Below are 72,089 nucleotides of genomic sequence, written 5' to 3'. Positions count from 1 at the left end.
GAAAGAAAAAGAATGAGTTCATGTCCTTTGCAGGGACATGGATGAAGCTGGACTCCATTATTCCCAGCAAGCTAACGCAGGAATGGAAAACCAAACACCGCATACTCTCATCGACAAGTGGGAGTTGAACAATGAGAACATATGGACGCAGGGAGGGTAACATTACACACTGGGGCCTGTCAGGGGTTTTGGGGCAAGGGGAAGGATAGCATTAAGAGAAATACCTAATGTCCTAATGTAGATGATGGGTTGATGGGTGTAGCAAACCACCATGGCACATGTATACCTATGTAACAACCTGCATGCTATGCGCATGTGTCCCAGAATTTAAAGTACAATAATAATAATAATAAAATTATTTTGCCTCTTTGTTTCTCCTGTAAACATCTTGTCTTCCTCTGCTGCCGACTATTATCAGAGCCTTACAGGGAAAAAGTTGCCAGAGTAGAAATACGGTTTCAGCATCTCTGCCCTGGCATCACAAAATGAAGGAGGAATCTACCAGTTATATCAGAGAAAACTTGAGGTATATGAACACTCAAGGGTGTGCTTTATTACAAAAAAATGGTTTTTTACTTTTTTAATGTTATGTGTTTCCACTTTAATTAAATAAATTAATGGTTAATTTCATACTAAATAATTGTGTCTACTGAAATATTCAGAGTGACAAGACTTCCTTAACTGCTACCCAGCAAATTAAATTTCCCAAGAAAATCTTTTTCAGTAATAACTAGGTATTTTGATTTATTCTACATTTATTTGGAAATCTCATACGAAATCTGTTGATGACATTGATTTGAACACTGGATAGACAGAGCAGAGAAAGTGTCCTGGTTCGATTAAACTGCTTTCATTTTTATTTCCATACTGTTTTTTATAATCCTACTAAGAATTTGTAAGAAATTGAGTTTCTTGGCAGTTGCTGGCTGGATAAAATTTCCATCTATTTCCATTTATTTTAGTGCTTTCACTGTGTTCGACAATATCATACCAATTGAAATAGTGCTGTTACTGTGTTTGACAATATCATATCAATTGAAATGACATTGTTATTCCCCACACAATATCTTCTACATACGTCTGCCAAAGTGTAAGAACCTAAAAATCACCAGAAGCTCTTTAGCTTTAGTTTTGACAGCAAGTTACTATACACACACACATAAACATGTAAACACACATACACACACACACACATCACACACTATTTGTAGTGTTTTTAGGCTTTTTGGGCATTGGAAACAATTAATTTTTTAAAATGCATAGTCTCTATCAGGAATAAACATGTAAAACACATATGAATACTATTTCAAGGGTTTTGTAAAAATACCTATTACAAAGTGACAATTCATTTTTATAAAATGCTTGCATACTAACACTGCAATTTCAGTGAAGCATATTGTTCACAATCAAGCTTTACTAATAGGACATACATATTCTTGCTTAGAAAATATTTAATAAATTATTTAGAAGATGTACATTTACCTCACTCTGCACAAAATTATGGATCTTAACCATTTTTATTTATTCTCTTTTTAACTATTACTGAACAATGATTATGTTTGCACCCTTAATTTTAAAAATTCTGATTATTGGGTCAATTATCTTTTTTTTTTTTTCTTTCAGGAAATGTACATTTATTTATTTATTTTTTCTTTCAACTTTTATTTTAGGTTCAGGGGCACATGTGCAGGTATGTCATATGTCATATGGGTAAATTGAATGTTGCTGGGGCTTGGTGTACAAATGATTTCTTCACCCAGGCACTGAACATAATACCCAATATACAGTTTTTCAGTCCTCACTCTCCTCCCTCCTGGGTCAATTATCTTAATTGTTGTGCACAATTCTTACTGGATCTGGAAATAATTTACAAGCAACAAGCTCATCCATTGAAACTTTAACATAAAACGAAAATCCTCATTTATACAATGCTTAAATATATAAAATTTAGAAATAAAGAGGTCAAATAACTGGGCTAGTTTCATCACTCTGATATATTAATGTCTGTTTTCCTAATGGATTATAATTTAAAAAAAATAATTGACTTCTAACCTGAAATAGTTAAGCATTCGTGTTTCTAAATCTCTACTTTGTGAACAGGTTAACAAAAGACACCTTATAAGTGCCTATAAATTTATAACTGGTGACTTTGATTTCTACATAAAATTTATTTTTTAAAATTTTTTAAGTGTACATTTTGGAGAACATGTCATAAAAAACCTTCTGTGTATATGTATGTTTGTTTGTGTGATTACACCTACAACTTTCATTTCATAAATCTCCTTATATATAGTTTGGAAATAATTAAATAAGTGTATATTTCAAGAAATTTAAAACACAGCATTTTGTCATCATTGTTGTTTATTATTGTGCTGAAATGTATCAGCATCATTTTTCTGGGGCCTGTTCACTGTGTGTTATTTTGATGCCATTGCCCATTAAACTCATGCAATTTTACTCTTTAGATAAAACTGGTCGGCTTTTTGACTAGAGATATATAGTATCTAAGGTGAACTTTGATAATGTCAGAAATTTATAGGATGATTTTAAGAATATGCTTTTTGAAGTTTCAAACACTTTATTATAGTAACATTTAGAAAACCCAAAGAATATATTTAATGAATCCATTTTATGTATAAAATCCCGTATAATAAAAATGACTTTAATATTCAAGTCATATATGTAAATATTATCCCAAGAAATAGAACAAAGCTACTTTCTTCAGTTGCTTGTTATAGACAGAAAATACTCAATGATCACTACTTCATAACAGAGGGATAATGTTAAAAGAAAACAAGAAGCCAAAACTTAAAAGAATGAAACATAAACAATTTTTCCAATATTATAGTCAACAAGAACGTCAAAGGTGTTATTTGAAAGCACAGTAAAATGTGATATTGAGCATGAAGTAAATTTTTTTAAATTAGCCAATTCCTCAGAGCAGAATGAATGGAGAGACAGAGCCACATAGACACTTACTGACAAAAAAGAGTTATAGTGAAAGAGACAATTTTTCAGGTTTATGTATGAAGATTCTCTCCTTTAACTGATGCATACTGTTTCACACTATAGTCTATAATTTATTCACTATTCTCTTATTATTAGATATGTGGGTCATTTCCATAACTACTATAAAATAATACCACAATGACTAAAGCCATTATTGTGCCTCTATTTATGGGTTCAAATATCACAAACCCATTGGAGAGTATGTCCCTCCAAATAATTTAGATAAAACTAAATTGCTCACCAAAGAATAGTATATATTCTTCTACATCTTCAAGGAGTTTGTGAAAATACTGTTTACTCTGTAACTTGCCTAACATTAACTGTTACAATTCTTTTTTAGCTGCTTGCTGAATAAATAAGGTAAGTTCTCATTTTTATTATCATTTGCAGTTCCTTGATGCAGGTTAATTTGAACATTTTTATCACCATTTGTCTGCATATCTTATCCAAATTTCCCACATTGAAATTATATATTAAATTAGTTGTTTTTAATATTAAATTTGTTTTCTTATATGTTTTCATTCAGCAAATATTTAATTAGTACTACTAAAGACCTAGTACCACTCCAGTTACCGGATGCTGTAGATTTCTGGTGATATTCTTCATCAAGCTCAGTCATCATGTAACTCAAAACTAAGCTTGATAGCGACATATTTAAAAAGAATATAGAATTGTAGTGGCTAATATGTAGACATGGTTACATGGCTTTCCTATTTAAATGTAAGTTATAAAGTTAATGTGTTGCTTATATTCTTCATAGAATAAATCCTGATTTGTTTTAGGGTATTTTTAAGAATTAAATTTTCCTACAACTTTCTTTAAAATTTTATAATTATGTGCATAGGGAGGACTGGTTTATATTTTCTCTTTTTTATGCCTTTCTTCCTTTGTTATGGCATCAAAATTATTCAATATTTTTCTAATGAATTGGATAATTGTGAATCATTTCAGTATTTTACAAATATCTGTATGAAATGAAAACTATTTATTATTTGTACATTTGTGGTAGAACACACCCAAAGAAATATCTGGTGTGGCAAGACAAATAGCACAGGATCTCATTTGTATGTAGAATCTATAAAAAGTTGATCCCATAGAAATAAAGAGTGAAATGGTGGTTACTAGAGTCTGGGAAGGGCAGGGGGAAAGGAGGATGGTCAATAGGTACAGAGAGATTTGGTCAATAGGTACAAAGTTATAGACTGATGAGAGGAATAAGTCATAGTTTTCTGTTGCACAGTAGAGTGACGATAGTTAAAAATTACATATGTTGTATTTCAAAATAGCAACACGAGATTTTGAATGTTTTCACCACAAAGAAATGATAAATGCTTGAGGTAATGGGTGTACTAATTACCCCAGTTCGATCATGAAACATTGTATATATGCATTGAAGCATCACACTGGACCGGATAAACATGTATGATTGCTATGAATCAAAAAATACAATAAAACTTTAAACATAAAGTTTAAGAGAAAAAAAGAAAGTTTAATAACATTTAATCTATACTGAAAATGAAGTAGTGCCAAAATGCAGGCTAAGCCTCAAAGTAGATATAATAATAACAGGATAAGAGTGGAAATTACTTGGTAAGCATAGTGCATTTTACCTACCCATTGACTGTAGCAGTCCAGGTTAGTAGACTACAGAAAATTTTCCTGTTATCTAGATTCAACTTATTATTATTATTTTTTTGTCATTTTAATACTTCAGGCAGGTATTACCAATCTGCCAAATTTGGCATCCATGTGGCATCTCTAATCTAAGCAATGTTATTTAATTCATTCATTGAAAATTTAATGAACACTATACTAGCAGCACCTTGCAAATGTATGTATTAAAATATGCGATATTGTTTTAAGATGTTTAGATTATATATCCTGATAAAATTATTACATATATTTTAGAAAGGATAGTAGGCAAAAAACCTAAGATAAAGTTTCTCAAATTTTTATATCCTTCAGGATTATGTAATGAACACGTTAGAAATGCAGATATCTGAATTTCTAACCTCAGAGTATCAGATGATTGTAATTGTATGATAAAATTTAATAATTTAATGATGTCCATTTATAATAATCATCTCCATTAGTTTCTGATACAGAAAGTCTACTGGCAGCAATTTCAGAAGCACTTATCTAAGATAAACATCCATTCTACCTCTTATTATTTATGTTATGTGTGAAAATGGCAATATATCAGAGTTTTAATATACTTACTTGCCAGGTTAAATGAGATTAAATATGAAATATTTAATACTTGAAGAGCAGTTTTTGCTCCTTTATAACAAAATTTTGAATATCTGTATTACTGTTTTATTAGTCAGATTAATATTTGCCTACTGAGAGTCCTAGGATAAAATCTGCATTTTCAGTTCTCCTTAGAATATTTGTTCACTATATCATACCATAAAAACATGCCTTCTATGAGATATATTCAAAGTGGCTTTTATTAACCATTATTGTTAGAACAGTGGATCAAGAATTTAGAATAATATTTCTTACTTACATCTGAGATAACACTGCAAAAAAAAGAAACAATGCCTTGAATGAGAAATGAGTGACAATGTCTTATACATGGTCACAGAAATAATTCTATAATCAGCAGGGATAGATTCTTTTAAGTGTAGAACAAAGTGTTACCACTAGAATGTCCTTTGACCCAATCTGGCAGAAATACCTATCTGGACCCAAAGAGGATTGAAATAATCACCTTTGATGTACTTAATGATAGGAGCTTTGGGAAACATGTTCGCTTTCCCTTTCCTGCCATGAAAGTAAATTTTTCCAATGTTAGGAGTAAGAAAACAGTAGCTGAACTTCCATATATCCAGGCAAAGCAAAGAAAATCATGGAATCATCAGGAATAATGGGGAGAGAAAAATGATGCCTTAGGGGTCTACCAGAAAGAAAGATAACTATATTTTATTCAACAAAGACTCAAAGACAAAGATTATTTTTATTCAGTACTTCATATAAAGGTTTGTTTTTCTCCTTTAGGTGTGTGTAATCTGTGAAAGCAAGGAGTAGAGGCATGAAATGTTTGAACATTACAAAGACTATATAGATATATGGAAAAAAAAACAGATGTGTTGTGCTCATATAGAATAAAGATCATCTTTAGGAAGTCTTCTCATCATTTTTCATATTTAAAAAAACCTCAGTTCTATAGTTGAAATAACATTTAACATTTAAATATACAGTTAGGAGTTCTTTTTTAGTTTTAATCTATAGTAAGTGTTTTATTCCAACATCAGAATACTTTCATTTTAGAACAGAGCAAAGGTTTTTATATTTAAAAAGTCATTTTAAAAAAATAGAAAAAATAATAATTAAGTATAAAATTATTTTGTACATACATGACTTCTTTTTCACTGTTATTTATGCAAATCTAGAAGAAAAGGTTAGAAATTGGTATAAAGCTAGATGATCCCGTAAAATAGTTGTGCTATATAATCAGTTTTAATTTTAAACTTTCATAGCAAATCCAAATGAGGCAATCATGTGTTACAATTACCACTGAATTTCATTTCAAGCTATCATTAAAGGTGATAATCCACCATTTAGAGTAGTTGACCCAAAAGTTACCTTCTAAATTTTTCAAAATTGATACTTAGAGCATCTCTTCATTCTTACTGCAATTATGGATAAAATATTTCTATTTCAAAACTAGCAAATTGCAGCCCTAACATGAAGATAATTTCTACCTTTAGATGTGATCATTACCCAAGTTAGTTTCAAGCACTGAGTCCAACAATTCAACTTCTCTGTGAATATTTTTTTGTTAAAAATAGTGAATACAAAGAAAAAAATAGAAATAAAATTAAATCAACTCAGTCTACAGAAGATTAAATTCCAATTAAGTTAAACTTTAGTTTCAATGAAAATCAATTTTTCCCCTTAGTTTGGCACTTTTGAACATTTTTTGGTTATATAATATTTACTCCATTTTTTTCTAATTAAAATAACAATTTATGATTAGTATAAAACAGGGATAAAGTTTCATAAAATACAGAAACTGGAATGCAAATAATACATTAGTATTTAGAAATAGGTGTTATTTGTATAATTATGTATTTATTTTCTTGGTGTACATATACTTAATATCAGTAATCTTACAATGTTTACAGTAATTTTATTTAGCATTATAAAATGAATATTAATCGAGTAATTACTTTTTCAAAAACATACCTTTAGGTAGTTACACAATTTTTTGTCAGATGTACTTGCCCTAATTTCAACATCCAATGCACCATGTTCACGTATTTTCTTTTGGGGTGGGAAGGGTAGGATGCTTACTAGGCATGAACACTTGCGAAAAGAAGAAGGAACCAAGACTGTGCAAAGGCAGATGTTGAGCTGTGATGCGGGCCCAGTAAACTCTCATGCAGCCTGTAAGGAGCTCTCATTAGAATAGTATTAAATATGGCCAGCCTTTGTGCCCCTTCCTCTCTTAGTCAGTGGATGAAGCCTTTCTTGGGTGAAGTGAGACTTCTGAAAAAGAAATTCTTTGCAGCTGATGCCTATACTGAAAAAACTCACAGTTGAAGGCTATCTGCTAATCTCACTCCCTACTTATGTGTATCATCTTTCCTCGACAGGGAATTTTTACATCTACTACAGAATGCTAGATTTCTTATTTAAACTATGTATCATATAGATAAATAACACAGATGAACCAAACTGGTAAAGAACAGCTGTAGATCTTTTGTGTGTATTAAGTTAGAGTTAGTACTTATTATTCTGTATTCACTTTAAAACAATATTATTTTGAAATAGTAATTGATTCACAGTAAGATAGAAATAAATACACAGAGAGCCCTTTATGTACCCTTTAGCTAGGTTCTCCAAGAGTTAACATCTTGCATCTTGCATAACTGTAGTAAAATATCAAAAACAGAAAATTGATAATTGTATAATCCACACAGTTTATGCACATTGCACCAGTTACCCTTACACTCTCTGTGTGTCGTGTGTGTGTGTGTGTGTGTATCTATACAATTTTGTCATGTGTAGCTTTGTGTAGCCACCACCATAGTCGAGGTACTTAACTAAACCATCACTACAAACTTCCTTGGGGTTCCCCTTTAATAGTCACATCCACAGTTCCCTAATCCCTAACCAACCCCTAGAACGCAACAATCTGTTCTCCATTTCTATAACTGATATTTCATGAGTCTTATACAAATAAATATAAATGTATCTTTTTGAGTTGGCCTTTTTTCACTCAGCATTCCTTCCTTGAGGTTTCTTCAAGTGGTTGCTTATATTAATATCATCAAAATAATAATTTTTGATAAGTAGTATTTCATGATATAGATGTTTCACTGTTTATTTAGCCATTCATCCATTGAAGGATATTTTGATAGTGTCTAGATTTTGTGTATGACAAATTGAGTGCCTTGAATATTAGTTTAGTTTACAAGTGTTTTGGGGAAATAATTTTTCCGTTAACTGACATACGTGTAAAAATGCAATTGCTGGGCCATATGGTATGATGATTATTTTCATGTATCAATTTGGCTGGCTATCATACACATAATTTAATTAAACACTAATCTAGGTGTTGCTGTGAAGATATATAGTAGATGTTAATATCAACATTCAGTCGATTTTGAGTAATGGAGACTGGCCTCAATTAATGTAGGTTGTCTCATGAAATCAGTTGAAGGCCCTAAGTCCAAAAACAGGTTTACCAAAGATAGAGAAATTCTATGTCAAGACTACAACATTAGCTCCTGGCAGTATATCCTATTGGTCCCCTTTCTCTAGAGAACCGTGAATAATACATATGGGACGTTTATTTGTAGTTTTAAAAGAACTGCCAGAGTGGCTTAACCATTTTACTTTCCCATAAGCTATATATTAGTGATCTAATTTTTCTGTATCTTCACCAACATTTATTATCACCATTTTAAATTTACTTTAATTTTAGTCATTCTGATAGGTATACAATGATATCTCATTGTGGTTTAACTTGCATTTATGTAATAGTGAAGACATTGAACATGTTTTCATATGTTTACTTAACAACTATGTATCTTTTTGCTGAAATATAGGTGCATGTTTTCTGTCCATTTTCTGTTGGATTGCTTTTCAAAATTATTAGAGATTTGAGTTTTTAAATATATTCCAGGTCCAAGTAATTTTTCAGATACATGGTTTGCAAATACGATCTTTCAGTCTTTGTCTTTTTATCCTGTTAACAGGGCATTTTGTATATCAAAAGTTTAAAAATTTCATGACATCTAAATGATCAATTTGTTCTTTTATAAACCATGCTTTGGTGTCAATTCTAAAAGTTCTTTGCCTACTCCTAAGTAAAGAAGATTTTCTTGTATTTTTTTTCTAGATGTTTTATGTATTTGGGCTTTACATATATACTAAGGAGTTATTTTGAGTTAACTTTTTAAATAAGATGTGAGGTTATGTAAAAGTTTAGTTTTAGCTGTTTGTGTCCAGGTAACACCATTTATCAAAAAGGCTATTTTGTTTCCATTGAATTGCTTTCAGTTGACAACATTTAATTGGGCATATTTGTGTGTTTCTATTTCTGGGTTGTCTACTCTGTTTCATTGATCTATGTGTCCATCCTTCTGAAAATATCACAGTGTCAGGATTATGGAACTGTATACAAAACCACAATAGTGGAAGTGTGACTGCTCCCACTTCACACTTCTCTTTCAAAATTGTTATTGCTCTTGAGATATATATATATATATATGTGTGTGTGTGTATATATATGTATGTATATACACACACACACATATGTATACACACACATATATACACACACACACCCCTATATATTTTTTGAGACAGAGGTTTTTGCTCTTGTTGCCCAGGCTGGAGTGAAATGGCATAATCTCAGCTCACCACAAACTCCACCTCCCAGGTTCAAGCAATTCTCCTGCCTCAGCCTCCTGAGTAGCTGGGATGACAAGGCATGCACCACCACATCTGGCTAATTTCGTATTTTTAGTAGAGACGGGGTTTCTCCATGTTGGTCAGGCTGGTCTCGAACTTCTGACCTCAGGTGATCCACCCGCCTCAGCCTCCCAACGTGCTGGGATTACAGGTCTGAGCCACCACACCCGGCCTGTTATTGCTCTTGATGTAAAGTATTGAATAAGCTTGTCCATGTCTGCAAAAATTCTTTCTGACATTTTGATAGGCATTGCATTGAACCCATTGATCATTTCAAGAGAATTAATTTCTTTATTCTGTTGAATCTTCTAGTCAATGAGCATTGCATTTATCTGCATTTATGTAGATCTTCACTAATTTTGTTCATTGCATTTTGTAGTTTTCATCATACAGATAATGCCCATGTTTAGATTTCTATAAAAGATTTTCCTTGGAGCCATTGTAAATGGTATCACACTTTTTAAAAATGTAGATTGTTTTGTTGTTTATCATATAGCAATGCAACTGATTTTCATGTGTTTACCTTATATCCTGTGACATTAATAAACTCATATATTTGTACAGTGAATATTTAAGTTCAGTTATTGTATTTAGTTATTTCCACTTAGTTCTTATTTATTTATTTTAAGTAGGCAAATAATATTTTTATATATTCATTGGGTACAATGTGATGTTTTGATACGTGTATACATTGTTACATGATTAAGTCAAACAAATTAAAATATCAATCACCTCATAAATTTATATTTTGTGCAACAAACTGAAAAAATAATTATTTCACATAACTGTAATTGTGTAGCCTTTTACCATATCTGCTCTTCCAGCCTCTGGTGACCACTATTCTACTTTCTACTTCTATGAATTCTACTTTTATAGATTTCATATTCGAGTGACATTATGCAGTATTTGTCTTTCTGTGACGATCTTATTTAACTCAGTCATTTAGTATTTTTTACAACTATTTATTTGCTTACATTTTCTATTTTCTAAATTTGTTTCAAGAGAATTTATAATTGATTGTTGAAGCATTTTAAGGCAGTTGCTTGAAATTCTTGTTAGATGGTTCCAACATCTTATTTGTCTTGGTATTGGAATCTGTTGGTTGTCTTCTGTTTTAAATTATGGTTTTCTCGGTTCTTTATATAAGCAGGTGATTTTATACTATAACCTGAACATTTTGGTAATTAAAGAAAGAGACTCTTCATTCTATCTAAATCTTAAATCTAGCTAAATTCTTTAACAAGCAATCATCATGTTTAGGTTTAGTTTATAAATTATGGCCTATCTGTGTGGGTTTTACCCCCAATGACAATTAATTTTTCAGAGCTCTTACAATAATATTCTAGTCCATTTCATTCTTTCGGTGCTGATGGGATTCTTATTACATCCCTGCTGGTTCCATCTGTGAGAGCAGAAATTGCTTTCCTGAGCTTCCTTAAGTTGTTAGGTGACCCTCCTGGGGTAGCTGAGACAGAAGCCGCTGGGCCTGGGTCTCCTTAAGTCATTGGGTGTAGATTAGAAAGACATGAAGCTTTGCTGTTGCTAAAACTATGAGTTTAATTTATGGGAACACTCTTTGTTTCCTTACCTCTGATTCTCCTATCCCTGTTTCTGGCTTTGGGCCAAGGGCTAGAATAGCTAGGGGCTTTATTGTTGCTACTGTTCAGGGCTGCTGGTTGGGAATCAGATCACTTGCAAGTGACCCAGCTGTGGAACAGCAGGTACTGGTACAGTTAGAGCTTTGTTGGTGCTGGTACTTGATACTGCAAGCAGTCAGACCTCTAGGCCAAGTTGTCAAATGGAAGTTGGAGTGGTTTGGTGCTTTGCTGCTGTCATTGCAAGAAAATCAGACAACCTACCAGGGCACATTTATGGAGCATGAGCTGAAGAGATTAGGGGCTTCTCTGCCACCATTGCTGATGATAATGAGACTATCCTCTGAGTTTGGACTGAGAGTTTGGGATTCCATGCTAGGGCCCTGTTGGGATTCCCTTTTTCCAGGCCTTTGGCCTAGAGAGCAGATAACTCCGAAGATAAGATATATAGACACTGTCACAAACTGTGTGATCTTATAAAGATTGCTGATTTTCCCTAAGATTTAGTTACAGCATCTACTAAACAGTGAAATGATAGCACCTTCCTTATAAGGCCATTATCAAGACTCAAGCCAGCACTACAAGAAATGCAAAAGAGAGTTCTAAATCTTGAAACAAAACCTCAAAATACATCAAAAGAAAACCTCCTTAAGGCATAAATCTCACATGGTCTATAAAACAACACAATGGAAAAAAACAAGGTATTCAGGCAACAACTAGCACAATGAATAGAATAGTACCTCACATCTCAATACTACCATTGACTTTAAATGGCCTAAATTCTCACTTAAAAGATACAGAAAGGCAGAATAGGTATCACCAACCACATATCTGCTGTTTTCAAGAGACTCACCTAATACATAAGGACACACATAAATTCAAGGTAAAGAGAGAGGAAAAAAAAAAAGATATTCCATGCAAATGGACACCAAAAGGGAGCCAGAGTAGCTATTCCTATATCAGACAAAACAGACTTTAAAGCAACAAGAGTTTAAAAAGACAAAAACCAAGAAGGGCCTTCCATAATGATAAAAGGACTAATCCAACGGGAAAATATCACAATCCTAAATATATTTGCAGCTAACACTGGAACTCCAAAATATATAAAATAACTACTACTAGACCTAAGAAACTGGATAGATGGCAACACAATAATAGTGGAGGATTCCATACTCTATAGTGGAGGATACTCTACTGATAGTACCAGATAGGTCATCAAGACAGAAAGTTAACAAAGAAACAATCGACTTAAACTATACCCTACAACAAATGGAATTAACAGGTATTTACAGAACTTTCTACTCAACAACTGCAGCATATAAATTTTATTCATCAGTATATGGACCATTTTCCAAGAGACACAATATGATAGGTCACAAATTAAATGTCAAAAATTTAAGAAAATTAAAATTGTAGCAAGTACTCTCTCAGACCACAGTAAAATAAAATTGGAAATCAATTTTCCAAAAGGAACAGTCAAAACCATGAAAATAAATGGCAATTAAATAACCTGCTCTTGAATGATCTTTGGGTCAACAGTGAAATCAAGATGGAAATCAAAATATTCTTTAAACTGAATGGTAGCAGTGACACAACCTATTAAAACCTCTGGGATACAGCAAAAGCTATGCTAAGAGGAAAGATTATAGCATTAAATGCCTACATCAAAAAGTCTGAAAGAACATGAATAGACAATCTAAAGTCACACCTCAAAGAACTAGAGAAGCAAGAACAAACCAAACCCAAATAATTAATTATTATTATTTAGTAATTATCATAAAATAATGTAATATTATTGTTGTTTTGAGGTTAATACATTTTTCCTACCTGAGTTCTATCAGGATAAAACTTTTTCCAGTCTAGATAATTTTATATATATAGTGTATGTTTATTCATACCTCACTTGTGTTTTCTTCAATCCAGATCTATAGTGAGTTCCTTCTCCAAAATAAGTAATGATGTTAGAAATCAGTTAAGAATTGAGGTCAGCAGACATTTTTCATGCTGTCTCACTGATAAAGTTTAAGAAATGAATTATGAGAAAATCCAAAGATGACTTATTGATTTGCTATTCTAATTAAGTTAGAGCTCTTAATTTCACTAAAAACTAAACTGAGGCCATATTGAAAGGTTGAGTATTTTATGTTCTTTTTGATTACATATGCTATCTGCAAATGTGCATATTACTTTTAATATATTGTTTTTACCGAATAGATACCTGTGTAAACGTCTATAGCCATAAATATATATTGTATATTTTCAAATATCAGGTAATTGAGAGACATCAATTACTATGTGTGCATGACAGAAACAACAGATACAACAACCTTCGCCTCTCTTTGAGCACATTCAGGTATTTTAATGCAAAACTTCAGTCACTATTTTCAGAACCTGTTGTTCTCTACTATTTTCTTAGATTTACAGTGGGCTGAAAGCTTTTGCTCCTGTAGCTCTTTGTCAGATTGGTCTATCAGCTGCTGCTCTTTCCCATTTGTCTACAGCTCTGCTTCAGTGCATTTATAAAACATTTTCTTTCTTTCCCCTGCTTTTGATTCACCTACTTTGGTCTTGGATGAAAAATGATCCATTTATGATCCTGTGGTTATAGCATTTGTTTTCTATAAACATTCACAATTATATTTCTAACATACCTTGTATTGTAGATATTCTTGCATATATCTCATGTGTCATAAATTTATTGAGCTTATTGGTGGTATTGCCCCTCGAATACCAGCTCAGCAACAGTAGAATTAGGCACCTGAGGACTCTGTTCCAAGCCCTAGCTCCTGGACAACTTTTCTAATACATATATATTTCTCTTTCATCAGGAGACTGACCACAGAGAATATTTAACTTGGCATTTAGCACATACACCAATAAAGTTCAATAAACATTTGTCAATTAAGAGATAGTCTATTTCTTCATCCTCATTGGCTTTCAAATGGATGTATACAGATACAATGAAGAAATCTGGTGTAGGGCCAGAGACAAAAGCTGGATAATCTATAGACACGCTCATAATTTTAGTGGGAAACATGGATTCCATACCCAGAAATCACATGAGAGGCTCTAATTTGAAGAGTGGCTATTAATAAAGAAAAGTAGTTGATCATAATCGTATTTGCAGATGAAAGGACCCAATAAACAACAAGGTTTACAAAAATAAGCATTGAAAATTTAAAATAAATGTCTTAAATATCACAAATAATGAGTCAGGAACATAAAAACAAGGTGAAAAGGAGCTTAATGAACAGATTAGTGGAATGACAGAAATTGGGACTTATAAAAAAGACAAACTAGGGAGTAATATGGCCAAATAGAAGCTTCGAGTGATGGTCACCCCTGCAGGACAACCAAACTGAGCAAATATCCACACACAAAAAAAGACCTTCATCAGAACCAAAAATCAAGTAATTGATTATAGTACCTGGTTTTAACATCATATTAAGGAAAGAGACACTGAGGAGGGTCGGAAAGAAAGTCTTGAAACACCTACACTACCCCTGGCCCATCCCTGCCAGCAGCAGTCACATGGCATGGAGAGAGAGAGAACCTGAGCCTTTGCATTGGAATCCAGTGCCACCCTGTCACAGAGGAAAGCAACATATAGTAGAACTCAGCCAGCACACAAGGAGGGAGCATTTAGACAAGCACTAGCAAGAGGCTAATTCTCCAACACAACAGTTAGAACCTGAATTCCAGCAAGTCCCTTTACCACAAGCTGAAGTGTTCTGGAGTGCTAAATAAGTTTGAAACATACTCTCAGCTACAAGGACTGCAGTTTCTGGGCAAGTCCTGGTGCTGTGCTGGGCTAAAAAACGAGAGGACTTGCAGCAAATGTAACCTAGTAACATACCACTTGGGGCAGCCAAGGGAATGCTTGCATCACCCCTCCCCCAACCCCGGGCAGTGCAGCTTACAGCTCTAGGAGGGAGACATCTTCCCTCTGCTTGAGGAGAGGAGACGGGAGAATAAAGAGGACATGGACTTGCACCTTGAATACCAGCTCAGCAACAGTAGAATTAGGCACCTGAGCCAGAAGGGAACTTGCCGCCTTGAAGGAATTACCTGCTGACTAAAGAGCCCTTGGGCCCTGAATCATCAGCAGTAGTAGCCAGGCAGTACTTACCATGGTCCTTACTCAGAGATGTTCTGGCTTCGGGTATGCACATTCCTAGCTGTGGTAGCTATGCAGAGGACCTGTTCTGCCTGAGAAAAGGAGAGAGAAGGGTAAAGGAAATTTAGTCTTGCACAGGTGCAGTGGCATAGAGGACAAACCGAAATCCTAGGGTCCATGATTAAAGGTCTTGGCTCTTGAGTGACATTTCTGTACCTGTCCTGGGCCAGTGGGGAGCCCACTACTCTAAAGGGAGACACAGGATTGGCAACATTCACCACAAACTGAGAGAAGAGCCCTCTGGCCTTAAGTAAACATTGGCAGTAAACAGGCAATAATTGCTGCATGCCTGCAGTGGTGGTGACCACAGGGAGAGACGCCTCTGCTTGAGGAAAGGAGACAGAATAGTGAGAATAACTTTGTCCCATGATTTGGGTGCCAGCTCAGCTGCGGTAGAATAGAGCACAAGGTAGATTCCTAAGGTTCCTGACTCTAGGGCCTGGTTTCTGGACCTGCTTGGGGCTGGGGGAAAAGAAGGGACACATGATTGGCTTTATTTGCTACTTGCTGATTGCAGAACCCTTGGGCCTAGAGTAAACACAGCCAGCAGTCAGGAAGTGGTGACTGTAGGCCCTGAGTGAGACCCAGTGTTGTGCTGTCTGTGGGTCTGACCCAGGGCAGACCCAGTGTTGGTGGCCACAGGGGCACTTGTGTCACCTGTCCCCCAGCTCCACACAGCTCAGCACAGAGAGAGACTCAATGTGTTTCAGGGAAAGTAAGGAAAGCAAGAGTCTCTGACTGGTAATTTAGAGAATTTTACCGTATCCTACTCAAGACCACAAAGGTGGTACCACTATGAGTTTGCAAGAACCACAGCATTACTAGGCTTGATGTGCCTCCTAAAGCTGATACAGTTTCAGTGACCAAGATTCAGATCACAACACCAAAGTCCCTTTGAATACATGGAAAGCCTTCCAAAGAAGGGTAGGTACAAACAAGCCCAGGCTGAGAAGACTACAATAAATACCTAACTCTTCAATGCCCAGACACTGATGAACATACACACTCATCAAGACAATCCAGGAAAACATTACCTCACCAAAGGAACTAAATAAGGCACCAAATACCAATCCTGAAGATACAGTGATATGTGACATTTCAGACAGAGAATTCAAAATAGCTGTTTTGAGGAAGTTCAACAAAATTCAAGATAACACAGAGAAGAAATTCAGAATTCTATTGGATAAATTTAACAAAAAAGATTCAAATAAATAAAATCAAGCAGAAATTATAGGACTAAAAAATGTAATTGACATACTGAAGAATGCATTAGAGTCTCTTAGAATTGATTAAGCAGAAGAAAAAAATAGTGAGCTTGAGAGAAGTTTGTTTGGACGTACACAGTCAATGGAGACAAAAGAAGAAAAGAATAAAAAAGAAAGACACCCACCTACATGAGCCAGAAAATAGGTTCAAAAGCGCAAACATAAGAGTTATTGGTCTTTAAGAGGAGGTAAAGAGAGAGAGAGATATCTGGGTAGAAAGTTTATTCAAATGGATAATCACGGAGAACTTCCCCAACCTAGGGAAATATATCAATATTTGAGTACAAGATTATAGAATAACAAGTAGAGTAAACCAAATAAGACTACTTCAAAACATTTAATAATCAAACACCCAAACTTCAAGGATAAAGAAAGAATCCCACAATCGGCAAGAGAAAAGAAACAAATAATGTTCAAGAGAGCTCCAGTACATCTGGCCGCAGACTTTTCAGTGGAAACCTTAAAGGCTAGAAGAAAGTGGTATGACATATTTAAAATCTGATGAAAAAAAAATAAAACTCTTATCCGATCCTACAATAGTATATCCAGCGAAAAAAGCCTTCAAACATGAAGGAGCAATAAAGACTTTCCCAAGCAAACAAAAGCTAAGGGATTTCATCAATACTAGAATTGTCCTACAAGAAATACTAAACAAATTCTTCAATTTGAATAAAAAGGACATTAATGAACAGATACACAAAAACCAGAAAGCAACAAATTAAAACATACTACCAAATTACCTTCACTAAAAAGAATACAGGAAGAAAGGAAAGAAGGAAGAAAAGATCACAAAACAACTAGAAAACAAATAACAAAATGGCAGGAACAAGTCCTTACTTGTCAATAATAAAATTGAAAGTAAATGGATTAAATTTTCATTTAAAAGACATAGAATGGCGTAATGGATTAAAAAACAAACAAACAAACAAAAAAACAAGACTCATTAGCCTGTTGCCTATAAGGAACACACTTCACCTATAAAGATACACATAGACTGAATTAAAGGGATGGAGAAAGATATTCCACGAGAATGAAAATGGACAAAGAGCAGAAGTAATTATATCAGACAAAATAGATTTCAAGACAAATCTAAAAGAAGAGACAAAGAGGTCACTATATAATGATAAAGGGGTCAATTCAGAAAGAGGATGTAACAATTTCAAATATATATGCACCCAACACTGGAGCATCCAGATATATAAAGTAAATATTATTACAGCTAAAGAGAGAGATGGGTCACAACAAAATACTAGCTGAAGTCTTCAATATCCCACTTTCAGCCTTTGGCAGATCTTCCAGACAGAAACTCAACAAAGAAACATTGTACTTAATTGGCACTATAGACCAAATAGATCTAATAGATCCTTATGGAACATTTAATCCAATGGCTGCAGAACACACATTCTTTTCCTTAACACAAGGATGATTTATGAGGATATACATTATGTTAGGGCACATGGTAAAAAAATTAAGTTGGAAGAATATCAAATATCTTCTCTCGTTACAATGAAATAAAACTAGAAATCAATAACGAGATAAATTTTAAAAACTATACAAATACATGGAAATTATACAATATACTCCTGAATGTACAGTGGGTCAATGAAGAAATTGAGAAGGAAATTTTTAAAAATTCATGAAGCAAATGAAAATGGAAACACAACATTCCAAAACATACGATATATAGCAATCAAGGAAAGATTATATCAGTGTCTATATCAAAAAGGTACAAAAATTTAAAAAAAAAAAAAATCTAACAATGTATCTTAAAGAACTAGAAAATCAAGAGCAAACCAAATCCAAAGTTAGTAGAATAAATGAAATAATAAGGATCAGATCAGAAATAAATGAAAATTAAACAAAAAAGTAATGAAAATGAAAATAAATAGATTTTCTGAAAAACAAACAAGTGAGAAACCTTTAGCCTGGCTAAAGAAAAAAAGAGAAAAGGTCCACATAAATAAAACCAGAGATGAAAAAGTAAGCATTACAATAGATACCATAGAAAGTTAATGAATTATTAATAGCTGCTAAAAGCAAATATATGCCAATAAATTGAAAAAAATAGAAGAAATAGATAAATTTCTAGACACAACCTAACAAGATTTAACTGTGAAGAAATATAAAATCTGAGCAGATTAATAACAAGTAATGAGATCAAATCTATAATAAAGTCTCCCAGTTAAAAAAAAAACAAAAAAACAAAAAAGAAAGAAAGAAAAAAGCCAGGTTCCAATGCCTTCATTGCTGACTTTACCAAGCATTTAAAGAACTAACATAAGTCTTACTCAAACTATTCTGAAAAATGTAGAAGGAGGAAATGCTTTCAAACTCATTCTACAAGGTCAGTATTACCCTTATATTAAGACCACACAAAGACACATCAGGTCAATATTTCTGATGAATATCAATGCAAAAATCCTCAACAAAATACAGGCAAATCGAATTCAACAACACATTAAAAAGTTCATTCATCATGAACAAGAGGGATTTACCTCAGAAATGCAAAGATATTTTAACATCAATGTAATACATCATATCAATAAAATGAAGAATAAAACCATATGATCATTTTAATTGATGCTGGGAAAGCATTTGATAAAATTAAGCATCATTTTTATGAAAAAAAGAAAACCTTCACAAAACTCAGTATGGAAAAAATATACCTCAACACAATAAGAGTCATATACAGCACACCCACAGCAAGTATCATACTGAATGGGAAATAATTAAAAGCCTGTCATCTATAATCTGGAATGTGACAAGGATGTCCGCTTTCTACCTTGTTATTCAACATAGTTCTGGAGATCCTAGCTAAAGCTATCAGACAAGAAAAAGAAATAGAGGGCATCCAAATTGGAAAGAAATAAGTCAAATCATCCTTGTTTGCAGATGATATGATCTTATATTTGAAAAAACCTAAAAACTTCACCAAAAAAACTGTTAGAATTGATGAACAAATTAAGTAAGTTACAGGATACAAAACAAACAGAAAAATAAGTAGCATTTCTATTAACCAACACTGAACAATCTAAAAACGAAGTCAAGAAAGCAATCCAATTTACCAAAGATACAAATAAAATATCTAGAAATAAACTTAACCAAAGAAGGTGAGGATCTCCACAATAAAAACTATAAAACATTGATGCAAGAAATTGAGGAAGACACCAAAAAATGGAAATATATTCCGTATTCATGGATTGGAAGAATCAATATTGTTAAAATGTCCATACCACCCAAATCAATATACAATTCAATGCAATCCCTTTTAAAATACCAATGACATTCTTCTCAGAAATAGAAAAAGTAATCCTCAAATTTATATGGAACCACAAAAGACACAGAATAGACTAAGTTATCCTGAGCAATTAGAACAAAAATGAAAGAATCTTGTTGCCTTATTTTAAATTATACTATGGAGCTATGGCAACCAAAACAGCATTATACTGGCATAAAAACAGACACATAGACCAATGGAATGGAATAGAGAACCCAGAAATAAATTCATACATCTATACTCAACTAATTTTTGATAGGGTTGTCAACAACATACTTTCTAGAAAGGACAATCTTTCCAATAAATGGTGGTGAGAAACTTGATATCCATATGCAGAAGAATGAATCTAGACCCCTATCTCTTGTCATATACAAAAATCAAATCAAACTAGATTAAAGTCTTAAATCAAATACCTCAATCTATGAAACTATTAAAAGCAAACATTTGGAAAACTCTTGAGAACATTGGACTGGGCAAAGGTTTGCTGAGTATATTACCTTATATATACCACCAGCACAGACAATCAAAGCAAAAATGGACAAATGGGATTATATCAAGTTAAAAGCCTCTGCAAAGCAAAGGAAACAATCAACAAAGTGAAGAGACAACCCACAGAATGGAAGAAAACATTTGCAAATTATGCATCTGACAAGGGATTAATAACTAGAATATATAAGAAACTCAACTCAACAGAAAAATAATCTATTAATCTGAATTTAAAATGGGAAAAATATCTCAATAGATATTTTTAAAATTAAGTCATACAAGAGGCAAATAGGTATATGAAAAGATGCTCAATATCATTGATTATCACAGACAGTCAGATAAAAACTGCAATGAGATATGATCTTTCTCTAGGTAAAATAACTTTTATCCAAAAGTCAGGTAATAACAAATGCTGGTAAGGATGTGAAGAAAAGTGAAACTTTGTACACTGTTTAGGGGAATGTACATTAGTACAGTCCCTGTGGAGAACATCTTGGAGATTTCTCAAACAGTTAAAAATAGAAGTACCATATGATCTGGAAATCCCACTGCTAGGTATATACCCAAAAGAAAGAAAATCAGGATAGTGAAGAGATATTTGTACTCCCATGTTTATTTCAGCATTAACAGTATCCAAGATTTGAAAGCAACCGAAGTGTCCATCAACAGATAAATGATAAAGAAAATATGGTACATATATAGCACGGAGTACTATTCAACCATAAAAAGAATGAGATTCTGTCAGTTGCAACAACATGGATGAAACTAGAGATCATCATGTTAAGTGAAATAAACCAAGCACAGAAAGAGAAACTCTGCATGTTCTCATTTGTGGTAGCCAAAAAATTAAAACAAAAATCGATCTCATGGAGATAGAGTGCAGAATGATGGTTACCACAGACTGTGAAGGGTAGTGGCCGGGGGAGGTGGGAGATAAAATGGGGATGGTTAATGCATACAAAAATGTAGTTAGTTACATAGAATGAATAAGACACAGTATTTGATAGCACAACAGGGTGACTACAGTCAACAATAATTTATTGTACATTTTAAAATAACTGAAAGAGTATCACTGGATTGTTTGTAACACAAAGAAAAGATAAATACTTGAGTGATGGATACTTCATTTACTCTAACGTGGTTATTATGCATTGTATGCCTGTATCAAAATATCTCATTGTACCTCATAAATATGTACACTTACTATGTACCCAGCAAAATTTAAAAAAAGAACAACTAGAATACTTCTTTTAATTTTCAAACTTTTAGATTTTTCTTTTTAAAGTTAGAAGCATTTTATTTCATAGCATTTTTAGGTCAAAATATTGACGTTGGTAATTGATATCTACAGAATATATTTAAAAAAAACAGAAAAGTACCTTTGTTATACAGATAAAGAAGCATAAGAAAAAACTTTACATTAAATTTGGTAAAATTAAAATTATGTAAAGTCAACATATAACTTTAAAAAATCAACCATGACTTGGGAAAAGTAGATTTTTTATTATAAATAAATTATAAATATTATCAGAGATATAAACAGAATATCTACAAATAATAAAAATGATAAGATTCTAAATTGGGGCAAAAATTTTGATCTGGCAAATGTCAGTATCAGAAATTTAAATGATCAGTAAGCTAATAAAATGTAAAGAAAATGAAATTCATTAATTTGAATTGTCTAGGTTAAAAAATCCCAAATTGTGTTTTCAAGTTGTAAACAAATTTTGTTTGACGACTATCTGTCATCAAATATATGTTGAGAGGATCACAAAACTCCAATTTAGAAAACCTAGACCTAAAGTAATGTATTCTGTCTATAACATGAAAAAAGAATAAATGATTCTTTGATCATTTGTATAATTTAGAAAATAATTTTAAATATTAAAACTATTGGAAAAATAAGATGTATTATTTTAAGTCAATAACATTGACTTTATTTTCTCCTACTAAATATACTACTTCCCTTTTTAGCTCCTCGGCAATCTATCTCTTATTTTTTCTTCAAACACAAACTTTTCCAAAGAATTGTCTGTATTTGCACTTTCTATCCCCTTCTTACCACTCACTACTCAGGTTTTCTCTCTATATTGAAAAAAAATCCCTATTGCTACAATAAGGACAATCCTCATTTTTTAGCAATAACTGTTAGTAGCATTTGATTCTCCATGTAATTGTCTTTTCAAAATGTTCTTTTTTCTTGGATTCCATGATACCACACTTGAAAAATGCCACTAAAGTAGTATTCTTCCTGGTTTTGTGATAATCCTCCTTAAAACCTCATCTTCACATTTTTCTATGTGATCTACTTCATTCTCATAACTTAAATAATATCATTTTTGCTCATAATAATAAAACTTTAACTTCTAGCTTCATAATCTCATCATAGAGCTTCTAAAAAAATCTATAACATAAATACATACTGACTTTTTCTGACACATTGTGCTTGACATCACATTTACTTCTCAGTTAAGTTTCAAACAACTTTTTGAAGTAATTCTCATTATTTCACTCCTTCCTTCCTTCCTTCCTTTCTTTCTTTCTTTCTTTCTTTCTTTCTTTCTTTCTTTCTTTCTTTCTTTCTTTCTTTCTTTCTTTCTTTCTTTCTGTCTGTCTGTCTGTCTGTCTGTCTGTATAAAAGTGCTACAAGGTGGCTACAGCTAGAGCCTGACTGGATTCTTTGACCTGGAGACTCTGGTGTTGATCTTTACAATACAGGCACTTAATTCCTGATAGGGAGACTTAGTGAATATGGTCTCCTTCCATGGGTTGGATGGTGAGATAACTCTAGGTCTTGGAGATGTCATCAAAGGTGGCCTTGATGGAGTTGTCCATGGTGACCAGTGCAGCTCCTGGCCAAGATGTAGCGGTCAACCATACAGATTATCATCAGCAGCTTCTGGGTATAGACCTTAGATGATACTAATTCCCCTGGAGGCAAAGAAGGTGTCCACCAGTGAAGCACAACAGCAGCTGGTCAGCTAGCAAGAAAGTGGAGGTGGGGAGTGGGTTTGCTGTTCTTGTTCCCCCAGTAATAACCTTGTCACAGGGGGATAATGGAGGCCCTAGGCAGGAAAATGGCTTTATGGAGAGAGGTGGCTACCTCCATGGATCACTGAACACACAGGTCAGTGTGGCCATTGTAGTCTCTAATGGCAACAAATGCCTTGAACCTGGTGTACTGGCCAATGAGGATCTACTTTTGTAGGATATAATCTTTAAAACCTCATCCTTAAGGGATGCCACCAGAAAAGAGTCAATGACCTCAGACTTCTTGATGGGCAGAGAGAAGAGATAGATCACCTCCAAAGACTTGCTCTTCATGTCCTGGACCAGGAAGCCCAACATGGTGACAGGAGCCACTCCTTGTTCTTGGCAATGCCTCTACCCGGGCTAGACCACCACCATCATCTTAGCCCCAGAGTCCAGTAAAAGCCTCAGTAGAAATCTCTCCAGTCTCTGATTCTAAGGCCTCTGCCAGCATCATTTAGTGTTTGATGTTTTCTCAGATAGGATGCTACAGTATTTGTTTTTAAAAGGAGAAAGCAGCAGTACAGGAAAATTATGGAAATTAACTCAGAAAGCAGCTAGAAAAGAGCTGACCTCTGATTAAACACAGAAAGTCTGAATCTAAAGCCCTGTTCTTTAACTCATCTTCTAGATTTCATTAAAATGTATACATACTGCTCACTTCAACATACACGACTCATGATTCTGTACTCAAAAGTAAAAGATCCACATGTATGCTATTTCCTCCTCCTCCTCAAACTTTAAAACTTTTTTCCATTATATATATTTTTTCTGGTAAAGGGCACCATAATCTATCCAAAAGCCCAAAGCCTCAAACCTGGGGATGTATTAGACTCTCTTTCTCTCTCAGTTCATTTACAGTAATAGTAAATCTTTTTAACCTAACAATCTATAAGTCTCTCAAATCTGAGCCCTTTTCACATTTTATGCTATGTCAGAAAAAATCACTTTTTAACATTTCTGGATGAGCTTCCCAAATGTTCTACCTCTCTCTATTTTATTCTCCAACTCCATCTTATCATACATATATCAACAATAACAGCCAGAGTGCTAACTTTAAATTTTTTAATTGGAATGTATATTTCCATACCTAAAATAATTCCATGATGCTCTCTTACCTTTAGGATAAAATCCAAAATTTAACATAGAAATTGCAAAGCTTTTCTCTGCCTGCTTCTTTAGTTTCACCCTCAGCACTAATCCTCTTGCCTTCAGAGTTGTTATTGTGATTAATCTTGCCAGCATGAGATCCTTGATTTTGTCTCTGGTTTTGAATGTTCTTCTTCTAGAAACGGTCTTACTTCCTTCTTTCATCTGCTAATTTCTATTTTGCATTCAGATTTTAGTGTATCCTTCAGTTGTGGAATTACATGAAATCCCACAACTATCTGTTTCTAAAATATTTGATTCTCTGATACTATGTCTGCTTTACTCAGAGTTGGAGCCCCAATGCCTGACATGATGTGTGTGAAATAGTTAACAATGCTTATATAAGTGAATGTCTACATTGTTTATAGATTTTCTTTTCTCTTTATTTTGTTTTGTTGATATTTTCAAGCTTAGTGTAATAAGGGCATTTGCATACTGGGCTTTTGGATCCTAAACCAAAAAACAACATCTTCATCTTTTCAGTGCCTGATTTTTTTTCTCTTGGAAACCAAGATCATTATAGTTAAATCATCCTTGTAGAAAGGTGCAATTGTAGTCAGCCCTAGCTCATAACATTTATTCTTCTCATTTACATACTTTGGAGTAGAATCAGGAGATATTTGCTTTGTAATAAAATGTGTAAAATTCACTAACCCAAAGTGCAACTATATTTTATTAATATAGAAAGTCTATTTGAGTATTAAGAGCCTGAATATGTTTTTGCCTCCTGAAATTCTTCTGAATTATCACTTAGAATATCAATTAACAAATGATAAATTATGCAACCTCTTGAAATGCCAGCAAATAAATATTAGAAAATGTTGTAAAGGGGATTATATTTTTTTTCTTTCACCAAATACAGAGATGTGATTAACCAAAACTGGAGTGTAAGAGCATATGATTAGGTCATGGTGAGGCATTTTTATTCTTTGACTTTTGTATTGTTTTATATTATTGCTGCCAACTGAAAAGGTGTCAGGTGCATGTACTTTTAATGGTTACAGAATTATCCAAATCAACAGTTACTATTCCATATCTATGACAATCAGACAAATATATAACATTAATAAATGTTTAAAAATACAAAACGTTGATTTCAGAAGTTTACATATTCTGATATACTAATGGAATTTTAAAATGAAATAAAGAATATATACTTTCTCCCTTAAAGGCTATTTCTTTTAATATCATAACATTGTAGTTATGCAATATAAATAAATAAAGTTTATGCTAATAAAAAACAGTTTATTTTTCACCAAAAGAACATAAAAAAATTCTCAAAGACTTCTTTTACTTTGGGTAAAGACACACATTTCCAGAGCTAATAAATCTGACAGTTTCACAAAGACAACAGCACTCACTGTTTAAGACAAGTATTCAAAGTGTTTTTAAAACATGGCATTATATGTGGTAACCAACAACTAATAATAACTTAAAGAAAGAAAGATAAATCTAATATTCCTTTGTTAGTAGTGCAAATATTCTGAATTGCTGTATTCAGGCAAATATTTTCACAGTCTTCCCTGCTTTACTATTATATTTTAATCCTGCTTTTTAATCTTATATCAAATTGTATGATGCTTTGCAGCAGGTATCTTCACTGTCTTTTTACTGCTTTATAAATAATCAATATTTAGGAAATGATTAATTAGATTAATGAACACATTATTGTTCTTCATGACTAGTGACAAATGTATATTTGTATATACTCCTTTAGAAATTCTAAAGTTTATATTTTTAGTTGAGAAAGCAGATTAATAAGCTATATTCTAATTAAGACTGCTTTTATTTACATAAATGTATTATTTAATGAATATACCAGCATATATTAACTTCTGTGGACTTGAAAGCAGATTATTTTTTTTAATGGAAACAGTTTCCAGATGAATTTCACAGCAAAATAACCTTGACTCCATAGGAGGATATATTAACTCTGTGCATTTTAGCGTACATTCTGCCAATGCTATTCTCAGTATAGGTATGTGTTAGTCAGCTTGGGCTTCCATAAAAAAATTTAAAAAAAGATGAAGTAGTTTAAAAAACAATAATTTATTTTCTCAAAATTTTAGCAGCTAGATGTTTGAGACAAAAGAGTCAATAAATTGAGTTTCTGTGAGGGTTCTGTCCTTGGCTTATAGATGGCCTCCTTCTCACTGTGTCCTCACATGGACACTTCTTTGTAAATATGTGGACAGATAGAGATCTCTGGTGTCTCTTCTTATTATTAATGGGATAACAGTCCTATTAGATTAAGGCCCTACCCTTGTCAATTTATTTAACCTTTATAACTTCTGTATAGATCCTGTCTTTGAATACAATCACACTGAGAAGTGGAGCTTCAAGATATGAATTTTAAGGGAATATAGTTCATTCCATAACAAGATACTTGATTGATGCAGATCCAAAGGATATTTCTCAGCTTTTCAGGCCTGAAGAGAATTTTAAAACCTTGCTTTAAAAGTTATCAGTGAGCAGTTTTTAAAAAGTAGGAGAAGAAGAGAAAATATTGATATATGTCGTGCTGAAATTTAGTATTTAAATCAAATAATACACATAAACTTATGTATTTAGATATCATTATAAATTAAAATAATTTTGTAGTTATTTATTTAAATAAAAGCTCAATTCTTCCCAACTTTTTCTAATACATCTTGAGAATCACTTTTTCTCACCATAATCACTAGGGAAACACCAGGAAAGATTAATCTTCAGCTTTAGTAGATATTAGTTTAGAATATTAGGCATCTAAATGATGACTTTATTGATATATTCCACTCAAATTATTGCAGTTCATGTGCGAAGTTGAAATCTTCTTCACTTTGTCCCCAGTGTGTAAGTCTACTCATGGATCTCCTAAAGAAATCATTTCTGAGTTAACATAGGGGATTACAATGTGAACAGAATATAATTTTATTTAGTTTCTTGACTACTATAGTTTGTTATATTTAAATATGTGTAATTAATTAATGTGAATACACACTAAACCTCAAAAGACACTTATTGTTTCTTAAAATGCTAATAAATTATTTTAAATTAAATATCTAACCCCAGATAAATTGAATTTCATAAGAAACAGAATTTGATCTAATGACCGCAAACTGTCTTTGTTGATGCACAGACTGGCACTGAAAATACCTTTACTTTGTAAAGTTGAACACATTGCTTAATTGGTCATGTTTTTCCATCTTTAAATTGTGTGCAATAATATTCATGCCATATGTCTGTTATGAGGACACACTGAATAATGAATGCATTCTGTCTTTCACAGTGCAGGACAAGGTTGCAGTTGCAGAGTACATTCTGGTAGACATTGTTTAGTTTGTTTATTTTAGAGATTACATTCTATTAATAAAAGTAAGAAATATTTTCATTAAAATATAGTTGTTCAAAATGTACACAATTGACAATCTAATATATAAGTGTCATTTACAATATATACTACTCACTCATATTCTGAACAGTAGAACGTAAGTGTTTCAATAATCTTCAGAGGCCAAAGGAAAGCTTTGAGAAAAGAAAGAACTAAGACTGGGGCCAAATGCGAAATAATCAAGGCTTTGAAAGAATAATAAACGACAAGAAAGGGACAATGAAGAGTGTACAAGCAAACAGGAAGCATGTTTTTATTGCTCTGGTTTATTTGAAATAATCATCATCAGAAATTTTCTGTGGAAGCTTGGCTATAAATAACTTTAGAAAGTGAATTAATTTCTAGATTATTGGCTTCTGTATACTCTCTTTCCTGATCAATATCTCCTGAGAGCTGATCTGTGGTCTAGGCAATGAGCAAAACTGCTTATCCTTTCACAGCTGATTTCATTTTCATTCTGAGTCTTACCATGGTATGTTCCTCTGGGGTACAAAATTCTGGAAACAACTCAATTGTTAATCAGCAGAATGAGTGAATGAACAAAGCATGGCACAGCTATTCAATGAAACACTACTCTTGGATATAAAAAGGAGCAAACTGTTGATACATGTGACATGTATAAATGTTGATATAATTATGAGAATAAAATATGCCAAACACAAAAGAGTGAATACTGTATGATTACGTATTTATGAAATTTGGGGAGATGCAAACTAACCTATAGTAACAAAAAGATTGCCTAAGGCCAGAGGTGAGATTGACTACAAAGGAGCATAAGGAAACTATAGGGATGACACAAGTGTTTTGTAATGTTTGTGATTCAGAGATGTATGTATCTAGTAAAACTCATTAAACTGTACATTTTAAAGTTTATTGGGTATAAATTAAATCTCATTAAATAATGTATTAGAAGAAGCATGCCTTTTTCAAAATTATTTTGAATTTACATGAGCTTAGCTGCAATTACTATGTTAAACCATTACCACTTGATGGCAGGAACCATATTGTACTTGTGAGAAACTTAACTCCTCTGATTTCAGAGATCAAATTTACAGCTATAACATTTATAGTCACCAAATTAAAAGAACATTGACTGACTGCTTAATTATTCCTATCCTTTGCATTGTGATCATATATTGTTTTTCTATTTTCAGTCCATTATCTTAACCTTACATTTCTGAAGGCCCTTTCATTGTTAGAATGTTTTAAAACTGTTTATAATAACTTGGGAATTTGTATGTGTGACTGTATTAATCAGTCTGAATTTGCTTTCAGAATCTTAATGTTCACTATAATATATATAAGTGTACTTTCATTATTTTCTTGGTGACTCCAGGCGCTAAATATGGTATGAATAAAAATTATAGAAATATATCTATACTCACAAACACAAACCAAGACAAATGTACACACACACACACACACACACACACACGCTTATGCATGTATACTTCTAATCATGTTCTTAGAAGGTATTTTATTTCCTCATTGTTATTCTATCAAAGCTAATTGCATTTCCTTCTTGAAAACAGGAACTAAAATTATGATTCTGAGTTGAAATGTATTAATGTAGTCTAAGTTGAAATACAATAAATGATTTCTTTTGAAGTATGTGTAGTAAAACTGGAGAAACAATACAGTGTAAGACAGTGAATATGGAAATCTTATCCCAAGGTCTTTCCATTTTAAACATTCACAACACATAAAGAAAGCGATATGTTCAAAACAATTATGAATGTAATTGTGACTATCAAAAAGTTCTCAATATCCTCCACAAATTATAAAACCATAATGTTCTGGAAGTATCTTTGACTCCTAGGATATATTCTTCTAGGGTATATGACATGTTACTTTAAAAAGAATAAATTAGCATATAGCTCCATACAGTTTAAATGAATTTATACAATTGATTTTATAAATATTTATTTGTGTCAAAAATGTGCGGTGATAAGATTTTGTACAAAGCCCTAAGAAGATAGCTACTGGGTAATTATTATTTTTAAGATTACTGGCTTGATCAAAAAAGTAACCAGCCCCTTCTAAGACAAATATAATAGCAATTCTCTAAGCCCTTTAAAATGATCTGCTAGAGGACAAACAACAAAGAGCTACTGGGAATTTATGGATTACAAAGGACACAGTTTACATACACAAAAACAGAACTAATGTCCAGGAATCAAAAAGAGCTGACTTACTGGAATAAGAGAATCACAGGAGATTAAATGATGTAACTGATTCAATTTAAACATTACATAGATGGCAACACATTTCTCCTGTACTGCAATCTACAAGAGAAAATTGGACATTCAAAAGTATGTTTCGGAATTTGCTGAATTGCATATGTATTTCATGAATAATACAAGATTTGAACAATAACAATATGTGGAACAATTACAATATGTGGAACAAAGCTTAAAAGTTTAACCTCATCTATTCTAATATCTTGAGTCAAAGAAGGGAGTCATTATCAGCAGTTTGGACTCCTGATGGTAAGTACCACACATAGACGTTTGTAAGAAATCATGCGCATATAATGTTCACTTTTATAGAATTTATAAAAATACAACTAAAAAAAGAAATAAAAATAGAATTCTGGATAATCTCTCAAAAAATCTATCAAATGTGTTAAGATTCCTGATTATATCAGTGATCACATGTAATTGGTATTTCATGACATTACTAAACATGTAAGATGTCTGAATGTATTGGCTTATACATGTATTTCGTTGGTGCAAAAGTAATTGTGGCTTTTGCCATTACTTTTAATGACAAAAACTGCAGTTAGTCTTGTACCAACCTAATAAAGCCATAACTATTAGAATGCACTGAAGTCTCGATATAAGTCTGGCTAAGATAAAAGTGAATAATACTAAGATGATATAAAAAACCTGCGAAGACAGTAACCTGTGAGGAGTACTGTTTATGTCAAAATAACAGACATACAGCAGTAATTTAAATGACAGATAATTTCAAAGTCAAAGGTATATTTATAATTTTAAAAATTTGCATTCTCTCTTTAAAATTAAGGTAAAGTTTTATTATTTAAGAAAGGTTATTTTATAAAGTAATTTCTTTGAATTATGCTTGTACATTAATAATATTCAGTTTTGTGAAGTACTATATGCATCAACTACTTGGATGTCACCATTTTGAATGCAAGTGTGCCTGATTAAGGACAGATATGGACAGGGGTTATTAAATTAAATTCCCTGGGTTATAGTTATGTTGTACTTTTCACTATGTCATTTGGAATTTATCATCTCTCTGTAATTTTCAGTTTTTTATTCTCTGAGTTATCTCACTGTCTTATGCTATTTCAAAATCACCTCTTCAGTATTTTGTTTCTTCTCCTTTGTAAAATGCTGGGAAAGAGCTTATTGTGACATATAAACATAAAGGTTAGCTTTCAAATTGGGTAGGATTAATTTTTGATAGATTCAAAACATTGTAACTCAACATTAAATCATTCTTTAAATGTGTATGCTACTTTAATTACACATATTATATAAGAATACTAAATTTGCTCCTTTTCTCAAAAATATTTAGCACAATACACTGCTTTATCACATGTGTGAGCAGAGACAAAAATACTGAGTAGTTCTTCTTTTTGATACTTTTAGTTCTAGGGTACATGTGCACAATGTGCAGGTTTGTTCCATATGTATACGTGTGCCATGTTGGTGTGCTGCACCCATTAAGTAGTCATTTACATTAGATATATCTCCTAATGCGATCCCTCCCCCCTCACCCTACCCCACGACAGACCTCGGTGTGTGATGTTCGCCTTCCTGTGTCCAAGTGTTCTCATTGTTCAATTCCCACCTATGAGTGAGAACATGTGGTGTTTGGTTTTTTGTCCTTGTGATAGTTTGCTGAGAATGATGATTTCCAGCTTCATTCACGCCCCTACAAAGGACATGAACTCATCTTTTCTTATGGCTGCATAGTATTCCATGGTGTATATGTGCCACACTTTCTTAATCCAGTCTGTCAATGATGGACATTTGGGTTGGTTCCAAGTCTTTGCTATTGTGAATAGTGCCGCAATAAACATACATGTGCATGTGTCTTTACAGCAGCATGATTTATAATCCTTTGGGTATATCCCCAGTAATGAGATGGCGGGGTCAAATGGTATTTCTAGTTCTAGATCCTTGAGGAATTGCCACACTGTCTTCCACACTGGTTGGCCAGTGATGACGAGCATTTTTGCATGTGTCTGTTTGCTGAGTAAATGTCTTCTTTTGAGAAGTGTCTGTTCATATCCTTTGCCCACTTTTTGATTGGGTTGTTTTTTTCTTGTAAATTTGTTTGGGTTCTTTGTAGATTCTGGATATTAGCAGTTTGTCAGATGAGTAGATTGCGAAAATTTTCTCCCGTTCTGTAGGTTGCCTGTTCACTCTGATGGTAATTTCTTTTGCAGTGCAGAAACTTTTTAGTTTAATTAGATCCCATTTGTCAATTTTGGCTTTTGTTGCCATTATTTCTTTTAATATAGCTCTCCCTAGTAATAGAGAAACAGCTATTAATACAGATATACACATTTTGAAAAAAGTTCAAATTTAGAGTCTGTCAATTTGTGGAAGAGGTAGTAATCGTTAGCTTTGAAACAGCATATTTATTATAAAACCTTCTAAACTTAGATTGTCTATTTTTTGAGAAATAAAATTATTATTGAGATGTTAAGCATTCAGCATATGAACTTAACAAATCCAGAAATTTATTCAAAGCATGTTAGTGTGATTTAATTTTAGAATATATATATATGTTACCTACTGGTTGGTTTTGGAAAGAACATAATATCAAGCTTTACAGACTCTGTTTCCTGGGCTTTTTTCTTACTAAATTTGAAAATAAAATTCCTTTTAGCTAAAGATCTTTGATCTGTCTAACCCGTTTTTTTTTTTTTTCTCTTAATTACAAAACTAGAAAAAAACGAAACAATTTCTTTGTTCCAAGCATTGTGTGATTATCTTTCTTCAGCATGTGCACAGACAGAACTAGGGTATACAAAGGCTGATAAATGAGCTATTCATTTGATATGGTAATAATCAGATTTATTAGAGGCCACCTACTGACTGCTCTACACTAAGATTTTGCTGAACCTTCACAGGTGACAAATAGCTGGGACTTTTCTAAAAGCTTCTATTTTCTGCATTACTTAAAACAAATGAAACATTGATGAATTTTGAATATTGAGGACCAAATGTAGGCCTCCCTACAAATAACAGCACATTACTTTGTATGGATATAATATTTATTTTAATTTAATATTAGACCTTTTGGGATGGTTGTTGCATTTTAATCAATTGCATTTCTATATGAAAATTTCACATAATAAAAAGTGGAAAGCTTTATTCAATTTTATTTTTGCTTCTATATGGACAACCATATCACTAAATAATTTCTCAACACATATTATATTCATTGGCTAATAATTGCACAAATATATATATATTTTAAATAAATCATTTTCAAGGTAGTTTTAACTTTTAAAAATTGGGCAGTGAGTTATTTAAACAAAGCACATTAGTGATGGCTAAATAGGTCTTTTAAAAAAATGCAAATCCAATTTGAACCCAAAACTGATGCTTAAATAATTCTGGTTAGCATGTCAATATGTTACAGCATATTTTACTGAAATTTTTGGGAAATTAAAGGAGGTTAACATTTTAGGATAACCATAAATCAAAAATTGAATATTAGAGATAACTTTTATTAAATATCCGGAGGCGTCTTATAAAATAGTTAAGATTCATCTCCCTAGACTCTACCATTTCATATTTCAAAGACTACAGCAACTCATTCTTTCTGCAGGAATTCAATAATACCCAATCTACTCTAGAAAGTGATTTACCTCTAATTCTTCCCTTTTTGCTCCAGGCCTACATTTACATGTGCATTGATTCATTAATGCAATAGAGTGGAAAATAGACCATGATCTCTAGATTCTACATATGGAGTTTAAAGAATAATAGTTATTAATATCATATTAATTATCTGTCTTCTACCCCTTCCAGACTTTACGATATAAATAAAACAGAATATAGATTTAATTTCATAAAACCTAAATTATTCTACCACTACCACCCCCCTAAAACACACAACTACAGTGAAATAATTTATGAATTTTTCTTTATATTAAATAGAATAAATATAATAAATCATAATGTGTTATCAGATACCAGAGACCCCATGTCAGAAAAAGATGATAGAATTTTTAAGTGACATTCAAATTTTTATATGCAAGGTGAATATGTTGAAGTTTGATTTTATAGATGTTAGTCCCCATAGCCACATATGAGTACAAATAGATACATGTTCTTTGACAGTCTTCCCATTAAAAGTTGGGGTCGATATCCTGCTCCCACCTCGAATGAGGGCTATCCCATGATTACTTTGAAAAATAGAAAATAGTTTGAATGATACTAAGCTAGATTAATATCTAGCATTTATAAAGACTATTATTTCTGCCTCCATCACTTGGCTCCCCAAGATTTGAGTACGAAGTCTGAATTCGCTGCCAAGAGGCCATGTAAAAAGTCTCTGAGACTAAGTGGAGAAAGAAAGTGGTTTAGCTAAGTCTATCCTTTCAGGTGCCCTGCAAAGTTGCCAGGCATATAAAAAAAATCATTTTATATTACCCAGAGCAATCTTGTTCACAGCTGAATAATATTTAATGACAACACTTGACACCAAACAGAACTGAAAAATCACTCACTCCACAGAGCCCCGTCCCCATTTTTGACTATCAAAAATCATGGGCTGTATTAAAATGCTTGATGGTTTTGAGGTACCAGATTTTAGGGTAGTTTGTTATTTAGTGATATATAATAGAGAATCTGCTAACAAAAGTGGTTTGTTGTCATAACCAAAAGCTAAATAATTTGACACTAGTGTGGGACTAGACAGCAGGAAAAAGATGGGAGATTCTAAAGGAGACTTGGTAAATGCTAGAAAAAACTTCAGTAGCGTATTAGGAAAAATGGAAGTGCTTGGAAGAGATTGCTATTCAAGGCTTAATTGACAATGAGAAAAAATGTTAGTAGGAGCAGTAGTAAAGGGGACTCTATATGTATAGTAGTACAGTTTAACACCACTGTCACCTGCAGTAATGTGGGACATAGAAAGGGTATTTAATAGACTCATGGGACTGACTGGGAGGATTCCCAAGTAAAATGCATACTGTGCCAACTGGCATGTTACAGCTGCCCATAGTAAAATGTAAAAAGAAGGAGATCAACTAATACAAAATAACTAATGTTTAAGAAAATTTAGAAAACATAAATGAGCCAGGACTTACTAGGCTTAAAAATAAAATTGACAAATTCTAGCCTTTCCCAGCAAAATCATCTCTTGGACAAACATCCTTTGTAAGGCATCAAAAAGATGATAGAACCTATGGTTGTAGCAGAAGTTGGAAAACAATAGTTCATGGAATGGCCATGTGTTTTCATGAATAATTTTAAGAGGACATATCCATGTCTATTTGTTTGCATATTGTCTATGGCTGCTATTGTTCTACAAGAGTAGAGTTGAATAGTTCTTTCAGAGACCACGTAGTCTACAAGCTTAAAATGTTTACTATCTGTCCCTTTAAGAAAAAGTTTGCCTGCTTTTGAGCTAGAAAACAAACTTTTATGGATAAGTGTGTCTCAAGTCCTTCCTGTTAAGCAACAGAGTTTTTAAGAAGCTTAGGATGTAGTTGAATAAGAGTCTCACTAAGACTCCATATAGAGAAGGATAGTCTCAAAAAGATTTGCAGATGTGACTGTTTTTTCCAAGTAGTAAACCCCAATATAATTCACAGGAAACTAAAAGCATTTTTAAAATCATTATACTGATACAAGCACTACAAGTTTAAACTCAAAAAGTACAATGCAAAATGAAAAGAAAGTTTTTATGAACAGGGGGCAGGCCAAGAAATTAAAGAAAATATAAATAAGTAAAGATTAGGTCCAATTACAAATAACAAGTTGGCTAGGTCCAATAAAAAAATTCTTTTGCGTTCCCAGTTTCTTGCAGAAAAACAACTTCTGAAATAAACTTATTTTTAAGATGTCAAAACGACAAGAGAAATCTTTGTTGCAAACATAAGCCATTAATTATGGAAAAGACAAAACCAAGGAGAAATCAAGAACCCACTGGGAAGAGTCAAGAGTCACAGAGAAGAACTTCCAGAAAGTCAAACAGTATTCTGATAAATGAACTGATGACATATATTGAACCAGGATTCAGAATTGTTATCTGACATTTTTTCCACCAAGAGCATGGCTCTTCTAAAATTGTGAGGTGTTTTTCAATGCACAACTCTATTGGCAAAGCATAAACTACAGCCCATCTCATCTTGCATGATGCAGCTGTTGAAATATCCTCTAAGAATATAACTTTCCTCTTTCTTACTGCTGCTGAGCTTCTAGTTGACTTCCTCTAGGCTGTGAGCTTAGAAGCTGATCAATAAATTTGAACAGAATCTGTGTCCAACATTTTGGGCTCCTTGTAGGAAATCCATTCTCTTTGGAATATTTTGTTTTATATCCAAGCCACGTTAGCAGTGCCAACTCTGATCTCTGCATGCTGAGCCCAGTGTGACCACCACTTCCTGCATTCACTTCACCCCTAGGTGAATATGGAAAGTTCACTTAGAGAAAAAAAAAAAAAAAAAAAAGATTTGGGAAATTTCTTCAAAGAAAATGCACCTCTGTGTTTTTCTTCTTGTAAGAACTGGAGTCCCTCAAAGTCATTGATTTATCTCTAGTGTCTTCTAGCTTTTACAATTGTTCTCTATAGAATGGTTAGTAAAATACAAAGTATTCTGTTACAGTCAAGAACATCAAATTGTATTTATATTACAAACAAACAAACAAAGCACACAACAATGACAACAACACAGTTGCTTTTTGGATTCAAAGTGAAAGAAACAAGGTTTCAGAATAGAATACCAAGGACAACTCTAGGTATAAAGTCTTTAATTTATTATGATGCATACCTCTAAATTAATACTTCCAGAAAATTTAAATATTGGTGTTACATCAACTGAATAGCATTTTAAAATAGTTCACAGCATACAACAACATGTGTTCTAAAGGTATCAAATGTTAATATATATAGGATGAAATATACAGTACTGGAACAATATATCCGTGAAAGATTAACATTCATAGATTTGTTTACAAATGTATCTAAAAATTTTTACTATGTAATAAGCAGATTGTAATCACAAATCTAGAAAAAAACAGTTAACACCAAGAAATAAATAGTTCAAATAATACACTTAAAATATACACAAATCTTTAAAAGAAAAAAATTCTGAGAGCCAAACACTAAAATGAATATACTAATAGAGAGTATATTAGTGAACTCAAGTATTCAGAAAGACAAATAGTTTCATGCTGTTTTGAAGATTATAATTCAGATTTATTTTTTATAATTAGTAATTTGATAACAAAATGTAAATCTGATGATATACTTTATTTAAAAGCAATACTAACAGTATGTAATGACATCTGTATCTACTCCAAGAGATAATTCATATCAGTTATTTAGTTTACATATTCAAAATATTTAAAATAATTAGGACACACATATTAACATAATTATGTGACAAAAAAGTTAAAAATAAATACCTATGTAATTTTGCTTATTGTTTTTAACATAATTATAAAATATTATGTAATATAAATTCTCTACATGCTGGTTAATGAAAAAATAAAATTTTAATGATCTTTGTTTAGAAACAGATGACACATTACATTTGTCCTTGGATTTGTTTTATCATTCGTAGGTGGTCTTTTGTGTACAATATGATAAAGTAACTTCGCAGGGAGACACAATATCTTAAAAGTATTTGGTATTTCAGCTCACCAGGTAGGTTGCTATTGTAATCTAGCTATTTATTGTGAGAATCACAAAGAAAGAACACACACATAAAAATCCTTTAGAGAAGAAAATCAGAATGTTATTTTCTATTGTGATAACTTCAGTTAGTTCTTCAGAGATAAATTCCATTTTATACAAATAAAATTGATAAATAGTAGCATTTAACTGAAAGATAAAGTTTTGATTAATTGCATGTTGCTTCAATAAGATGATTCAATAATTAGTTAAATAGACTTATTTTAAGATAATATATTTCGAATTGAAAAATTTCTATAACTTTAAAATAAATCTTGAATTAATACATTTTATTCACATTCTTCTTTTTTTTCTGTTAGTGCAGAGAATAGAAAGACTATTCACAGGTCATCATCACAGCACAGAAGCCTAAAAGAGGGCAAAAATACAGTACTGAAACTGAAAATTACCACCACATCATGTCTGGTGACTGAATAAAAGAGATAATAGAATAGTAGAATGTGTGAATATGTGAGGCTTGTTCTTTTATGAAGAAAGAAATATGACTCCTATTCCTGAAAACAGGAAGTTGGGACAACTATCTTTCTTGAATCAATGTATTTTATAATAGGAACTAATATATTATAACAGGAACAGGCTTTAAAATTTCATGTATTTATATGACAATCTCTTATTGAACAGAAATTATCAAATTCTCATTTATTTTTGTCCCATCTTTTGTTCTTACCAATAAGATCTTTCTTTTTTCTTCTGTTGTTTTGATTTTTCAGTAACCACAAAGCCCTGACATATAGCTAAAGACTCAAGGATAGAACTAGGTGTTTAGACATTTTGGTCCTTTACGATTTTACAGCAACTCTCTTTGATCATTCACTGAGAATATTCCTTTGGAACGGGCAGTGGCCTAGGGCTCCTGACAGTAAATCCATAAGTCATTCAGTTATGAAGAAAACTAAAGTGCCAATATTATCATCAAAACCTCTTTTGTTAAAATAATTTAATAATTGTTTGCCTCTCTATTGTTCCTCCGAACATTTTACTTATTCTAATAGATAAAAATTATATTATAAAACATAAGTTTTTATTAAATAATTTATGTAATCTTATTTAGATGTATTTGATAATGTTAATAAATCATGTGATTTATAGGAAAATAATCCATATAAAATGCTAAATGTAATGTGTCTGATTTATAAAAGGAAAACAATCTCCCAATCTGTCCACTGATTTGAATATCTTATTTGTTATAAGCTGTTTTCATAAATGACAATGCAAAGGGCAAGAAAAGCCAATATAATTTTGAAGAAGAATAAAAAGTTAGTGGACTTGTAATATTATGGTATTATAAAACTATAGTCACTAGGGTAGTTATGCTGTTAGTGCAAAGATAGACAAAAAGAATAGAAGTAGCTCAATGTAACCATCAATCTAGGCAGTGCTGAAGTGCTATACCATCTCAACAGTCTGTATCACTACGTAAGCTGACCTCTGTCCCTGACCATTCCCAAAGAACAGCTATTGGACCCCAAACCATGATTCTTAGGTCATAGATGATCCCAAAGGATTGCCATGCTACACACCTGCAGCATGGATTGGACACAAGCCCTCAAAATATTTCAGGATATGAGCTGGTGATTCCATAGTCCTATGTACTTAACTGGAAGAATACAGATGAATCCAAATTTTTGTCATTATACTTCTGCCTCTGATATTGCCAGGTAGGAAGGTAACGTATCCTTAAGTACACACCTTAAAAGTTCCAGGTTGCCAGATTTTTTTGGCTTTTCTCCAGAAAGGGATGAACAATAAAATAAATTCTCTAAATGCTCTTGCTGCCCTCTTCATGCTTCAGGAGGTCTAGTCTATATTTTGTCAGGCCATTTGCCTATTTTCAATTTCTTGTGAGTATTTAAAATACAACAAAAGTGAATTATCAGGAAAATGAAATTAAAGGTGTACAACATATAAACTTATTTTATTATTAGATTGAACAGACTTACCATTACTCTGTCAAATTGCCATAACATTTTATAAAAGTTTACTATCCATTTCTATACTATCTTTGTGTAGCACTGGATTGTAGAAGTGTGGAAGGATTTGTGGGCAGATTACAGATTACCATTCTGCTTATGGTTGTGACTTTTAAATCTAAGCGTTGATTTTTTTTTATATTGAATACTCGTAAGTTAATCTTTAGTAATCAGTATTGCACTTTGTACCATAAAAAATTTTCATTCTGTCTGATCCTGAAATCCTATTTTTAATTCTTATTCTAATTTTATAATTGAAATTAACATAAATGTATGTAGATTTTTGCTCCTTGCAGTATGAATCTTGAATATAAAATATTTTATATTAGAATTTAAAATAAATATATCAATCATATAATATTTGCTATCACTGTATCATTTAAAATATGGAAGAACTTAGAAAAAAGTCTAACTGTTAAAAAAAGCAGTTGAGAAAAAAATGAAGTGTATTTAGTATAATCTTCTTTTGTAAAAATAATTTGTAATTTAAAAATTAAAAATGAACAAAAACATACATTGGTACAGTAGAACTAACCTTAGTAATTTGAGATTTTAGGTCAATTAATTTTCTTCTTTGTTGAAAATTACATCTAATATTAAACAATTTGTTTTAACATCGCATCAACAATAAAGACTGTTGTATTTATTGATTTCAACAATGAACATCTACTGCAACAAAATTCTTATTTTTTTCATAAAACTAATTTTCTAAATTACATTTCAGTATAAATATAAATATTTTTTCTGGGGCAGAGCAAGATGGTGGATTTAGAAGCCTACACCATTCATATCCCCCCACAAAACCAAAATTTTAACAACTATGTGTGCACAGAAAAGCACTGCCAAAAGAACCAAAAATCAGGTGAGTAATCACAGTACCTGGTTTAACTTCACATCATTGGAAAAGGCATTTAGGAGGGCTAGAGAGACAGTCTTCAAATGCTGACTCCACCACTTTCCCATCTCCCGCTAGCAGCCTTGCAGCTACAGCATGTTGAGTGTGCACTTGGGGGATGAAAAGTGCACTAACTAGAGGACATTACATTGAAATCAATATCATCCTGTCATAGCAAAGAGCAAAGCTGTACTGGGACATAGCTTTGTGCTTGGGACACAGAGGGAGCGTTTGGACCATACCTAGCAAAAGAGGAATTGCTCAGCCCATTGGTTGAAACTTGAGTTTCTTGGCAAACCTTGCCACCATGGGCCAAAGTGCTCTGGCGTTCTGGGAAAATTTGAAAAGCAGTCTAGAGCACAAAAATTGCAATTCGTAGACAACTCCTATTGCTGGATTGGGCTCAGAGCCAGAGGACTAGGGTGGTACATGCTCTAGGGAGACGACAGCCAGGGAGGCTAAAGAATGCATGTGCCACTCCTTTCCTAACCCCAGGCAATGCAGTTCACAGCAACAAGAGTGTCTCCTTCCTTCTGCTTCAAGGAAGGAGAGCAAAGAGTAAAGAGTACTTTGTCTTGTATCTTGGATACAAGCTTAGCCAGAGTAGAATAGAGCCACAGGCAGATTCATGAGTCCCCCATTCTAGGTCTTAGCTCCCAGATGACATTTCTAGATACACACAGGGACAAAATGGAACCAGCTGCCTTGAAGAAAATGACTCAGTCCTGACAAGATTCATCACTTACTGCCTAAAAGCCCTGGGGCCCTGAATAACCACCAGTGATATCCAGTGGATATCTGTGGGTCTTAGGCTCTGAGACTTGCTGACTACAGGTGTGACCCAGCACATTCCCAGCAATGGTGGCTGTGTTGAAAGACTCCTTATATTTGAGAAAAGCATAGTGAATAGTAAAGGGATTTTTGTTTTGTACCTTAGGTACTAGCTTTGTCTCAGTGAAGTAGAGCAACAAGAAGCTTCTTGGAGTCCCCAAGTCCAGGCCTAGGCTCTTAGACAGCATTTCTGAAACTACCCCAGGCCAGAGGGGAGCCCACCACCTTGAAGGGTGAGTCAAGACCTGGAAGCATTCACCACTGCTGACTGAAGAGCCCGTGGTCTTTAAGTGAACATCAGCAGTAACCTGGAAGCCACCCCCTTGTAGGCCAGTGGTGGTGGTTCCCACAACACGAGAATGCAAAATATCATAGTGATATTGGACTTGGGGCCCAAGTACTTCCAAATACATGAAAAACCCTCTCAAAAAGAATAGGCACAAACCAGCCCAGACTACAAAGACTATAATAAATACCTAATTCGTCAATACCCAGACACTGACAAGCATCTACAAATCAAGATCATCCAGGAAAACACAACCTCCCCAAATAAACTAAATAAGGCACCAGGGAGCAACACGAATGAAACAGACATGTTACCTTTCAGACAGAGAATTCAAAAAAGCTATTTTGAGCACACTCAAAGAAATTCAATATAACACAAAGAAAGAATTCATAATTTTGCTAAAATCTATCAGATAGCCAGGTGCGGTGGCTCATGCCTGTAATCCCAGCACTTTGGGAGGCCGAGGCGGACGGATCACGAGGTCAGGAGATCAAGACCATCCTGGTGAGCACAGTGAAATCCCGTCTCTACTAAAAATACAAAAAAATTAGCCGGGTGTGATGGTGGGCCCCTGTAGTCCCAGCTTCTAGGGAGGCTGAGGCAGGAGAATGGCGTGAAACCGGGAGGCGGTGGAACTTGCAGTGAGTGGAGATCATGCCACTGCACTCCAGCCTGGGCGACAGAGTGAGACTCCATCTCAAAAATAATAAATAAATAAATAAATAAATAAATAAATAAATAAAATCTATCAGATAAATTTAACAAAGAAATTGAAATAATTAAAGAGAACTAAGCAAAAAATCTAGAGTTGAAAAATTTAATTAACATACTAAAGAAAGAATCAGAATTTCTTAATAGCAGAACTGATCAAGCCAAAGAAAGAATTAGTGTGCTTGAGTACAACTATTTGAAAATAGAGGAGACAAAAAAAAAAAAAAAAAGAATAACAAATAATGAATTATGCCTACTGGATCTAGAAAATAGCCTCAAAAGGGCAATTCTAAGAGTCATTGGCCTTAGAGAAGAGGTAGAGAAAAAAGATAGGAGCAGAAAGTTTATTAAAGGGATAATATCATAGAACTTCTCAAACTGAGACAAAATATCAACTTTTAAGTAGAAGGTTATAGAACATCAAGCAGATTTAACCCAAAGCAAGCTATCATAAAGCATCTAATAATCAAAGTTCCAAAGGTGAAGGATAAAGAAAATATGCTAAAATCAGCAAGAAAATAAAAAAGAATACGATACAGTATCAATATATCTGGCAGCAGACTTCTCAGTTGAAACCTTATAGGTCAGGACAGAGTGTTATGACATATTTAAAAGGCTGATGGAAAACTTTTACCCTAGAGTGGCATATCTGGTGAAAATATTCCCAAAGCATGAAGGAGAAATAAAGACCTTCCCAAGACCAAGAACAGCTAAGGGATTTCCTTAATACCAGACCTGTCCTACAAGAAATGCTAAAGGGGGATCCTCAATCTGAAGAAAAAGGATGTTAATAAGCATGAAGAAATCATGGAAAGGTACAAAACTCACTGATAATAGTACACAGAAATCACAGAATGTTATAACACTGTAATTGTTTGTAAACTACTGTGATGTTAAGTAGAAGGATAAAATGATGACTCAATCAGAAGCAATAATTGTAACAACTTTTCAAGAAACAGTAAGTACAATAAGACATAAGGATAAACAACCAAAAGGGAAAAGTGGGGAGATGAAGTTAAAGTGTAGAGGTTTTATTAGTTTTTTTGTTTGTTTGTTTAATGCTTGTTTGATTATATGTTTTTATAATCAGTGCTAAGTTGTCAGCAGTATAAAATGTTGGGTTGAAAGATACTATTTGCAAGCCTTATGGTAACCCCAAATTGAAAGACATACATGAAATACAAAAAATAAAAAATAAATAAGCAAGTAATTAAATTGCACCACAAGAAAAAAATCACCTCACTAAAAGGAAAACAGGAAGAAAGGTAAAAAAAAAAAAAAAGTAGAAAAGAACACAAAACAGCCAAAGATCAAATAACAAAATGGCAGGAATATCTTTCCACTCATTGATAATATAAACTTGAATGTACATGAAGTAAACTCTCCAATCAAAAACAGAATGGCTGAATGGATTAAAAAACAAGACCCAGTGATCAATTGCCTATGAGAAACACACTTTACATATAAAGATCCACATAGACTGAAAATAACAGGATGGATAAAGATATTCCATGCAAATGGAAATGAAAAAGAGGAGTAGCAGTTATGTCAGAAAAAATAGATTTCAATACAAAAACTGTGTTGAAAGAAGTTCATTATATAATGATAAAGGGGTCAATTCAGCAACAGTATATAAAGATTGTAAATATATATGCACCCAACACTGGAGCACCCATATATATAAAGCAAGTATTGTTAGAGTTGAAGAGAGAGACAGACCTCAATACAATAAAATCTGGAGACTTCATCAGTTCACTTTCATCATTAGGTGGATCTCTCAGACAGAAACTCAACAATGAAATATCAAACTTAATCTGCACTATTGAGCAAATAGTCCTAACAGATAGTTACAGAACTTTTTATCCAAAGGCTGCAGAAAACATTCTGCTCTTCAGTACCTGGATTATTCTCAAAGATAGACTATGTGTTAGACTAAAAAACAAGTCTAAAACATTAAAAAAAGAGAAATAATATCAAGCATCTTCTGCAATGGAGTAAAACTAGAAATCAGCAGCAAGAGGAATTTTGGCAACATATGGATATCAGACAATATGCTCCTGAATGACCACTAGGTGGATGAAGAAATCAAGAAGGAAATTGAAAAATGTCTTGAATCAAATGACAATGGAAACAAACCATACCTAATTCTATGGGATACAGTGAAAGCAGTACTAGAAGGTTAATTTATAGCTTTAGGTGCCTACATTAAAAAGTATAAAAACTTCACATGAATAACCTAATGACGCATCTTATAGAACTAGAAAAGAGCAAATGAAACCCCAAATTAGTAGAAGAAATAATAAAAATTGAAGCAGAAGTAAGTAGTTTTGAAACGAAGAATACAATACAAAAATCAGTGAAACAAAATGTTGGTTTTACAAAAAGGTAAGCAAAATTGATAAATCTTTAGCAGAAAAAATGAAGGAAAAAAGAGGAAAAGTGCAAATAAATAAAATCAGAGATGAAAATGGAGTCATTCAATGGATACTGATGAAATTAAAGTGATTATTAGTGGCTAATATGAGCATCTACATGTCAATTGGAAAGTGTAAAGGAAACAGATAAATTTCTAGACACATTCAGTTCACCAGATTGAACAATAAAGTAATCTAAAACCTGAACAACTAACAAAAAGTAATGAAAACAAAGACATAATAAAAAGTCTTGCAGTTAAAATAAATAAATAAATAAATAAATAAATAAATAAATAAATACCCTGGGACATGATGGCTTCACTGCTGAATTCCAGGAAATATTTAAAGAAGAACTAATACAAATTCTACTAAAGCTATTCTGGAAAAAATAAACGAGGGAATACTTCCAAACTCATTCTACAAGTTCAGTATTATCCTCAGACCAAAAGCAGACAAAAACAAATTTAAAAAAAGAAACTATAGGCCAATACCTCTGATGAGGATTATTGGTGCAAAAATCCTCAGCACAATATTAGCAAATCAAATTCAGCAATACCTTAAAAAGATCATTTATTATGATCAAGTGGGATTTATCCCAGGGATGCAAGGATGGTTGAATATAAGCAAATCAGTCAATGTGATACCTCAAATTAACAGAATAAAGGACAAAATCAATACGAAGATTTCAATTGATGCTGAAAAAGTATTTGATAAAATTCAACACCCTTTTATGATAAAAATAAGCAGTAAAGGAACTCCCTACAAAATATAATATAACTCTCTATAAAATAGGGAGTGAAGGAATATACCTTAATGTAATTGAAGCTGTATACAACAGTCCCACAGCTAGAATCATGCTGAAAGTCTTTCCAACAAAAATTGAAAGCCTTTTTCTCTAAGAAGTAGAACATGACAAGGATGCCCACTGTCATTACTTTTATTCAACATAGTATGGGAAGCCCTAGCTAGAACAATCAGACAAGAGAAAGAAATAAATAACATCCAAATAAGAAAGGAAAAAGTCAAACAATCCCTGTTTACATATTGATATGGTTTGACTCTGTCCTCATCCAAATCTCACCATGAATTGTTATTTCCAATGTTAGGAAAGGGACCTGGTGAGAGGTAATTGGATCATGGGAGTGGTTCCCTTATGCTGTTCTCATGATAGTGAGCAAGTTCTCAAGAGAGCTGATAGCTTTAAAGTGTAACACTTACTTGTGCCATCTCTCTTACTCTCTCCTACAATCATGTAAGACATGCCTTGCTTCCCCTTTTGCCTTCTGCCATAATTGGAGGTTTTCTAAGGCCTCTCTAGCCATGTAAAATTTAAGCCAATTAAATTTCTTTTCTTTATACATTATCCAGTCTCAAGTAGTATTTTTAATAGCAGTGTGAAAATGTACTAATACAGAAAATTAGTGCCAAGAGTGGGGCACTAATATAAAGATAACTGAAAATATAAAACTGACTTTGGAACTAGGTAACAAGCAGACACTAGAAGAGTTTAGGGGGCTCAGAAGAAGAGAGGAAGATTGGGAAAAGTTTGGAACTTCCTAGAAACTTGTTGAACGGCTTTGACCAAAATGCAGATAGTGCAGACTGTGGATAGTCCAGGCTGTGGAGATCTCAGATGGAGATGAGGAACTTAACGGGAACTGAAGTAAATGTCTCTTATGCTATGCTTTAGCAAAGAGACTGGCAGTTTTTTTGCTCTGTTCTAGAGTTCTGCAGAATTTTGAACGTGAGAGAGATGACTTAGGGTATCTGGTGGAAGAAACTTCTAAGCAGCAAAGCATTCAAGAAGTGACATGGCTTATTCTGAAATAATTCAGTTATATGCATTCACAAAGATATGGTTTGAAATTGGAACTTATATTTAAAAGGGAAGCAGAACATAAAGATTTGGAAAATTTGCAACTTGACAATGTGGTAGATAAGAAAACCCCATTTTGAGGGGAAGAATTAAAGCTGGCTGCAAAAATTTGCATAAGTAATGAGGAGCTGAATGTTAATCACGAAGACAATAAGGAAAATGTCTCTAGGACATGTCCTCTTTTCGGCATCCCCTCCCATCAGAGATCTGGAGGTCTAGGAGTGAAAAATGGTTTTGTGGGCCAGGCCCAGGGCCCCAATGCTCTGTGCAGCCTCAAGACTTGGTGCCCTGCATCCCAACTACTCCATCTTAAGCTGTGGCTAAAAGGGGCCAAGGTACAGCTTGGGCCATTGCTTCAGAGGAATTAAGCCCCAAGCACTGGCAGCTTCCATGTGGTGTTGAACTTACAGGTGTGTGAAAGACAAGAATTGAGGTTTGTGAACCTCTGCCTAGATATCAGAGAATGTATGGAAATGCCCAGGTGTCCAGGCAGAAGTCTGCTACAGGGATGGAGCCCTCATGGAGAAACTCTGCTAGGGCAGTGCAAAGGTGAAATGTGGGGTTGGAGCCCCCACACAAAGTCCCCACTGGGGCACTGCCTAGTAGAGCTGTAAGAAGAGGGCCACCATCCTCCAGAACCCAGAATAATAAATCCACTTACAGCTTGCACCATGTGCCTGAAAAAGACACAGACACTCAATGCCAGCCTCTGAATGCATCTGCAGGAGTTGAACCCTGCAAAGCCACAGAGGCGGAGCTGCCCAAGATTGTGGGAGCTCACCACTTGCATCAGTATGCCCTGGGTGTAAGACATTAAATCAAAGGAGATTTTGGAACTTTGATATTTAATAATTGACTGGTTGAATTTTGAAATTACATGAGGCCTGTGGCCCCTTTGCTTTGGATAATTTCTCCCATTTGAAATGGGAACACTTACCCAATGCCTGTACCTTTATTGTATCTTGGCAATAATTAACTTGCTTTTGATTTCACAGGCTCAGAGGCAGCAGAGACTTGTCTTGTCTCAGATGAGACTTTGGACTAAGACTTTTGAGTTAATTTTGGAATAAATTAAGACTTAAGGGGACTCTTGGGAAGTCATGAATGGTTTTGAAATGTAAAAAGGATATGAGATTCTGGAGAGATCAGAGGTGGAAAGATATGGCTTGGCTCTGGGTCCCCACAAAATCTCATCTCAAATTGTAATTCCCAATATTGGGAGACAGACCTGGTGGGAAGTGATTGGATCACTGGGGTAGTTTTCTCTATGCTGTTCTTATGATTGTGAGTGAGTTCTCACAAGAGCTGATGGTTTTAAAATGTGGCACTTACTTGCATGCTCTCTCCTGTTGCCATGTAAGACATACCTTACTTTTCCTTCAGCTTCTGCCATGATTGTAAGTTTCCCAAGGCTTCCCCAGCCCTGTGGAACTGTGAGTTAGTTAAACTTTTTTTTTTTTAAATAAACTACCTAAACTCAGGTAGTTTCTTTATAGCACTGTGGAAATGGACTAACATACAGATGATATAATTTTATATTTGAAAAAACTTAAAGACTCCACCAAGAAACTATGAGAACTGATGAACATTTAGCAATGTTAACATAAAAAAAAAGTAATGTTAACATAAAAACTACAAGGTTAACATAAAAAATCAGTAGTATTTACGTATGCCCACAGCAAACAGTCTGAAAAAGAGATAAAAAAGTGACCCCATTTACAATAGCCACAAATAAAATTAAATACCTAGGAATTAACCAAAGAAGTGAAAGACTTCTACAATAAAAACTACAGAACACTGGTGAAAGAAATTGGTGGAGTAACAAAAAAAAAAAAAAAAAAAAGAAAAAAAAAAAGAAAGAAAAAAGTCCACATGAATGGATTGGAAGATTCTATATTGTTAAAATGTTCAAACTATCCAAGCACCCTACAGATTCAATGCAATCTGTATAAAAATAAAAATGACATTCTTCACAGAAATATAAATAACAATCCTAACATTTACATGGGACCACAAAAGACCCAGAACAGTCAAAGCCTTATGAAGAAAAGCAACAAAACTGAATAAATTACATTACCTGACCTAAAATTATACTGCAGACTGATAGTAATCAAAACAGTACAGTACTGGCATAAAAACAGACACATGCACAACAGAATAGGGAATCCAGAAGCAAATTCATAAAACTACAGTGAATTCATTTTCAACAAAACTTCCATGAACATATACTGGAGAAAGGACAGTCTCTCAAGAAGAGGTGCTGGGAAGACTGGATATCCATATGCAGAAGAATAAAACTTGACCCCTAACTCTCACTATTTGCAAAAATCAAATTAAAATGGAAGAAAAACTTAAAGCTGAGACCTCAAACTATGAAGTTCTTGTAAGAAAACATTGGAGAAACTCTCCAAGACATTGGTATGGGCAAAAATGTCTTGAGTAATTACCCCACAGGCACAGTCAACCAAAGAAAAAATTGACAAATGTGATAATGTTACATTAAAAAGCCTCTACACAGCAAAGTTGTCATCCACAAAGTGGAAAAATAACCACACAATGGGAGAAAAATATTTGCAAACTATTGATCTGGCAAAGGGTGAATGATAAGAATATATAATGAGCCCCAACTACTCTATAGGAAAAAAATTAATTATCCAATGCAAAAATGGCTAAAAATTTGAATAAGCACTTCTTTAAAGAAGACATATGAATGACCAACTGGCATATAAAATAGTTCTCTACATCACTGTTCATCAGAGAAAAACAAATCAAAACTATGAGATATCATATCACCCCACGTAAAATCACTATTATCCAAAAGACAGGCAATAACAAATTCTAGAGAGGATATGGAGAAAAGGAAACCCTCATACATTGTTGGTCAGAGTGTAAATTAGTTCAACCCTGTTGAGAACAGAACAGAGGTTCCTAAAAAAAATTAAAACTAGGGCCGGGCTGCACCTTGCCTGTAATCCCAGCACTTTGGGAGGCCGAGATGGGCTTGGATCACGAGGTCAGGAAATCGAGACCATCCTGGCGCAACACAGTGAAACCCCCGGCCCTACTAAGAAATACAAAAAAAAAAAAACCGGGCTTGGTATCGTAGCCTGTAGTCCCAGCTACTCGGGAGGCTGAGGCCGGAGAATGGCGTGAACCCGAGGCGGAGCTTCTGGTGAGCTGAGATCCGGCCACTGCACTCCAGCCTGGCTACAGATGACTCATTCAAAAAAAAATTAAACTAGAGCTACTCATATGATCCAGCAGCAGCAAGCTCACAGTTGGCATATATTCCAAAGATGTGGGTACACAAGTGATATCTGTAATCCTATGTTTTGTTTTGTTTTTTTTTTTTTGTTTGCTGCAGTGTTTGCCATAGCCAAGATCTGGAAGCAACCTAAGTATCTAACGGATAAATGGATAAAGAAAATGTGGTATATATATACAATGAAGTACCGTTCAGTCGTAAAAGAGAATAAGATCCTTTCATTTGCAACAATATGGATAGAACTGGAGGTCATTATGTTAAGTGAAATAAGCCAGTCACAATAAGGTAACTTATTGTGGAATGGAAAACATTATTTGTGGTATGCAAAAATCTGAACAATTGAACACATGGAGATGTAGAGTAGAAGGATGGTTACAAGAGACTGATATTAGTAGTGGGGCATTGGTGGGGAGAGGTGGGTATGGCTAATAAACACAAACACAATAAAAAGAAAGAATAAGGTAGTATTTGATAGCGGAACAGGTGACTGTAGTAAAATAATTTAATTGTACATTTTAAAATAACTAAAAGGGTCTAATTCAATTGTTTCTAACACAAAGGGTAAATGTCTGAGAGGGTGGATACTGCCAATTTTCATGATGCGATTATTACTTATTTCATGCCTGTATGAAAATATGTTGTGTACTCTATTGATATGGGTTGTCTCTGTGTCCCCACCCAAATCTCATCTTGAATTGTAATCCCCACGTGTTGAGGCAAAGAAGTGATGGAATCATGGAGGCAGTGTTCCCCAAGCTGTTCTCCTGATAGTGAGTGAGTTCCCACGAGATCTTATAGGCAGCTATTATGTACACACAAATAGTAAAAATTAAAAATGAAAGAAGTTTTCCTGTTAGAAGACACAGAAAGTGCAAGAATAATTATCTGGAAAAAAAAAAAAAAAAAAAAGGAATCTGTTTGCTCATGGGTTAAAACCTTTTCATAAGGAAAAAAAAATAGATGCGTCTAGTGAGAAAGTTTATCTTTCAGAATAACATGGGATCTCATCTATATAGCAAACCTTTCATTTAAAGGCAGTAGAATTTATCTGAAAAAAAAGAGCAAATTCAAAAACTAAAATAATCAATTTTCTTCAACATTAATTTATTTGTATGTAGCAAGTTTTTCCCCTTTGTTTAGCTTTTGAAAATTTTGCAATAGCTTATTAGGATAGAGAATAAATGAGAATTCAGACACAAGAAAATTTGAAGAATATCTGAAAATGAAAGGCATTAACATGGAGCAATATAAAATATGGTTTACATAATTTACAATTAAGGAGAAAATTAAGACCAATCCCAGAAACCAACATTTGTGCTTATTACTAGTTAAAAGGCCTTTGTACACTACATTATTAAACCATTCTGTAATATTTATCTTAAGGATGATAACATCAAGACTCACAGTTGTTATATAAATTTCCAACAGTCAAATAGTTGTCAAGAAATAGGCTGGACATCAAACTCAGTTTTTTTATTAATTCATTGCTAGACCTATTAATCACTATGAGATACATGAAAAATCAAATAGTAGGTTTAAACACACCTAATGGTAAGGTCTTGTTTTTTTTTTTTTTTAACGTAAATAACAACAATAATAACAACAACAATTACTTGCCTTTATTGAGCACGTAAAATTACAAAGCACATTGTAAATGTGGTGTATATTTTAAGTAATTTACTTGTCAGAAATATTTCACAAGTTATTTGGTGTTATTATTGCCATTTTTCAGATATTAAACTGAAACACTGAGAAGTTATCTAAACCCAAATTGGTCTAAATTTAAATATAATTAATTAATACAGAAAAATCAAAAATAAAAATGAGGTGGTTTTGCTCAAGAATCCACACTTTTCTTTATTTTTTTATGTTGTTTTTGAAAGTATAGATGCTTAATTTCAAACCTAAAAATGACTTAGATACTACACATTGAAAATTTTTATATATGCTTACAAAATTAATGAATTGATTATTCTTTATTACTATTTTGTATAATTTCTACTATATTTGCATGTAAAAATAATTGCTATTGGTTTATCTTTAAAATGGTGTTGGTTTAAGAAACAGTCTTATAAATAATTTTTTCAATAAATGATATACTATTTATAATTGTAATTATATACAAAATATATTTTATATACAATAATTGCAATATAAGTGCCAATTTGTCAACATATCATTAGCCATGTGATGATACAGCTAATTTTAGACACTGACTCCATGGAAATTAAATTCAAAATTTTCTCATTCCTAAAACGAGAAGTAGCAACAAATTCAGTAATATATGTTTTATTTTATTTTATTTTATCTAAGATAAAACAAGAATAAAAAGCTCAACACTTCATTAGAAAGAATATTGATACTTATGCTTATAAAATCATTATTCAAATAATAATGATTATTATTCAATCAACTTCAGAATTATGCAGATTTTGGAATGGTAGCATGGAGAGATGCATAGACCTAGTCTCCAGTGAAATATATTTAACTGGTTAATTTTTTTTTTTTTTTTTTTTTTTTGTGGAGAACTATTGTATTTTGCTTTAATTGTGCTACATATTTATATGCACTTTCCCTTGTAATCGTCAAATAATTCTAAAAAGAGGCAGGAACTATTATTTTATCCAATTTTACACACAATGAACCTGAAATTTAAGGAGATTTAAATAGCATTATTATTATTATTATTATTATTATTATTTGAGATGGAGTCTTGTTCTGTTGCCAGGCTGGAGTACAATGGCACACTCTCAGCTTACTGCAAATTCCATCTTCCGGGTTTTAGTGATTCTTTCACCTTAGCTTCTAGAGTAACTGGGATTACAGGCACATGCCACCACACCTGGCTAATTTTTGTATTTTTAGTAGAGATGGGGTTTCACCATGTTGACCAGGCTGGTCTTGAACACCTGTCCTCAGGCTATCCAACCACCTTGGCCTCCTAAAGTCCTGGGATTACAGGAATCTACCACCGTGTCTGGCATAAACAGCCTAATTATATCCAACTACTAATACATGGTATAGGCATTCAAGCTCAAGAAGCCTAATCCTTAAACCTCTATTATTACTATTATTTTTGAGACTGAACCTTATTTGATTATTTTTTACATTTGCTGAGGAGTGTTTTACTTCCAATTATGTGGTCAATTTTAGAATAAGTGCTATGTGGTGCTAAGAAGAATGCACATTCTGTTGATTTGGGGTTGAGAATTCTGTACATGTGTATTAGGTCCACTTGGTCCAGAGTTGAGTTCAAATCCTGGATATCCTTGTTAATTTTCTGTCTCATTGATCTGTCTAATGTTGATAGTGGGGTGTTAAAGTCTCTCATGATTATTATGTGGGAGTTTAAGTCTCTTTGTAGGTCTCTAAGAACTTGCTTTATGAATGTGGGTGTTCCTGTATTGGGTGCATATATATTTAGGATAGTTAGCTCTTCTTGTAGAATTGGTGCCTTTACTGTTATGTAATGACCCTCTTTGTCTCTTTTGATCTTTGTTGATTTAAAGTCTCTTTTATCAGAGACCAGGAATGCAACCCCAGTTATTTTTTTATTTTTTAATTTTTTTTTGGTTTCCATTTGCTTAGTAGATCTTTCTCCATCCTTTTATTTTGAGCCTATGTGTGTCCTTGCTTGTGAGATGGGTCTCCTGAATGCAACACATTGATGAGTCTTGACTCTATCCAATTTCCCAGTCTGTGTCTTTTAATTGGGGCATTTAGCCCCTTTACATTTAAGGTTAGCATTGCTATGTGTGAATTTGATTCTGCAATTATAATGTTAGCTTGTTATTTTGCCCATTAATTGATGCAGTTTCTTCATAGTATCAATGATCTTTAAAATTTGGCATGTTTTTGCAGTGGCTGGTACTGCTTGTTCCTTTCCATGGTTAGTGCTTCCTTCAGGAGCTCTTGTAAGACAAGCCTGGTGGTGACAAAATCGCTCAGCATTTGCTTGTCTGTAAATGATTTTATTTCTCCTTCACTTATGATGCTTAGTTTGGCTGGATATGAAATTCTGAGTTCAAAATTCTTTTCTTTAAGAATGTTGAATATTGACCCCTACACTCTTCTGGCTTGTAGGGTTTCTGACAAGAGATCTGCTGTTAGTCTGATGGGCTTCCCTTTGTGGGTAACCTGACCTTTCTCTCTGGCTGCCGTTACATTTTTTCCTTCATTTCAACCTTGGTGAATCTGACAATTGTGTGTCTTGTGCTTGCTTTTCTCGAGGAGTATCTTTATGGTGTTATCTGTATTTCTTGAATTTGAATGTTGGCCTGTCTTGCTAGGTTATAGAACTTCTCCTAGATAACATCCTGAAGAGTGTTTTCTAACTTGGTTCCATTCTCCCTGTCACTTTCAGATACAACAATCAAATGTAGATTTGGTCTTTTCACATATTCCCATATTTCTTGGAGGCTTTGTTCATTTCTTTTCACTCTTTTTCTCTAATCTTGTCTTCTCATTTTATTTCATTAATTTGATCTTCAATCACTGATATCTTTCTTTCACTTGATTTAATCAGCTATGGAAGCTTGTGTATGCTTCATGGAGTTCTTATACTGTGGTTTTCAGCTCCCTCAGGTCATTTAAACTCTTCTCTACACTGGTTATTCAGTTAGCCATTTGTCTGACTTTTGTTCAAGGTTTTTAGCTTCCTTGTTATAGGTTAGAACATGTTCCTTTAGCTCAGAAAAGATTGTTATTACCAACCTTCTAAAGCCTACTTCTGTCAACCCGTCAAACTGATTCTCCATCCAGTTTTGTTCCCTTGCTGGCAAAGAGTTTTGTTTCTTTCGAGGAGAAGAGGGGTTCTGGTTTTTGGAATTTTCAGTTCTTCTGCTCTGGTTTCTCCCCATCTTTGTATTTTTATCTACCTTTGGTGTTTCACGTTGGTGACCTACGGATAGGGTTTTGGTGAGGATGTCCTTTTTGTTGATGTTGATGCTATTCCTTTCTGTTAGTTTTCCTTCTAACGGTCAGGACCCTCAGCTGCAGGTCTATTGGAGTTTGCCTGGGTATCACTAGCAGAGGCTGCAGAATGGCATATATTGCTGCCTGATACTTCCCCTGGAAGCTTTGTCCCAGAAGGGCACCTGCCTGTATGAGGTGTCTGTCGGCCCCTACTGGGAGGTGTCTCCCAGTGAGGCTACACTGGGTTCAGGGACCCACTTTAGGAGGCAGTCTGCCCATTATCAGAGCTCAAATACCATGCTGGGACAATCATTGCTCTCTTCAGAGGTGTCAGGCAGGGATGTTTAAGTCTGCAGAAGCTGTCTACCGCCTTTTGTTCAGATATGTCCTGCCCCCAGAGGTGGAATCTAGGGAGGCAGTAGGCCTTGCTGAGCTGTGATGGGCTCCACCCCGTTTGAGCTTCCCTGCCCCTTTTGTTTCTACTGTGAGCATAGAACTTCCTACTCAAGCCTCAGCAATGGTGGATGCCCCTCCTCCTGCCAATCTCCAGCATCCCAGATTGATCTCAGACTGCTGCACTAGCAGCGAGCAAGGCTCTGTGGGCATGGGACCCACTGAGCCAGGCATGGGAGGCAATCTCTTGGTCTGCTGGTTGAAATGACAGTGGGAAAAGTGCAGTATTTGGGTACCATTGTACTATTCTTCCAGGTATAGTCATTCATGGCTTCCCTTGGCTGTGAAAGGAAAATTCTCCAATCCTTTGCACTTCCCAGGTGAGGCAATGCCTCGCCCTGCTTTGGTTTGTACTCTGTGTGCTGCAGCCACTGTCCATTCAGTCCCAGTGAGATGAACCAGGTACCTCAGTTGGAAATGCAGAAATCATCTGTCTTCTGTGTTGATCTCACTGGGAGTTGTAGACAGGAGCTGTTCGTATTTGATCGTCTTGGAAGCAACTCTAAATTTATTTTTTAACCAATTAAAATCTTCAGCACTTTTCCTAAATGTATGCAGCAAATAATTAAACATGTACTCAAGAAAATCTACAAAAACTCAAAAGGAATAAAAAGCACTGTATCAATTAAAAGAGCCTACTCAATCCTTTTGCTTTCCAGCTCAGAAAACTAGAAAGATCAATACAAGCAGCTACAATGAAGACCATAATAAATCTTCTTCTCTCAGTTCAACATTGATAGACATACTATTTCCCTGATAATTGTATTTTATACACATATTGCCACCTAAGTGTAGCCAAAATTTAGCAGTCCCATCGTTCCATCAAATCCATGCTAATAATGGGGTGGTGCTACCTTAGATATGGTCCACTGAGAATATTATTTATCCAATTGTTTTTATAACAACTTGGTTATGGGCAATAATGGAATACAGAACACTTATCCTTATTACTTACCAAAAAATTAACTTGAAATAAGTCAAAGACCAAAACATAATACCTAAACCTAAAAATTCTTAGAAGAAAAAGCATCATGACATTGGATTTGGCAAGGATTTCGTGGATATAACACCAAAATCACAGGAAGAAAAAGTACTAGAATACATCAAAAGTAAAAACTTCTGTGCATCAAATAACATAAGGGAGAGAAAAGGAGACTTATGGAATGGGAGAAAATGTTCTCAAATAATACATCTGATAAGAGGGTAGGACAAGGTGTGGTGGCTCATGCTTGTAATCCCAGCACTTTGGGAGGCTGAGGTGGGTGGATCACCTGAGGTCAGGAGTTTGAGACCACCCTGACCAACATGGTGAAAACCTATTTATACTAAATACAAAAAATTATCTGGGTATGATAGTGGGCACCTGTAATCCCACCTACTTGGTAGGCTGAGGCAGCAGAATTGCTTGAACCCGGGAGTTGGAGGTTGCAGTGAGCTGAGATTACACCACTGCACTTCAGTTTAGGCAACAAGTTCAAAACTCTGTCTCAAAAAAAAAAAAAGATGGGGTGGGGGTAACACCAGGACATACAAAGCATTTCTATAACTCAGTGATACAAAACAAAAATGACCTGATTAAGAAATAGGTAACTGACTTGAATGTATATTTCTCCAAAGATAATATGCAGTTGGCCAATAAGCAGACTAAAAGATGCCAGCCTTATTCATCTTAGAGGATTATAAATCAAAACCATAATTAGATATGACCTCACGGCCATTAGCATGGTTACTATTAAAAACATACACAGAGAAAACAAAAAGTAATTGTTGGTAGAAATATAGAAAAGTTGAAATTCTTGTGCTTTCTTGATGAGAAAATAAAATGGTGCAGCCACATAGAAAATAATAAGGTGTTTCCTCAAGAAGTTAAAAATAGAATTATGTATTAACTAGCAATCCACTTCTGAGTATATATAGAAAAGAATTGAAAGCAGTGTGTTAAAGACATATTTGCATATTCATGTTTAGAGCAGCATTATTTATAATAGCAAAGAGGTGGAAACGACCCAAGCATTCATCTACAGATGAATGGATAAACAAAACAAGTTCCATACATGCTTTGGAATATTATTCAACCTTAAAAAATAAAGGAAGTTTGCCCCATATTGCAGCATAGATGAAACTTGAGTATACTACGCTAAGTAAAATAAGTCAGTCATAAGAAGACCTAGAGTAAATCATGGCAATTATAAAATCAGGACACTTCTGCCCTAATACTGCACTTTTGCAATGGTCTTAGCAAATGGCACACCAGGAGATTATATCCTGCACCTGGCTTGGCAGCAGGTCCCAAGCCCACAGAGCCTTGCTCACTGCTAGCACAGCAGTCCAAGATCCAACTGTGAGGTGGCAGTGAGGCTGGGGGAGGGGCATCCAACATTACTGAGGCTTGACTAGGTAAACAAACCTACCAGGAAGTTCGAGCAGGGTGGAGCGCACTGCAGCTCAACAATGCCTACCTGCCTCCATAGACTCCACCTCTGAGGGCAGGGCATAGCTGAACAAAAGACAGCAGAAACTTCTGAAGAAGTAAATGTCCCTGTCTGACACCTTTGAAGAGAGCAGTGGTTCTCCCAGCATGGAGTTTGAGATGTGAGAATGGACACACTGCCTCCTCCAGTGAGTCCCTGACTCCCTAGTAGCCTAACTGGGAGAGAGCTCCCAGTAGGGGCCAACAGAAACCTCATAGAGCTGGGTGGCCCTCTGAGATGAAGATTCCAGAGGAAGGATCAGGCAGCAGCATTTACTGTTCTACAATAATTGCTGTTCTGCAATAATTGCTGTTCTGCAGTCTCTGCTGGTCATACCCAGGCAAACAGATTCTGGAGTGGAACTCCAGAAAACTCCAACAGACCTGCATCTGAGGGTCTTGATTGTTAGGAGGAAAACTAACAAAAAGAAAGGAATAGCATCAGCATAAACAAAAAGGACAACCACAACGAAACCCCATCTGTAGGTCACCATCATCAAAGACCAAATGTAGATAAAACCACAAAGATGGGGAGAAACCAGAGCAGAAAAGCTGAAAATTCTAAAAACCAGAGTGCCTCTTCTCCTCCAAACGATCACAGCTCCTTGCCAGCAATGGAACAAAGCTGGACGGAGAATGACTTTGATGAGGTGACAGTAGTAGGCTTCAGAACATCAGTAATAAGAAACTTCTCTGAGCTAAAGGAGGATATTTGAACCCACCAGAAGGAAGCTAAAAGCCTTTAAAAAGATTAGCTGAATGGCTAACTAGAATAAACAGCATAGAGAAGGCCTTAAATGACCTGATGGAGCTGAAAACCATGCCATGAGAACTACGTGACACATGCATAAGCTTCAGTAGCTGATTAGATCAACTGGAAGAAAGAGTATCAATGATTGAAGACCAAATGAATGAAATGAAGTTAGAAGAGAAGTTTAGAGAAAAAAAGAGAAAAAGAAATGAACAAAGCCTCCAAGAAATGTGGGACTATGTGAAAAGACCACATCTATGTTTGATTGGTGTACCTGAAAGTGACAGGGAGAATGGAACCAAGTTAGAAAACACTCTTCAGGATGTCATCCAGGAGAAGTTCCCCAACCTAGCAAGACAGGCCAACATTCAAATTCAAGAAATACAGATAATACCACAAAGATACTCCTTGAGAAGAGCAACCCCAAGTCTCATAATTGTCAGATTTACCAAGGTTGAAATGAAGGAAAAAATGTGAAGGGCAGTCAGAGAGAAAAGTTGGGTTATCCACAAAGGGAAGCCCATCAGACTAACAGCAGATCTCTCAGCAGAAACTCTACAAGCCAAAAAAGAGTGGGGGCCCATATTCAACATTCTAGAAGAAAGAATTTTCAACCCAGAATTTCATATCCAGCCAAACGAAGTTCATAATTGAAGGATAAATAATATCCTTTACAGGCAAGCAAATATTGAGAGATTTTGTCACCACCAGGCCTGCCTTACAAGAGTTCCTGAAAGAAGCACTAAACATGGAAAGAAACAACCAGTACCAGCCTGCATAAACATGCCAAATTGTAAAGACCATTGATGCTAGGAAGAAACTGCATCAACTAACAAGCAAAAGAACCAGCTAACATCATAATGACAGGATCAAATTCACATATAACAATGGTAACCTTAAATTTAAAAGGGCTAAATGCCCCAATTAAAAGACACAGACTGGCAAATTGGATACAGAGTCAAGACCCATCAGAGTGTTGCATTCAGGAGATCCATCTCATGTGCAGAGACAGCCATAGGCTCAAAATAAAGGAATGGAGGAAGATCTACCAAGCAAATGGAAAACGAAAAAAGCAGGTGCTGCAATCCTAGTCTCTGATAAAACAGACTTTAAACCAACAAAGATCAAAAGAGACAAAGAAGGCCATCACATATTGGTAAAGGCACCAATTCATAAAGAAGATCTAAGTATCCTAAATATATATATGCAAGCAATACAGGAGCACCCAGATTCATAAAGCAAGTCCTTAGAGACATAAAAGAGACTTAGGCTACCACACAATAATAATGGGAGACTTTAAAAACCCACTGTCAACATTAAACAGATCAACGAGACAGAAAATTGACAAGGATATCCAGGATTTGAACTCAGCTCTGGACCAAGCGGACCTAATAGACATCTACAGAACTCTCCACAACAAATCAACAGACTATACATTCTTCTCAGCACCACATCACATTTATTCCAAAATCAACCTCATACTTGGAAGTAAAGCATTCCTCAGCAAATGTAAAAGACAGAAATAACAACACACAATCTCTCAGACCACAGTGCAATCAAATTAGAACTCAGGATTAAGAAACTCACTCAAAACTGCACAACTTCATGGAAACTGAACAACCTGCTCCTGAATGACTACTAGGTAAACAACAAAATGAAGGCAGAAATAAAGATGTTCTTTGAAACCAATGAGAACAAAGACACAACATACCAGAATGTCTGGGACACATTTAAAACAGTGTGTAGAGGGAAATTTATAGCACTAAATGCCCAAAAGTGAAAGCAGGAAAGATCTAAAATCACCACCCTAACACCACAATTAAAAAAACTAGGGAAAGAAGAGCAAACACATTCAAAAGCTAGCAGAAGGCAAGAAGTAACTAAGATCAGAGCAGAACTGAAGGAGATAGAGACACAAAAACCCTTCAAAAATCAATAAATCCAGGAGCTGGTTTTTTGAAAAGATCAACAAAATTGATAGACTACTAGCAAGACTAATAAAGAAGAAAAGAGAAAAGAATCAAATAGATGCAATAAAAAATGATAAAGGGGATATCACCACTGGTCCCATAGAAATACAAACTACCATCAGAGAATACTATAAACATCTCTATGCAAATAAAGTAGAAGATCTGGAAAAAATGGATAAATTCCTGGACACATACACCCTCCCAAGACTAAACAAGGAAGAAGTTGAATCCCTGAATAGACCAATAACAGGCTCTGAAATTGAGGCAATAATTAATTGCCTACCAACCAAAAAAAGTCCAGGCAGAGATATTCACAGCCGAATTCTACTGGAGGTACAAAGAGGAGTTGGTACCATTCCTTCTGAAACTATTCCAATCAATAGAAAAAGAGTGAATCCTCTTTTTATGAGGACACCATCATCCTAATACCAAAGCCTGGCAGAGATACAACAAAAAAAGAGAAATGTAGACCAACATTGCTGATGAACATCAATACAAAAATCCCCAGTAAAATACTGGCAAACCAAAACCAGCAGCACATCAAAAAGCTTATCCACCATGATCAAGTGGGCTTCATCCCTGGGATGCAAGGCTGGTTCAACATACGCAAATCAATAAATGTAATCCAGCATATAAACAGAACCAGAGACAAAAACCACATGATTATCTCAGTAGATGCAGAAAAGACCTTTGACAAAATTCAACAGCCTTCATGCTAAAAACTCTCAATAAACTATGTATTGATGGGATGTATCTCAAAATAGTAAGAACTATTTATGACAAACCAACAGTCAATATCATACTAAATGGGCAAAAACTAGAAGCATTCTCTTTGAAAACTGGCACAAGACAAGGATACCTTCTTCCACCATGCCTATTCAACATATTGTTGGAAGTTCTGGCCAGGGCAATCAGGCAGGAGAAATAAATAATGAGTATTCAATTAGGAAATGAGGAAGTCAAATTGTCCCTTTTTGCAGATGACATGATTGTATATTTGGAAAACCCCATCATCTCAGCCCCAAATCTCCTTAAGCTGATAAGCAACTTCAGCAATGTCTCAGGATACAAAATCAATGTGCAAAACTCACAAGCATTCCTATACACCAATAACAGACAAACAGAGAGCCAAATATGAGTGAAGTCCCATTCACAATTGCTTCAAAGAGAATGACATACCTAGGAATCCAACTTACAAGTGATGTGAAGAACCTCTTCAAGGAGAACTACAAACCACTCCTCAACGAAATAAAAGACACTAACAAATGGAAGAACATTCCATGTTCATGGATAGGAAGAATCAATATCGTGAAATTGGCCATACTGCCCAAGGTAATTTATAGATTCAATGCCATCCTTGTCAAGCTACGAATGACTGTCTTCACAGAATTGGAAAAAAAAAAAATTACTTTAAAGTTCTTATGGAACCAAAAAAGAGCCCACATTGCCAAAACAATCCTAAGCCAAAAGAACAAAGCTGGAGGCATCACGCTGCCTGACTTCAAAGTACACTACAAGGCCACACTAACCAAAACAGCATGGCACTGCTACCAAAACAGAGATATAGACCAATGGAACAGAACAGAGCCCTCAGAAATAATACCACACATCTATAACCATCTGATCTTTGACAACATTGACAAACACAAGAAATGAGGAAAGGATTCCCTATTTAATAAATGGTGCTGGGAAAAGTGGCTAGCCATAAGTAGAAAGCTAAAACTGGATCCCTTCCTTACACCTTATACATAAATTTATTCAAGAAGTATTAAAGACTTAAATGTTAGACCTAAAACCATAAAAACCTTAGAAGAAAATCTAGGCAATACCATTCAGGACATAGGCATGGGTAAGGACTTCATGACTAAAACACAAAAAGCAATGGCAACAAAAGCCACAATAGACAAACGGAATCTAATTAAACTAAAGAGCTCCTGTACAGGAAAATAAACTACCATCAGAGTGAACAGGCAACCTACAGAATGGGAGAAAATTTTTGCAATCTACTTATCTGAAAAAGGGCTAATATCCAGAATCTACAAAGAAGTCAAACAGATTTACAAGAAAAAATCAAACAACCCCATCAAATGTGGGCAAAGTATATGAACAGATGCTTCTCACAGAAGACATGTACACAGCCAACAGACACATGAAAAAATGCTCATCATCACTGGCCATCAGAGAAATGCAAATCAAGACCACAATGAGATACCATCTCACACCAGTTAGAATGGCAATCATTAAAAAGTCAGGAAACAACAGGTGCTGGAGAGGATGTGGAGAAATAGAACACTTTTACACTGTTGGTGGGACTGCAAACTAGTTCAACCATTGTGGAAGACAGTGTGGCAATTCCTCAAGGATCTAGAACTAGAAATACCATCTGACCCAGCCATTGCATTACTGGGTATATACCCAAAGGATTATAATTCATGCTGCTATAAAGACACATGCACACATATGTTTATTGCAGCACTAACAATAGCAAAGACTTGGAACCAACCCAAATGTCCATCACTGACAGACTGGATTAAGAAAATGTGGCACATATACACCACGGAATACTATGCAGCCATAAGAAAGGATGAGTTCATGTCCTTTGTAGGGGCATGGATGAAGCTGGAAACCATCATTCTTAGCAAACTATCACAAGGACAAAAAAACACCGCATGTTCTCACTCATAGGTGGGAATTGAACAATGAGAACACTTGGACACAGGGTGGGGAACATCACACACCGGGGTCTGTTATGGGGTAGGGGGAGGGGGGAGGGATAGCATTAGGAGATTTACCTAATGTAAATGATGAGTTAATGAGTGCAGCCCACCAACATGGCACATGTATACATATGTAACAAACCTGCATGTTGTACACATGTACCTTAGAACTTAAAGTATAATAAAAAAATGAAATATCATTTGATCCAGCAATCTCATTACAGGGTATACATCAAAAGGAATATAAATTATTCTATTATAAAGATGCACGTATATGTATTTCATTGCAAAACTATTCACAATAGCAAAGGCATGGAATCCACCTAAATGCCTATCAGTGATAGAGTGGATAAAGAAAATGTACATATTCACCATGGAATACTATGTAGCCATTAAAAGGAATGAGGTCATGTCCTCTGCCAGGACATGGATGGAGCCAGAAGTCATTATCTTCAGCAAGATAACAAAGGAACAGAAAATCAAATACCACATGTTCTCACTTACAATTAGGAGCTGAATGATGAGAAAACCTGGACACATGGAGGGGAACAACACACACTGGGGCCTGTTGGAAGATGGGTGATAGAAGAAGAGCATCAGGAAGAACAGCTAATGGATGCTGGGCTTAATACCAAGGTAATGGGATGATATGTGCAGCTATTCGTTGTGGCACATGTTTAACTATATAACAAACCCTCACATCCTGCACAGCTAACCCTGAAATTGACATAAAAGTTGGAAATTAAAAAAAAAAAAATTACTACAAAGTCCCAGTAATTAAGAGTATCTGTTATTGATACAGGAGATGCATTTAGCTCAATGGATCAAAACCGAGAATTAAAAAGTAAACCCTTGTATTTACAGTAATTTGATTTGAACAAGAGTGTCAGGACAAGTACACAAGGAGAGTATGGTCTTTTTAACAAATGGATTGACTCAATTTGCACTTAGAGAATAGAGTTGGATGGCTATCTCACATCATATACAAAAGTTAATTCAAAATGAACCAAAGACCTAAATGCAGGATCTAAACTATAAAACACTTAGAATAAAACATAGATATGTTTTGGTGATCTTGAATTTGTCAGTGGTTTCAAAACCACTTGCAAAAAAAAAAAAAGCAGTAAAAATGATACATTGGAGTTCACCAAAATTAAAATACTTTGTGCTTGAAAGGACACCATCAAGAAAGTAAAAAGACAACATTTATATTTGAATAAATTATCTGCAAATTACATACATGGTAAGGGACTTGTATCCACTATACACGAAAAACTGTAACAACTCTAAAATAAAAGAATATGTGAATTAATAAATAAGCAGAACATTTGACTAGATATTTCTTCAGAAATATTTAAAAATGTCCAATAATAATGTATAAAGATACTTAACATTTTTGGCCATCAGGAAAATGCAAATTAAACTCACAATGGGATACATTTTTTATTCATTCATACAACTATAATGAAGTGCCATAAACTGGGTGGCATATGAAAACAAAAATTAATTTCTCAGTGTTCTGGAAGCTAGAAAGCCCATGATCAAAGCATTAGCAGATTCAATTGTCTGGTGAGGGTCGGCTTCCTCAAGGAAGGCCATTTTGTCACTGTAACCTCACAGAACGGGATAGGAAAAAGGGCTCTGGGCGTTTCTTTCATAAGAACACCAATTCCACCCGTGGAGACTCTGCTCTCATGACTTAATCACCCCTAAAGAACCCATCTCCTAACACCAGCACCTTGGGGGTTGGCATTTTAACATATGAATTTAGAGGAGACACAAACATTAAGACCATAACAGATGTCATTTCACACACAATTGTATATTTATAATAAGAATGACAGATAACAGCAAGTGTTGGAAAGAATGTAGAGATATTAGGACTCATACATGGTAGTTTGAATTGTAAAATGGCATGATCACTTTGGAAAATATTCTGCTAGTTTTTGGAAAGGATAAATATATACTTACTATATGACTCAACACTTGTACTGCTAGGTATACACCCTAGAAAATTTAAAACATATGTTCACACAAACACTTGTACACAATTGTTTATAACATTATTTCTAATCACCAAAATATAGATATATCCCAAATGCCCAACAAGTCATAAATTTAAAAAAAAGCAAAATAATACTATTTGGCAATATGGAGTATTACAACATCATGGGCCATAAAAACATCATGTTATATGAAAGAAGTCAGAAGCAAAAATTACATATATAATTCAATTTATATGATTTGTCCATAATAGACAAATCTATGAACACAAAAAGTAGATTCTTTATTACTAGGGATAGAGGTGTTGTAGAGTTGTGCCAAAGAGTAAAGAGTTTCTTTACTGAATGATGAAATATATCAATAGAGTATGGTGATGGTCACACAACTCTTTAAATATACTAAAAATCTTGAGATTTTACAGATTAAATAGATCACTTGAATGATATATGAATCATACAATAAGTCTGTTTCAAAAATTTTTAAGAAATATATATTAAAGACCTACCAGAAGATATGCACTCTATGAGTTACTAGGATTCAAAAATAAGAACTACATCTTCTTCTAGTTCTAGAAGGTTTATGATGTAATAGATAAGCTCAGAGGAGGCTTCTTGAATAGGGATATCACTTACATACATTGCTATTTTTGTATTGTCCAAGCTTTGATTTAGGTGCTTTTCATGTTGAATACTTAGTATGCATCTAGTTTTCAATTGCTTAGATTTTTATAAAGTCTAGTGATATTATATAATCCATTGTAAGGACTATACTTACCTCCTTTTTTTTTTTTAAATTTTTAAATTTAATTTTAAGGACCAATTTGGAAAACAGTTTATAAAAATTATCTATAAGCACATATTTCCACAGTTATTTAGAAAATAAGTTCTTCATTGAATCAGAAATATTAGCTAAATGACTAATTTGTTTATTCAGTAAAAATTGATATAGGTAAACTTTTTCAGGGGATCAGTGTTTTTGGCAGTGGGGATACCATATGTACTGAACACATCATAGTAATAACACTGTCCATATGAAACTAGCATTCTATTATGGAAGACAGTAATAAAAAGTCAGTTAAATATGTTGAACTTTATATAGTGATTCTTGTTACTCAGAATTAAAAAATTAGAAAACAGAAATTTAGAACATTGAAACATGGGGCTGAAAATTTTGATACGGCAGTCAGGAAAAGAAATACCTCCTTTAGAGGAAACTTATGGAAAAGTCCCACTTATACTTTTCTGTGTCTGTTCAGAGATCTCATGTCTGTAAATATTACCAGTCACTGATGCTAAGCAGACAATTGACTTACTAGAAGGAAATATATCTGAAATAAGTGAAACTCTTATCTTTTCCCTATTTCCTTTTCTCCCTTCCCGTTTCCTTCCTTCCTTTCTCCTCCCTACTCGCTCTTTTTCTCTCTCACTATATTTCAAAACAAGTACACTATTTCTATTAAAATATAATTCTAGATATAATCTAACCTTGCTTTCAACCATGAATTCCTAAAAATTCATCATTACACTATTATAGCAAGTATTCATATGGCTTCTTATGAAACCAATGGGGATAAATTTCAAAATTAACTGTTGTTTATCATTTTAAATCTCATACTTCTTATTTTTCATACTCAATTGAGATCTTCTCTGTCATTTTCTTACTGTGTTAGAATCTAAAAACAGTTTACCCTCCAAGCAATTTACAACAGCATGGATGAGCAGTTCCTGATCTGACAGGCTTGTTGTATATTATACCTATTTATTTGCAAAGAGTCATGAGTGGTTCATTATTCATGAAATCATAATAAAAAATATATTTATGGCATGTCACACTGTACCTCATACTGAAGTATTCACTCCCAGAAAAGCACTAGATTCTGTGTTTCTTCCTGTTAGCAGCTTATGATCTAAAACAATTCTTTAAGCCACAAGGGAGAACTAAGCTCAACACTTTATATAAAAGATGTGCACTACATAAAATACAGCAACAAGAAAAAATGCCAACTGTCAACACTGATTCAGTTTATAAGGAGCTCAGGATCATGTGTGATGTGGATGATTACCTGGGAGGTTCAGAGGCACTATTATATAGATTATGAATTAGTGTTGTGTTTGATTAAAATAAACTCTAATTTTTCAAATATGGTATGTGAAAATACCTGCCGTTCCAAAAGTTATTCATATCCTAATATGCGGAATTGGTGAGTATTACGTGATAAAGGAAACAAAAAATAATTATTGCCAAAATTATTCACATGGGTTCAAAATTAAATCACAGATGTCCTCATAAAGGGAGCCATATAATTTTTTTGTAATTGTGTGCATTTACAGTGTACAACATAATGTTTTGATACATATGTATAGCAAAATGATTATTGCAGTAGAGCCAATTAAAATATTCATCATTTCACACAGTTGTTTTCTTGTGTGTCTGGTAAGAGCCCCTAAAATCTACTGTTTTCACAAGCTTTCAGTATACCATACGATATTAAAGTAGTCCTTAAATATCTGCAGGGCTTGTTCCAGGATGCTCTCCTGCAGCCCATGAATATCAGAACACTCAACTGCTCAAGTTCCTTACATAAAAGGTAGTATTTGCATATAACCTACATACATCCTCCCCTATACTTTGAATTACATGTGATTACAGGCATCTTCTTGGTAGAATAATTTCTTTCCCTTTGGGTATATATCCAGTAATAGGATTGTGGGGTCAAATGGTAATTTTATTTTTAGGTTGTTGAGAAAATTCCAAACTACTTTTCAAAGTAGTTGACTAATGTAAAATCCTACCAACAGTATATTAGCATTCCCTTTTGCCTGCAACCTTGCCAACATCTGCTATTTTTGACTTTTTGGTAATCATTCTGACTTGTGTGAGATAGTGGTTTTAATTTGCATGCCAATTTGCATATTTGCATGTTTTTTGGCCACTTGTATATCTTCTTTTGAGAACTGTCTGTTTATGTTCCTGGTTCCCTTTTTAATTTATTTTTTTCTTTGTTCTTATTATACTTTAAGTTCTGGGATACACGTGCAGAACGTGAAGGTTTGTTACACAGGTATACACATGTCATGGTGATTTGCTGCACCCATCAACCATTCATGTTAGGTATTTCTCCTAAGGCTATCCCTCCCCTAGCACCCCACCCCACAACAGACGCCAGTGTGTGATGTTCCCCTCCCAGTGTCCATGTGTTCTCATTGTTCGACTCCCACTTATGAGTGCAAACACGCAGTGGTTGGTTTTCTGTTCCTGTGTTAGTTTGCTGAGAATGATGGTTTCCAGCTTCATCCATGTCACTGCAAAGAACATGAGGTCATTCTTTTTTATGGTTGCATAGTATTCCATGGTGTATATGTGCCACATTTTCTTTATCCAGTTTATCATTGATGGGCATTTGGGTTGGTTCCAAGTCTTTGCTATTGTGAATAGTACTGCAATAAACATATGTGTGCATGTATCTTCAGAGAAGAATGATTTATAATCCTTTTGGTATATACACAGTAGTGGGATTGCTGGTCAAATGGTATTTCTGGTTTTGGATCCCTGAGGAATCTCCACACTGTCTTCCACAATGGTTGAACTAATTTACACTCCTACCAGCAGTGTAAAAGTTTTTATTTCTCCACATTCTCTCCAGCATCTGTTGTTTCCTGAGATTTTAATGATAGCCATTCTAACTGGTGTGAGATAGTATCTCATTGTGGTTTTGATTTACATTTTTCTAACGACCAGTGATGATGAGCTTTTCTTCATATGTTTGTTGGCTGCATAAATGTCTCCTTTTGAGAAGTGCCTGTTCATATCCTTTGCCAACTTTTTGATGAGCTTGTTTGTTTTTTTCTTGTAAATTTGTTTAAGTTTCTTGTAGATTCCGGCTATTAGCCCTTTGTCAGATGGACAGATTGCAAAAATTTTCTCTCATTCTGTAGGTTGCCTGTTCAGTCTGATGATAGTTTCTTTTGCTGTGCAGAATCTCTTTAGTTTAATTAGATCCCATTTGTCAATTTTGGCTTTTGTTGCCATTGCTTTTGGTGTTTTATTCATGAAGTCTTTGCCCATGCCTATGTCCTGAATGGTATTGTCTAGGTTTTCTTCTAGAGTTTTTATGTTTTTAGGTTTTACATTTAAGTCTTTAATCCATCTTAAGTTAATTTTTGTATAAGGTGTAAGGAAGGGGTCCGGTTTCAGTTGTCTGCATATGGCTAAGCAGTTTTCCCAACACCATTTATTAAATAGGGAATCTTTTCCACATTGCTTGTTTTTGCCAGTTTTGTCAAAGGTCAGAAGATTGTAGATGTGTGGTGTTGTTTCTGAGGGCTCTTTTCTGTTCCATTGGTCTATGTCTCTGTTTTACTACTAGTACCATGCTGTTTTGATTGCTGTAGTATTGTAGTATAGTTTGAAGTCAAGTAGCATGATGCCTCCAGCTTTGTCCAATTTGCTTAGGATTTTTTTTGGCTATATGGGCTCTTTATTGCTTACATATGAAATTTAAAGTACTTTTTTCTAATTCTCTGAAGAAAGTCAGTGGTACCTTGGGATAGCATTGAATCAATAAATTACTTTGGGCAGTCTGGCCTTTTTCACAATATTTATTCCTTCTATCTAAGAGCATGGAATTGTATTCCATTTGCTTGTGTCCTCTCTTAGTTCCTTGAGCAGTGGTTTGTAGTTCTCCTTGAAGAGGTCTTTCACATCCCTTGTAAGTTGTATTCCTAGGTATTTTATTCTCCTTGAAGCAATTGTGAATGGGAGTTCAGTCATGATTTGGCTCTCTGTGTATTATCAGTGTTTAGGAATGCTTGTAGTTTTTGCACATTAATTTTGTATTCTGAGAATTTGCTGGAGTTCCTTGTCAGCATAAGGAGATTTTGGGCTGAGCCAATGGGGTTTTCTAAATATACAATTATGTCATCTGCAAACAGAAACAATTTGACTTCATCTCTTCTTACCTGAATACCCTTTATTTATTTCTTTTGCTTGATTGCCCTGGCCAGAATTTCCAATACTATGTTGAATATGAGTGATGACAGAGGGGTTCCTAGTCTTGTGCCAGTTTTCAAAGGGAGTGCTTCCAGCTTTTGCCTATTCAGTATGATATTGGCTGTGGGTTTGTCATAAATAGCTCTTATTATTTTGAGATACATTCCATCAATACCTAGTTTATTGAGAGCTTTAGCATGAAGGGGTGTTTAATTTTACCGAAGGTCTTTTCTGCGTCTATTGAGATAATCATGTGGGTTTTGTCATTGGTTCTGTTTATGTGATGCATTATGTTTTTTGATTTGCGTGTGTTGAACCAGCCTTCCATCCCAGAGATGAAGCACACTAGATCGTTGTGTGTAATGTTTTTGATATGCTAGTGGATTCTATTGGCCAGTATTTTATTGAGAATGTTCACTTTGATGTTCCTTGGGGATGTTCGTCTGAAATGTTCCTTTTTTGTTGTTGTTGTGTTTCTGCCAGGTTTTGGTATCAGGATGATTCTGGTCTCATAAAATGAATTAGGGAGGAGTCACTCTTTTTCTATTGTTTGGAATAGTTTCAGAAGGCATGGTACCAGTTCTTCAATGTACCTCTGGTAGAATTTGGCTGTGAATCTGTCTGGTCCTGGGCTCATTTTGGTTGGTTAGCTATTAATTACTGCCTCAATTTCAGAACTTGTTATTGGTCTATTCAGGGATTGGACTTCTTCCTGGTTTATTCTTGGGAGGTTGTATGTGTCCAGGAATTTACCCATTTCTTCTGCATTTTCTAGTTTATTTGCATAGAGGTGTTTATAGTATTCTCTGATGGTAATTTGTATTTCTGTGGGATCAGTGGTGATATCCCTTCTATCATTTTTTATGGTGTCTATTTGATTCTTCTCTCCTTTCTTCTTTATTAGTCTGGCTAGTGGTCTATCTATTTTGTTGATCTTTTCAACAAAACAGTTCCTGGATTCATTCATTTTTTCTAGGGATTTTTGTGTCTCTCTCCTTCAATTCTGCCCTGATCTTATTTATTTCTTGTCTTCTGTTAAATTTTGAATTTGTTTGCTCCTTCTTCTCTAATTCTTTTAATTGTGATTTTAGGTGTTGATTTCAGATCTTTCCCACTTTCTCCTGTGGGCACTTAGTGTTATAAATTTTCCTGTACACACTGCTTTAGCTTTGTCCCAGAGATTGTGGTACATTGTGTCTTTGTTCTCATTGGTTTCAAAGAACTTCTTTATTTAGGCTTAATTTCGTTATTTACCCAGTAGTCATTCAGGAGTAGTTTGTTCAGTTTCCATGTAGTTGTGCGATTGAGTGAGTTTCTTAATCCTGAGTTCTAATTTGATTGCACTGTGGTCTGAGACACTGTTTGTTATGATT

The 72,089-nt window shown here is 34.2% G+C and overlaps 1 long non-coding RNA gene across 1 annotated transcript; it reads right to left on the bottom strand.

Moving 5' to 3' along the window:
- Positions 1–13,292: 13,292 nt before the first annotated feature.
- Positions 13,293–66,210, bottom strand: LOC103885225. Its single transcript, XR_004183761.1, has 3 exons — positions 65,695–66,210; positions 28,362–28,419; positions 13,293–15,740 (listed from the first exon to the last, which is right to left on the bottom strand). It is a non-coding gene; the product is annotated as an uncharacterized LOC103885225 (long non-coding RNA).
- Positions 66,211–72,089: the final 5,879 nt, after the last annotated feature.

Source organism: Papio anubis, chromosome 5 (assembly GCF_008728515.1).
Source record: "Papio anubis isolate 15944 chromosome 5, Panubis1.0, whole genome shotgun sequence".
NCBI classification, from domain to species: Eukaryota; Metazoa; Chordata; class Mammalia; order Primates; family Cercopithecidae; genus Papio; species Papio anubis.
The sequence above is the reverse complement of the archived record's forward strand: the minus strand, read 5'-3'. Positions and strand labels throughout refer to the sequence as shown.